The sequence below is a fragment of the Sesamum indicum genome, unplaced genomic scaffold, assembly GCF_000512975.1.
Source record: "Sesamum indicum cultivar Zhongzhi No. 13 unplaced genomic scaffold, S_indicum_v1.0 scaffold00132, whole genome shotgun sequence".
Taxonomy (NCBI): domain Eukaryota; kingdom Viridiplantae; phylum Streptophyta; class Magnoliopsida; order Lamiales; family Pedaliaceae; genus Sesamum; species Sesamum indicum.
In genome coordinates, this window is record NW_011628056.1 from 84450 (window position 1) to 156538 (window position 72089).

General features: G+C 36.5%; 1 pseudogene; it reads left to right on the forward strand.

Annotated features, from left to right (window-relative positions):
* The first annotated feature begins 39196 nt into the window (after nucleotides 1-39196).
* On the forward strand, nucleotides 39197-50958 carry LOC105179283 (annotated as a pseudogene).
* The last annotated feature ends 21131 nt before the right edge of the window (nucleotides 50959-72089 follow it).

The following is a 72089-nucleotide window of genomic DNA, read 5'->3' on the forward strand; positions in this document are numbered from 1 at the left end:
AATGCCATAGTTGGGTGAAGGGGAGTTCACGACACTCCCTTGTCTAATGACTTTTGGCAATTTTATGCAAACATCATAAGTAAATTTTTACTGCCAAACCATTATTCCATTTTCCTTCTACCCTCGCCCATCAAGGCGACAGGAGCGCTGAAAATGCTTGCAATGGCTGACATAGCTTCATCCTTCTTTGTCATTTGGCGTCTGTCTCCCTTGCCTTTCGATTTTGAGGTTGAAGCCTCCAAATTCAATACTGACGGTGCAGATTCTTCAATCATTATCTCGTATCGGTTCAACTATTTTATCAACTCATGAAATGGTCTTCTTAAGCCCATTTAGAGTTTGTCATAAACAGGTCGAAGGACGGATGAGGGGACCGAAGGATTACGTCAATGTACATCTGCTTTAAAGATCAACATTGGGGTCTCAGAGCTTCTCCACAGGGGTTTGCATCTTAGGCCAATGTTTGGGTACAGACGACCTCCATTCATCTAGGTTTCAAACAATACTTTGGCTCCCACTGGTATGGACCAAATTTGTAATAAAAGTAGAAAGCCATAGGACCTATTTTGCAAGTCCAGTAAGATAAAGATAATGCCAAAATTCAAAAAATATAGGACAAAAAAATTATTCCAGCGAAAATTGACCATTGGGATTATTTTCTTATTCAAATTGCAACATCTCTAAATTTTCTTATTCTTCACACTTGCAAAACTTTAGTTACATTTCATTCTGACTATTTTCATTCTTTGCAATGTTTTGGTCCGTAGTGGTGGGTGCACGCCGGACACTATTATGCTTTCATAAGGCCAACTCTATCCAACCAGTGGTATTGAGTTAGTTATGGAATTTAATCCATAAAAAAATTCATTTCTATATTTGTAAATGTTCTTTAGCTTTGTATAGTCTGAGAGGCTTAAACTTAACTAGCTTCATTTGACACACTATTTTATTATTAGGCCATTAACTAATGCTTTTTAGGAAAAAATTGATTTCACGTCCTATAAGTTAGCCTGTTTGAGATTTTGGTACACTATTAATTTTTTTATGAAATAAATTTAATAGAATTAAGGCTTGGCATGCAAATTGAAAACTTTTTGGAGTTATGGAATGCAATATGGTGATTTCGAAAACAATGGGACAAGATATTGCCAAAGAGTAAATTGTGAGACGTAAGAAAAAATTGCATTTTTGGTCCCATATGTTAGGGCCTTTTTCACTTTAGTCCCATTTATTACGATTTTCTTATATTGTATCCCATAAGTTGAAAATTTTCTCAATTTTAGTCCTTATGTACATTTTTCATCCAATAATTAATGGAACCGTCATAATCCCCCTTAAAAACCTTCTAACAGCTCTATTAATTATTGAACGAAAAAGTATGATGAGGACTAAAAATGAGAAAAGTTTGAAAGGGGACTATTTGTAAAAGGCCCAAACATATAGGACCAAAAATGCTATTTTCTCGAGATGTTAAAATGCAAATTTTCTACTTTTAGCAATAGATTACATGTAGATCTCTCGTTGCAAACTACATAAAGAAAATCATTCTGAATGGTTTCAGGTATAAATTCGACGATGAACGAGTGACAAAAGAAGACATAATAAAGGCTTCAGACGAGCTTTATGGAGGTAAAGAAGAAGTAAGTTTTCCTTTTATTTTTTCTACTTTTCTTAAAACTTGTTGATACTTTCTTACCTTTTCATTTATGTCTTGACAGCATGTAATGACGACAAATCCAGATAATGCCCCCCTCAAGTTTACAGGGCAGTCTAATGCCTATATGCTGGTGTACACACGTGAAAGTGACAAGGATAAAACACTGTGCAACATTGATGACAAAGATATTTCCAGCATCTTAAGGTTTGACAAAAAAATCAGCTCAAGTCATTTTTACTTTTATAAAAGAAACTTAGAGGATGTTTGGCTAAGTTTAATTGAAACATCTTATGCTTCTAGATCTTATAGGATATTTTAAGATTTTATAGATATTTATTCTTATTTTAAAAATAAGTTCTTAAATTATTTGGATAAATATGATGCTTGAGGTTGTATGACATTACAGTGTTAGACATAATAAGCTTTTGGATTACTTATATTTTGTCATCCGCACTATGACCGTTTTATACATTGGCATCTAAAATTTTTTTGTGTCAATTTACCATCTTAACTTTACAAAATTTTACACTTTTCCATTTATAACTATTTCTCAACCAAGTTTTATCGAAAAAACATCACATCCAGTGTGCATGTGATGTTTAAGGGTTATGTGATGTGATATTTTTCATATATGCACAACATGTAATGTTCTTTCGGCATAAAATCAATAAAAGGACGATCATATATGGCAAAGTACCAATTTTGCAAAGTTGATATGGTAAGTTGACACAAAAAATAATTTCTATAGCAAAGTGTAAAAAAGGGTGTAGTTCCAATAGCAAAATATAATTCACCCTAAGCTTTTTATATTGTAATAATAACCTAAAAATTCATCAAACTCTTAGAATTTAAAATTATACAAATAGATAATTTTGTTTTGCCATTATACTTTCATAATTTATAATTTCCATTATACTTTCATAATTTATTAACTACTTTTGATTAAAAAAATGTATATATATAAAAATATTTTTATGATTAAACATAAGGTAAATCTTTCTTTTGTTTGTGTAATATGTTTAATAAATATTCTTAAATACATTAATGTTTTAAAGTTATCTTCCCAATCAAAATTTTAAATCTTCTTAATAAATAACATTGAATACGAACTTAGTTTTTCGTTTTCAAGTTATGTCGAGCCCGAACTTGAGTTTGAGTCTTAAAATTTTGTCGAACTCATACCCTTACAATTACCCAAAAGAAAATAGAAAACAAGATGCCAATGCTATATATTACCCAACACGACTCGAACTACATTTTCTATTATAATTCTTGTTGCATCTTCTATTTTATTTCATATATATATATACATCACGTATATAAAGATTATGTTATTAATTTTATCTTGAAAAAAGATTTTATACACGTCAAAATATATATATGAAACTAAATAGAAGATGCAACAGGAGTAGAAAATCCAATGTGAACACAATCAGGAAAAACCGCATAATGATCTGGCAAAAGTGATAAAAAATATAATTAAGAAGCATAAGATGTTTGCGGTGTAGGACTCCTCTATGAGTGTCAATGGCCGATTAGGACGATGAGTTTATTTTGGCGCTTTCCCCATTGCCAGAAACGCTGGAAGTACACTGGTAGAAGAAATTTTCTGGCAATCTCTTCCTGTCAATCATCTTCTATTTTAGCTTATATGAACATAGTACAAGTATGGGAAAATAACATTTTTCTTCCCATAAAATAAAGCCGTCCACTTTTGGTCCCATTGGCTATGGGACTATCACTTTTGGTTACTAACTTTCAAAACTTAGCACTTTTAGTCTCATGACACATTTTTATTAGATAATTAACAAAAAAAAACTACATGATAGTTAAGTGTTGTGGGAACAAAAGTGCTGTATTTTTAAGTTCAAACTAAAGCGAGAGTCATGTAACCAAAGGACCAAAAGTGTAAAGGCCCAACAACGACGTGATTTTGTTAAAATATCTAACAGAAAGGCGTAATGAGACCAAATGTGTTACTTTTTATAAGCTACAGGGACAAAAGTGAGAATTCCATAACCAATGGGACAAAAAGTAGAAAGACCCTAAATTACGATACAAAAAATATTATTTTCCCAACGTAGTACAAGTGTCATAGTACAACTTTAATTACATTATAGATATTTAAGGAATAGTAGAACGCTAAATGGTTAAAAATACTAACTTACTGGGCGAAACATGCTATTTTCCCGACATAATACAAGTAACAACAACAACAACTATGTAGAAGAAATGTCAATATAATTTACATTTACAAGCATGTACATATTAGCTTCCGCTTTTTTTTTTCTTCTTTAGTTCTTTCTCTTTTTGCTCCCTCTTCAACCTCTCTTACACGAAGAAAAAATTTTACTGCAAAATATATATAAAAAGAATAACAGGGTGTTTGGCTAAGCTTATAAGAACATGATCGAAACATTTTATAAGATGTTTAGAACCCCATAAGCTGTTGAGAACCATTTAATAATATTCTTTTTTCTTTTTGAAGAGCTCATGAGATCCTAGGTAAGATGTTTTGAATCTTATAAGCTCTTTAAGAAAAGGTTAACTTCACCTATCTTGTTTTTAAAATATCTTACATGTTCTTCAAATAATGTCTAAAAAACAAAAACACACTCATAATTTTGTTAGTATTTTAATTTTAACCAAAGATGTGTAAAGATACAAATTAAATTATGTAAATATTTATACATAACTTGTTAATTTACATATTTCATTAATAATGTATAAAACACATAAAAAATATTCAGTATTTCTTGGAATTTTTCATTACTATAAAGAATATTATCTTACATTATGTTTTTTGTTCTGAATTAATTATATAACAAAATTGTTTAATAATATAAATATATATGTAATTGAAAACATAATTTTCTAAAAATAAAATCAAACTGATTATGAAATAATTATGATACTGCTATAGCAATTTAATTTATTATTTTGTTAATTATGTAAAATAAGTAGTATTATATCATAATGTATAGAACAACATAAAAAATACTAAATCATTTATTAATCATAACTTTTGCAAATATATAAGTTAAATTATCAGATTATTTAATAGAATTCAAAAAATAAGACATTCATTGAACGCAATTCTAATATATTTTACATTATAGTATTAAATATGTATTTATTTAGGGATAATTAGACCGCCTTTTCTTTAAGTTCAGTATAATTATACTTAGACTTTATGTGATTTGAAAAATTACATCCAGTACATCTGATTTTATTTTCATCTAATAAATAGTTCTTCCTGTTAGTCAAAATTCACCAAATATGCTGATATTAGCAAAACAAAATTGAATGAAAATCCAAATTTACCTTTGATTGACTTATTACTGAGGTATTGTAGGTCAAATAATTTTTTTCTATTTAAATTGCTCTTATACGTCTTCACGCACGCTAATGCATGTGAGGAGGTATATCTTCACCCTTATAAAGGTTGTTTTGCTAGAAAAAATTTATTTGACCTCCAATAAGGAGTAAGTCATTCGCGGATAAATATAGTTTTCCATTCCAATATCTTTTACTAATATATAAGAATATTCTATAAATTTTGACTAATAGAGGGATTAAATTATTGAATGAAAAAAAAAAGATATTGTTACTAAATATAATTTTTCAAACTACAAACAGTTTATGTATAATTACATCAAATTTTAATGAAGGATTTTATAATCATCCCATTTATATAAAATGTCTATAAAACTAAAATATATAAGTATTAAAAAAAAAGAGAAAACATGCAAGTAGAATCATATGTGGAAGGCGTGATTAGAGTTTGTTGATTGGCTCTGCTTTTGTTCTTGATCGACACCGTTTACACTTCGGACTTACTAATATGGGTACTAAATTGAAGACACTTAACTTTTTGAATCAAAGCCATATGATTGTATGAAACATTTCAGATTGTTATATGATTGTAGGTCAACCATTTAAAAAGGTTATCAAGTAACAATCCCAATGATGACAAATAGAGCGTGCACAGGTAATTCATGATAATTCCAAATGTATTCAGTAAATGAGCTTTGAAGGCCTTTCTTTTCATCATTCGTCTTATTAAATTTTTGTACTATGATTAAGAATTTGCGCGCCATCCCACTCCCTGATAAAGAAAGCGATGACATTTTACTGTTCTTTAAGCTTTATGAGCCTGAGAAAGGGGAGTTAAGGTATTTTTCTTGTTCCCTTGTTTCCCATGAGGTTCTATATGTAGAAAATATCTATAGAAAAGATAGACACGAGTAATTCCCTGAAAAGTAAAGATAAAAGAATGGTATTGGCCTTTAATCTATTCTCATTGCATACCAGATATGTTGGAAGACTTTTTGTCAAGAGCTATGACAAGCCATCAAATATTCTAGAGAAGTTAAATCAACTTGCAGGCTATGCTCCTGATGAAGAGATAGAATTTTTCGAGGTTTGTTCCAATATATAAATGGAAGCGATAGTATTTGCTTATTTCTAAATCTTGGTAACAAACCTAATAGATTGTTGTTAGCTGCAACTTAAAATGAAACCCACATGCAACTGTTTTCATTAAATGGAGCTATTATTGCATCTGTCAAATGTCATGGAGATGAACATAACTCATGTTACATGTAATTTCTTTACAAGGACTTTAAAATTGCTATGCATATGGAATACAATGCACATATCCATTTTAAATGGTGAAGATATCTTTCATAAAATGCATATATACCGTTTAAATGTTGAAGATATCTTTCACAAAATGTCCAAATATATTTTAAACGGTGAAGATATCTTGTGTTTTTTGCTTCTCAGGAGATAAAGTTTCTGCCCACAGTCATGTGTGTGTACATTGACACGGGACTTACATTTACATATAACCAGGTATATGAAATCACATGCACAAGTATTTCTCAGGACAAAGATTGTATTTTGATAACTTTCCGGTTTCTTTTATTGCAGCTAGAGAATGGGGACATTGTTTGGTATTAAAAGTTACTGCCTGCTCAAACTAGGAAGCTATTTCGTTGCCCGGATATTCCATCATTCCTTGAATACCAGCATAGCCTTCAAGTACATTTTCATAAATATTGTGTTCATATTAATTAGTAATATCTATCTATATGCATTTGCACCTTAGGTAGAATCACTATATTGTAGTTACAAGATATATGTTTCACATGTCATATTTCATTCTTATGTTGATCGTGTTGCTAGATTGTAGGAATATCTTTTCCTAAAGTATCAAACATAATACATATTGGTCTAACTTGGACCTTTTCCGCATATAGTTCATTTCGATAGCTCATTAATATTTTTCGAAATTGCCTCTTTCTCAACTAGCAGTTCTTCATATTTGAGCTTTTCTTTAATGTAAACACATCAGTCAGAAGATGTCCAATCCTCTTCTTCTGTTCCACTGGTTGCTTGTTGTTGAATTGCCTATCGAGGAAGACAAACATGGCAAAAACAATTTTAGAGGAAGAGGAGTTCTTCATTTCTGCAGTCTATCTCTGTAAAATTTCTATTATAATAAAAACGATGACTCCCCTGACTTATATATATACCATCCACGTAAGCTAACTACCAATGTAACAAACTAACCATATGGCAATGAGTTGGCCCAATGACAATTCGAATAAATGACAAGGCAGGCCGCATAAGTAACAGAACGAATAAAATAAAGAAGACATGTTTCCCAAATGCGATTTAATTAAAACGTCTCATCCAGTATCCAAAATGCCAATGTCTGCGTCTACTTCCTCAAGCTACTGCTGTTCTTGGTTTAGCTGCTGTTGCTGCTCAGATTGCTGCTGCAAATGGAGATGATCAACTTCAACAGCCCCCCCCCCCACAAGTGGGATGGGGATTGAGAGACACCAGGCCCAACTTGGAGGTAAGAGAAATGAACATCTTCAAGGGCCAAGCCTTCGTAAATACATCAGCCAATCGCATAAAACCAGGAACAAAGGAAGGAGAAATAAAACCATCCTCGAAGGCATTTCGAACGAGATGACAGTCTAATTCGATGTGCTTCGTACGCTCGTGAAAGACTAGGTTAGCTAGAATATGTAACGCGGCCTTATTATCACAAAACAAATCAATAGGCAATGAGATAGGAATGTTGAAATCAGAGAGAATGTATGATATCTAACAAAGTTCACAAACACTGGAAGCCAAACTCCTATATTGAGACTCTGCAGTGGAACGAGAAGCGGTGGACTACTTCTTGGTTTTCCACGACACCAATGCATCACCGAGGAAGATACAATAAGAGAACGCCTAGAGTTCGGGCAAGACGCCCAATCGGCATTACATAATGCATGAAGAGCCAAGGAATTACTAGCTGGAAAATACAGTCCTTTGGAGGGAGAGCCCTTGAGATAACGTACCACATGCAACGATACCTTCCAATGCGAGTCACAAGGTTGATTTATGTACTGATTAAGTTGTTGTACTGAGTAGGAAATATTCGGTCGCGTGTAGCCAAGATAAAGTAATCGGCCAACCAATCTTCGATAAGAATCAGGACGCGAGAAAATGGAACCAGAGCTAGCAGCCAGCTTCAAACCAGAGGGAAATGGACTAGACGCAGTTTTTGCTTGAGCCAACCTAGTGTCCTTGATAGTGTCCATCACATATTTCGCTGTGCCACATAAAGACCTGAAGCACTACAAGCGATTTCATGTCCGAGAAAGTAGCTCGCATCTCCCATGTCTTTAATACTGAACAATTTGCGAAGATACCGCTTAACCTGATCAATATCATCAACAAAGGGACCTGTGATGAGAATATCGTCTACATAGACGAGTAAAGCCCTAAGACTCGAGCATGAAGGCTTCACAAATAAGCAGTGATCATGGACAGATTGAGCGAATCCATAAGCAACAAGCTTCAAAGTGAACACTGCATTCGACTAGCGCGAAGCCTGCTTTAGGCTGTATAAAGATCGCTGTAATTTGCACACCAAGTTGGGTGGAACATCATATCCTTTAAGGGGCAACATGAATAAGTCTTCCTCAAGATAACCGTGTAGAAATGCGTTGTTAATGTCTAACTTCTGAATAGGCCAAGCATGAGCAGCGGCAATGGCAAGAAAACTACGCACAATCACAGACTTCGCCACTGGCGAAAAACTATCTATATAGTCGATGCCCTCAATCTAGTTGACGCTCTTAGCTACCAGGCGTGCTTTGTACCTCTCGAATGATCCATCTGCACGTAGCTTAGTTTTGAAAACCCACTTACAGCCGATGGTGCATTTACCTGGCGGCAAAGGGGCGACTTTCCAGGTATGGTTGGCTTCTAAGGCCTTTAGCTCCGCATCCATGGCCTCTCTCCACTCCTTGTGCTGAACGGCTTCAGAAAAAGAGTTGGGCTCCTGCAAAATAAACAAAGAAGCTACAAATGATTTGTATGCAGAGGTGTGTGTAAGAAACGAGGATGAGTGTTGAGTAGAGCAAATAAAATCGTTCAACCAAGTAGGATGTTAAGAAATTCTAGTAGAACTTCTGGGTAATGGCACTGGAGTAGCGGAAGAAGCTGGAGTAGGCAAAGTTGGCTCAAAAGTAGGAATTGAGGCAGACTCAGTATCAGGAATAGAAACAAAATCATCAGCGGAAGGAGATAACATAGGAAGGGGACATGAATGTGTGCTCTGTGTAACAAGAACAGAGTATGGAAACTCCTTTTCATAGAACTAAACGTCTCTCGACACAATGACACGATTGTTATCTATGTCAAACAATATATATCCTTTTTGGGTCATGGGATATCCCAAGAGAATGCACTTGAAGGCTCTCGGGTGAAATTTACTCCTATGGGGCTCAATATTTGTGGCATAACATAGGCTGCCGAAAATACGAAGATGGTGATATGTGGGAGGATTACCAGTTAGTTTTTCAAAAGGAGTTTTGCATTGAAGAATCTTTGAAGGTGTTCTATTTATCAACTAGGTGGCAGTAAGAATTGAATCGCCCCAGAATTTAAGGGGCAATGGGGCTTGAAGTAACAAAGCTCTAGCTACATCTAGGAGTTATTTGTATTTCCGTTCTGTTCTACCGTTTTGTTGAGGAGTGTAGGCACAAGTGGTATGATGTATAATGCCCATCTCTTGACAAAACAATAGACAATCTTTGTTCAAGAATTCAGAATCATTATCTATTCTAATCACTTTAATATTCCTAGATTGTTGAGTTTTAACCATAGAGAAGGACGAACTTAGGACAGAAATGACTTGGGATTTTTTTTTCCAAGAGGTAAGTCCAAAGAGAATGGGAATTGTCATCTAGGATAGTTAAAATGTAGCTGCAGTTTGAGATTGTATAAGTAGTGTATGATCCCCAAATATCTAAGTGAACCAGATCAAAAGGAGCCTTGGATTGTGATTTACTCAGATTCAAAGAAGTTCTACACTGCTTGGCTTTATGGCAAATATCACATGGATCAATAGGAATAATGGTAGAACAATTAGGTAGTTGAATATGCTTCATTACAAGCAAGGGAATGTGCCCCAATCTATGATGCCAAATTTGAGTGTTAAAGTGAAAATCAGTAGAATTGGAAGAGGTGTTACTGAGTACAGAGGTCGGAGGAATACTGCATGAAATCTGTCTAACAGTGTATAAGTTCCTGGATCTATTTGCCTGAAATAGAGTGGCTTTATTTGCTTGGTCCTTCAAGAGACACTTAGAATCAGTAAATTAAAAAATATAATAAATATCATGACAAAGATGACAGACGGATAATAGGTTCACAGAGAAAGAGGGAAGACATAGGACATGAGTAAAAGTGAGAAGCTCATTTAAACAAGCTATGCCAATATACGTAGCAGCTTTGTAAGTGCCATCTGGTATGTGTATGTGTATAGGTTGTGCAGGAGTTGTGAATGAGTGAAATAGTTGAAGGTTAGCACAAATATGGTTCGTAGCTCCAGTGTTTATAATCCAATAGTCCAAGTCAATCCCTGAAGGTCTAGAAACATTTAATGAGATCTGCCATCATCTCAGTCAATTGATTAGTATCAGAGGTATCTGTAGACGTTGGTTTCTCAGCAATTGCAGCAGCTGCGAAGGACTTGCCACTCACCACCTTTTTCCTCTTATCACCCATGGTTTTGTACCAGTCTGGTACACCGTAAATTTGAAAGCAAGTATCTATTGCATGTCCAGTCTGTGACAATGCGTGTAAGTTATGTTCGATTTGTCTACATAAGGTCTTCTTTTATTCTGGAATCTATCACCTCCATCCCTCTTATTGTCCTTAGATTTGAAATGATAGGACATGTGGTGAGGAGTTGCAGCCGTCTCTATGTGTATTTGCCTCTGTTTTTCCACTGTGAAAAGCATGAAAAACATCCGTTCCATAGTAGGCAAAGGATCCTGCATTAATACTTGACTTCTCTCGTTGTCAAAAGTCTCGTGTAACCCCAAAAGAAATTGCATTAGTTGCATATGTTCATTTCGATCGCTTTGTTCACTCCATAAGTACAACAACCACAAGTGCACCTTGGATTAGGTGCTAAAACCAGCTGCTCCTCCCAATATTTCTTCAGCTTGGTTATGTAGGCTGTTTAGGACAAATCAAGTTGTGCGATGGACGAAATCTCGTGCTGAATTTGATATATCATCGGTCTATTGCTCCTGCCATATCGACCTTGTATTTCTAACCAGAGTTCTTGAGAAGAAGTAACATACATAAAGGATTCAACAATCTCCTTTGAGATAGAATTCCACTGCAAGGAGGTAACCATCAGGTCTACTAGATGCCATTGCTCAAAATTTGTTGATCCTACCGCCAGCCTAGGGAACGTGCCGTCAATGAATCCAAGCTTCATTTTCGTTCCTAGAGCTACATAAACGGCACGATTCCATGTCAGAAAGTTTGAACTATCCAACAGAGAAGAGGATAACGCCAAACTTCAATTTTCTGACAGATGGATGTATAGTGCCTCGCATTCCAGCTGTTCTGCCACTTTTATTCAAATCTGCCATAGCTCACCTAATAAGTGTGGGTAAGTGATGCGTATCCCATAGACCTTCATACAGAAGGCTCTGATACCATGTTTAATTGCATATCGAGGAAGATAAACAGGGCAAAAGTAATTTTGGAGGAAGAGGAGTTCTTCATTTCTGCAGACTGTCTCTGTAAATTTTCTGTTACAATAAAAACGATGACTCTCTTGACTTATATATATATCGTCCACGTAAGCTAACTGCCAATGTAACAAACTAACCCTACGAGCAATGAGCTGGCCCAATGACAATTCGAATAAATGACAAGGCAGGCCACATAAGTAACAGAACAAACCAAATAAAGAAGGCGTGTTTCCCAAATGCGATTTAATTAAAACGTCTCATCCAAAATCCAAAATGCCAATGTCTGCATCTACGTCCTCAAGTTGCTGCTGTTGCCAGTTTAGCTGCTATTGCTACTTAGATTACTGTTGCAAATGGAGATGATCAACTTCAACACTTGTGTTGGAGGAATATTTTAAATGTGTTGGGTGTTTCCTAGTTATTCTCTGACCTTGAACCAAAATATCTTTTGAAGGAGGTTTCTTTTGATGAGACTGAAAGCCATGTACAAATTTCAACTTTTATTGCAATTTTTTGGTTAGTCAAATGTAGAGAAATATGAAACCTCTTGTACTTTCCTCCCTCCGTATCGAGACATGGATGAGCATGCAAGTCAAGCTGACTGCTTTCTCAACCTTCCTCCCTCCAAACCTAAACATGGGAGAGCATGCACATCATGCTCACTACTTTTTCAATTTCCTCCCTCCGGAGTTCGACGCGAATGAGCATGTACGTACCCTTACACCATTTAGACCTAGACGCGGATTACCATGCAAACAAGCTCACTTTTTTCTAACCTTCCTCCCCCTGAACTTAGATGCGGATGAGCATGCACGTCACACTTACTCCATGTCTTCCTCCCTCCAAATCTAGATGTGGATGAGCATTTACAACAAGCTCAGGTTCCTCCCTCCAGACCTAGCTGCGGATAAGCATTTACGTCAAGCTCACTTCGTGTCTTCCTCTCTCCCAATGTAGATGCCGATGCGCATTTATGTCAAAACTCACTTTCTACGTTCCTCCATCTGGACCAATGTGCAGATGAGCATGCACGTGCGTGCTTCCTTCTAACCTTGAGAGTATATCTCTACTAGATGTTGTCCTTGTTATTCTTTCAAATAGTTACTTCCCACTCAAATTCTCTTCTATAGGTTCCCTTTGTAGTGTAATATCAATAGTTATTTATAATTTTTTAGACTTCATATAGTAGCTTTGCATTTGACTGAAAACCATATCTCTAGCTCTCTCGAGTTCATGCTTATCCAATATCTCGCGCCTAGAAAATGAATCATTATATTTTTACTTGAATTTTATACTTAAAAATAGCAATAAGACGGCTAACATAGATGAGACTCGTATTGCAAGCACCCTATGCTGCAAATTTGTTAAGATGAACAACCCATTTATTGCACTGCCATATTAGACATTTGTGTTCTTGCATGCTCTCGAACTTATATTTTATTTTTCTCTACGTGTTTCTCCTCCTTGAGATAGTCCCTTTTATCACATGCTCAGTGATGTGTTGCATATTGATTATTGTATAAGCTACCTAAAGATAGCGTAGTTAAATTACTTTCCTAGCCCATATTATTTGTTTCATAAAAAAGTTTTACCTATTGATGTATTTGGATATCTGATGCAATTATTCATTTAAAATTATAGAAAATATAAAACATGTGCATTGTCTCTCAAAGAAAGCATGATTCATTCTGGAGTATAATGTTATATTATCCAATGATGTTGTTGGATTTTTTGGCCCATGCCCCCCCCCTCAAACTTGGATGGCAGCCCACTTGCTGCCCGGCCCATTACCGGACCCAACCCTTCTTCTACTTAATCGTAAATCTCTACTTAACCCTATTCTTCAACTATTCTGCCGATGCCTCTTCCTCTCCCTCCTTTCTATCATTGTTTTTGTTCCTCTCAAGTTTCCAATGCTCTTGAAAATATCTCATCATCTCACATCTTTCTATCTCTGTTCTATCGGTGTATATATATAATGGTCTTCTATGGTTTTAAAGAGATAGAACAACAACAAAACTAAAACCCCTTTTTGTGAAATACTTTGTCAAAATATTTTATGAGGGTGAAAGAAATTTCTTAGTGGAATTTTTATTGATTTTAAATGAAGCCTAAGTGGTCTCTTTGTGGATCTTTGTGTCTTGGTGGCTTTGTGGGTTTTTTGCAACCATGAGGGTTGCCGGCTGGTGGTGGCGCTTGGGCATTCGGTTGTCAGATCTGGCTCCTGGGCCGGTTACTTTACTGCTTTTCCTATTGCTATTTTTCTGTTATTCTTTCTTTATTCATTGATCTGAAATTATTGTATGAGGGTTTTCAAACCCACCATTATCTTTGTAGTTATTGTTTTATTTGGGTTCATCACTTTATGGATAAATTCCCAACAGATCTCATCATATTATCTTCCATGATTCATTGAAATTCCTCGCTCTTTCTATTTCTCCCTCTCTTGCTCCTTGTTTCTTGTTATCTTAGTGTGATGCCTATGTTTGTGTGCTTTATTGCTCTTCGACTTCTCTTTAATTTTCTATCTTTGCATTTCTCGTCCTTGAAATGGTCCCTTTTATCACATAGTCGATGTTGTGCCTCATATTGACTATTGTATATGTTAATTGCTTGAACAAACCATAATTAATTGCTTTCCTAACCGTATTATTTGTTTCACTGTAAAAGGTTTTGCCTATTGAAGTATTTTGGTATTTGATGCTAATATTTTCTTAAAAATATACAAAATATAAAATTTGTATATTGTCACCTCCGAGAAACAATGAATCATATCGAAGTATAATATTATCGAGTGATCTCATCATATTATCTTCCACGACTATTTAAAATTTTTGCTCTTTCTCTTGCACCTGGTCTTGATTCCCATTATCTTAATGTGCATGTGCGTGTGCATACTTGGACACCATTAGTTACTCAATGTACCCCATTTATAACATCTATTTCCTTTCAATGACCCCAAAATAATGGTTCTAAGTCTAAAAGTATTCTTTTTCCCTGTAACTACCTTCTTGTTAGAGTAATGATGTGATGCATCTAACTTTCATCTAATATATCCTGACTTTTTTGGTTTGTAATTCTACAGGTTATCCACTTTCATCCTATAAGATATCGAGGAGTAGAAAACTTGTTAGAGATGTTGCTGCATTACGACCAAGTACACATTCATACAACTCTAAGTCGGTGTTCATTTGATGAGGGTGTGAAACTAACAAAGCATTACTTTCTTGTTCAGCTTTCTGATATACTTTGAAGTAGTGGATATACCTCTGCCAGAATTGCAAGAGTTGAGAATCCTCAAACTAGCTTTCAGCTATGCGGCAAACTCTGAAGTGAGTATTCATTCATAATTGGACTTTATGCTCCTATACAAGTGCATACATATGCAAAACTTGCAAATTTATTATATATTTAGCAATCATTAAATATCTTATTTGTTTTCCATATATAGCTGGAAACTCACAGTATTAGGCTGCCGAAGGAAAGCACTGTGGGTGATGTCCTTGAGCATCTCAAGGACAAGGTAATATAGCTGACAATTTATTACTGGGAGTGTGCGTGTTTGTGTTCCTAGAATTCTAAGATTTTTCGTATAACGTAGCGTTATATGATTTTTAACTGTTGCAATGTTTATGTTAAACAGGTGAAACTTTCTCGTCCAAATGCAGAGCTAAAGCTGCTGGAAGTATTATCACAAAAGATCTATAAGGTCCTGAATTATTGCATCTTCTTTTTATTTCATTCATTAGTTTCGTAATATTAATAACATAATAATATTCTTCTAAAATTTTACTTAATAATCCAACTTAAATAGTTAAATTCAATTTATTTTACAATGAAAAATCTTGTATGGGTTAGCTACACACAAATTGGACGTGTCGGAGATATGCACTCTGACTTGGAAGTTGAGTCTCAGTACTTGCTAGGTTTTTATATTTTGCCCATGTGGTCTTCACTTAGTAAATTGTATATTGTGTTTCCAAATGGATGTTAGAAGTTCTTTATGTCTAGCCTTCTATGCTTATTTTTTTTAAGTTGCTAAAACTCTAAGTTCCTACAGATATATCCTAACAGTGATAAGATCGCAGCAATAAATGGCAATCGTTGGACTTTACGAGCAGAGGAGGTCTGTTAGAGATAGATATGTGTGTCTATGTATATAAATGCTTTCATTTTTCAGGTGATGCACATAACAAAAAATATCTTGCTAATTTCTTTCCATGTTAGTACTATGTCTTTGACATGCTACGACACTTTTTCCTTTAAAATTGGCTTCCCCATATATTCAACTCTAATATCAACAATTTCTCCACTTTTATAATTTCTCATTGCAGGTTCCAGAGGAAGAGAAATTTCTTGGCCCAAGTAAATGTTTGATTCATGTGTGTCACTTCATGCATGAGGATGCTCAAAACCAGACGGTAGTATTTTCAGTTCATTACTTCATAGTTTTCCTCATATATTTGTACTCGTTTCACCTCTCTATTTCAACTGCAAGTGCATCTCTTTCATTTTCTTCCTTTTAAATCTTATATATTCATTTTGCTTCTGGCAGTGAATTAAAACTCTTGTAGAGCCATTTTTATTGATGATTAATGATGGTGAAACTTTGTCTCGTATCAAGGTTCGTGTGCAGAACAAGTTGCAAGTACGAGATGAGGAATTTTCGAAGGTATTCCAGCCCGAGCCTAATTGTTACAATCCGTTTAAATGAAGATGATGGTATGATGCTTATGTTATTAGGCATGCTACAATTTCTACTTTATGCTTGAATCTTCTCGATTTTATGCAGTGGAGATTTGCTTTTGTGTCGCATAGTCAAGAAGAATACTTGGAGGACTCAGATACTTTGTTCGGCCATTTCCAGGTCTCACTCACTCTCTCACACTGACACACTCTGTGACAATATTTATATGCAGATGCGCTTAAATTTCATAATATGTTTTGACTCTACAAAGAAGCAGTATTTGTGTTTCTTGGGAGCAATATCTTGGACTGGAACACGTTAACAATATCCCTAGAAGGCTTCTGCAGCAAATCAGGTAATCTATACCTGGTTTTATTTTCATTTTTTTTTTAATAAATTCGATTTTGTTGCTAGATGTTGATAATCTTGCCGAAAGTTTTGCAGAAAACCTAACACTATATTTGGTTTCATTTTTAACTTGTTTTGATGTGTTTTGTGGAGATAGAGAGAGAAAAACAAAGATAAATAAGTATGTGTTAGACATAGTGTGTATGTTTGGATTTGTTTTTGGAGATAATATAAAATAAGTATGGTATGTTTGGTGTTGTTTAGTAGGAGACAAAAACTACTGCTCATTGTCAAATCATGTCTTTTTTATATATATTTAGTTGTAGAGCCTATAAGTGTAGACTTATTTTGACAAAAATCAAATCAGACACTATTTGAAAACATCTCAAAACACCACCAAAACTTTTAAAACAAATAAAGGCAAACATTGTCCATGTTTTGGCCTATCTCGGAGATGAAACAAAATTGAAACCAAATATTATGTAAAAATTCCACTTCATGCTACATGTCCTTTTATTTATCTACTGAACAAATAAGTTGATTGCTATATTATGAGCCCTGACCCTTACGTGCAAAAAGAAAACTTAGTTGCTCTAAAAACAAAAAAAAGGCATGCAACGTACTGAGTTTACAGATTCATGACATATATTTGTTTAATATCTGTAGTTGCAGTCATATGTTTGTGTTTTCTATAAGAATAGTTCTAACTAAGATCTGCAATGACCTCTTCTTTTCAGTATCGCACCTCCCATAACAAGCCTTTGAGGATATACAATTAGGAGTGTGGCCGCCAGTGGGGTTCTTACATAGCCAGATCTTGAAAACTCATATGTAAAATATAGGAAAAAATACAAGCAACCCCTTGTGATATCGCAAAACACCCCCTTATGAAAAAACAAATAGCGATTCTCGCCATAGTTTTTCTAGTAAACTTGTTTGTGTCTTTTGTTGTAATGGAGTAGTACTCCTTGCTTAATTTTGCTCTATTTGTAAGGGAGTAGTACTCCTTATTTATGGCTTTGTTAGGAATTCTAGGGAGGTAGCTCTCCCCGCTGTAACAATTTTGTACATTTTAATATAGAAGGACAGAGGACTCCGAAAAGCTCCCCCCAGCTCTAGGTGGTTTTTGTTAAAAAAACAAATAAATAGCGATTTACCTCCCTGTAATTTTTAAAATACAATAATTTACCTCCCTATATTTTTCAAAATGAAGCAATTTACCTCCCTATATAAGGTGGTAAATTGCTTCATTTTAAAAAGTATAGGAGGGTAAATTGCTATATTTTTTTCATAGAGGGTAATGTCTCATTTTCTATATCACAGAGGGTGAATTGCATTCCCCCGTAAAACATTTGTCAAAGTTGAGAATGTAACATACATATTTGTACATATATTGGAGAGCTTCTCTTGATGTAGGGTTTCATGTCGATTCACATGTAATCCAATAGGTTATTGTGGGTGTTCTAGATTTGTGCCATGGATGACCAATCCATTGCTTCAGAATGGACAGTGAGGATCGTATTCTAGATTCTTTATCTGAGTTATATATAGTACTTGTATTTGTTAATTATACATGGCTTCATGTACATTACTGTACGGAGATTGTTCATTTTTTTAATTGTATATATAGAAATATATATAGATAGGGAAAAAGATCCCAATAGTCCTTTATTTATGCCTTAAAATCGTTTGTCCTTAAACTTTGATAATATTAGTTTTAGTCCTATATCTTTCCCTTTTGCTTAGATTCGGTCCTTGAGCCAATTTTATGATCCTTTTTCCCTCCTTTGATAATAAAGCCTAATAGTCCATTTTAATGCTCTAAAAATGGCCCAACATGCTTTCGAAATAAATTAAGACCCCATAAATTCATACCCTACTTTGACCGCTCTGTTTTCGGATTTTCCAAGTCCTCAGTTTTACGAACTTCCTCCAACCATACTACCACAGTAGATCGTTCACAAGCACTTGGCTCCTTAAGTAACAAAACAACACATCCCTATTTCATTTCCTAACTTAGGGCGTAAAAGGGACTTCAATAGAGGAACTTAATAGAATTTTGGACAAACCGGTTGAACAGAAGCGTTACATTTATTGAAGAAATATAGAGAATATTACATAGATATTATTCCTCCGTTAGAGGAGACAACTATTCAGCCTCACATAGTGTAGAGGACTTGACTTGTTAGGGAAACTCCATAAACTAAAAGATTAAAACTCTGCAAAAGATTAAAACGACTCAGTATTCAAATGCTTTGAATAGTAGGAGAAGTTTTCTATTGCTTTTCTTCTGCTTCATTGCATCTTTATTTATAGGCGTTCTCGGACATCAAATTCGGACTCCAAACTTGTTCTTGTGATGACATCATTGCATTCGTCATCTCCTCGTGATTCCCAATTGTTGGCGATAATGATTTGTCGGTCACATGCTTTCCAGCTAGCTTTCTTGCTTTACTGATTGTTGGCCTTTGTCGTTTTCTACCGACAGTCTTATCCTTGCCTTTTTAAATTTTTTTATTTTTACTTCTTTTTTGTAAAAATTTTCTTTTTCCTTTATCCTGGTCTGCTTCGGGTTTAATTTGTGTGACCCGAACTTTGTCCCGAACAAGGGCTTTTCTTGTTTTTCACAGCAAGGGCATAAATGATTATGCCATTGCCCAACCTGCAACATGTTGCACGTCTTCATCTGGATGCTTCATTCGTCGGCAGCTTATTTTCGCAGATTAACATCCTCTTCTTTTCAAATAAGCTTTCTGCGAACTCAATGCTCTTTCTTGTCATCGAGTTTAATAGGAACGATCCATTCATTTTGTTTGAGAAAATCTTGAATGGATACTTGACTTTGTCCATCTCTGTGAGACAGACCCATAATCTCTAAGTTGTCCTAGTAGAGATACTATCTTCATTAATGGTTGATACCAAGGGAGCTTCTCCTGAGACAGATTTGATCTTGTTGAAAACTACCATATCTAGCCTTTGCAGCTTCATAAAATGGAATGCTGGATGAGACCCCTTTCCTACAATTTCTGGAGCTACTGATACAAATTTTAACTCCAAAACATCGCCTCTCTTTAAGTGGGGGTTGTTTTGCCATGAATCAAAGACCGGTCCACTAATCCACTCTGGAAGTTTAGAAATCTCTGGAAAGCTTTGTGACATAGTATGAACTGAAGCAAGAGATCCAAAATCATAACATTCTCGGACATCTTCTGGTTACAATCCCTCTAACATCCAGACCCTGTTATATTTTTCGGATGTTTTGATAATGGTCTTGCCTGGGTTTACTCCTTTACGAGAAATTAATTATTCCCACTTTTGCTGATATTCCTGCCAAGCAGAAAAAGATATCAATTCATTAGTATTAGCCTTAGAGGTGCCTATTATTGGCCTAAGGCTAATCCCTCCCTCCTTAACCCCGGAGGTGCCGGGTTGACTTGAACTCACAGGAGTTTGCACTTCCTGTAACTTAATTGTTGTCATTGCACCAGAGTGTGGTGATGGCCTCGTGCAATCGGTACTTGAATCTGACGCTATAGGTCTAGAGCCCTGTACTCTAAAGGCATGTTTTGGGTCATGCTCCCTCAATTCGTGAGTCATCGCCGAAGGTGACGACTTCCGAATTGGTTCTCGTAAATTGTTCCATAGCAAGATGGATACTAAGAAGGAACTCCTTATTGTGACCTAGAAAGTGTCTAGATCAGCTCTTTGAATTTTTTCGGCAACTTGGGCATTAACCGCTAGTTGTCCGAATTTTTTATCAAGCTCCTCGAGGTTTTCCCGAAGGTGCCTGAGTCTCAACATGATGGAGTTTGCTTCAACTGCCTCCATCTCTCGTCAGGAAATCTGCAAGAACATTTTTATGAGATTTTATAACGACAATATTATAACAATAATATTGGCATTCAACTTTCCATCTGATAATACGAGCTTTCTCTATTTTCGATTCTAATTTATTTTTTAAGAAAGCCTTAACATTAGTATTATTAATTTTAAAGTAAATTATTTAGCAAGTAAAAATAAAGGCATTTCTTAAAAGCATTCCAAAACACAACAAATTCTTTCTCGTTAATATGCCAAACTTTTGCTTGTTATTTTGAGAACAACCCTCCTGTGTATCTACAAGGTTCTTCTCTTGTAGTTGTCTTCTTCATAAGCAGTTCTGCCTATCTGTAATCATTGGCATGTGTATAGACTACCAATTCATCCTCGTCATGTGGTATAGTAAGCTTTTGCAGGTTACTGCAATCCTATTTCAGCTCACGAATCCTTTTTTTAGAATGCAGTAAATTTCTTTGATTCACTCTCCATCCTAATCTAATAAAACCTAAATTTGCAATCGAATTTGGAAAACACTTTTGCCCTTTTAATGCAATCAATTAAGTGTTCTCTACTAGAAATGTAATAACCATCAAATTCTAATATTTTATTAATGCTTTGATAGTTAATAACCAACCTGGGTTTACCTCTCTTAATCTCACCATAGTTTCTTACCACAAATCCAGAACTACTATAGGTAGAGACTCCAGGTTCAATGATTCCAAGACTGATATACACTTTGATTATCATTTGCATATCCTTCTTATCCTCCATGTTCATCTGAATAGGTTTGTATCCAACATACTCGTATTTGCATTCATCTTTAACCTTCAGAGTAGCTTCGATATAGTTCCTATCCCACCATGCCAGAGTGTTTTCACTGAAGTTCTTCTGGATGAGCCTCTTGACATTCTCAAGAGAAAATCTGCTTTCTTTGCTGATGTCTATTGATTTCATTTCCAGTAGTGCTTCTTTTAGGTTCAGAATTTCCTCCTCGTATTCCTTATAGAAGCTATCGCTGTCTATGAGTTTCTGTTGCCTGAAAGGCAAAAGGACCTTACCAAATTTACTCTTATCCTGTATTTTTTAATGAGTTAATCTGGCATCAAAATCAGCACGTTTGCTGTTAAAATTTATTGGCATTATCCTGTTAAATACTTTTCTCTTTGCAACACCTGTATCTCACTATCACAGTTAGTAGTAAAGATTAACAGATTCCTTTGATTATCCTGCATATATCTTGCAAATGTTTGAATGAAATTGTTACATAGCAAGATATCGGCACCTGTATCATGAAAGTAAATAGGAGGTGTGTTTACCCTAAACGAGGGTGATCCAAATGCTCCTCCAATCATTATCTTGGCTTCTCATATTCCTTTATTGAGTATCAGCATTTTTCTTGAAAAATCTCTTCTTGCAATAACGGGTAAGGTTTCCCTTGCTTCCTTAGGGAAAACTCCGGGTTTTGCCGTGCAAATTATTGATCCTGAATCAGTATAAGCTGCAAAATATTCTGTCTTATATTGTTCATACAACATACCAACAGATATGTATATAGAAAAGGGACTTGTCATTCAATCTTTATGGTGAAACCATCAAAACTGAATTTCATTCTGTTACCTTTCCTTCTCCATAGTTTATGGTCTTTGAAGAAACTTAACCCCAAAGTCATGCATCCACTTTCTCGTCCTACAATTCCTGCAACTAGAATTTAATGGCCTACTATTTTTAACATGCCTTCATATTTTCCAATAACATGTTGTTGCGAATGATATAAGTCATCACAAGGAAAAAGTTTTCTTTCTTAGTGATGTCAAATTCTAGGAATCTCGATATACTCTTTCCTAAGAAACATATATGAATGATGTGTATTAGAAAGGGCATAAGCTATTCTATTAGTTATAGAATATGGTCTATTACCTTCTATCTTTAGATCTTTTCTTTTGAAATCTTGATGAAGGGTTAAGACTCTACTAAAATCTTGGTCTGCTAGGTTGTTTGCAATCCTAGAATGAATGTCAAATATTAATTTTCCTGCATACAAATTACCTATCATTGTTCCAGGACAACCGTTTCTTAGGTTATTGATTCTTCTATCCATTATTGATAAATGTATTTCTGAATCAATTCCTTCCTTAAAAGTCGCTTTTATTACTACTTCAATAGTTCCTATGTGGATCCATTTCATAGTAGTAGCTACTTCTTCTCTAAGCTTACTTAATTCTTCAAGAACTTCTTCTTTATGAATTAGTTGCATTTCCATCACATTACCAGTAAATTCCATAGGTATAGCAAACTCACCTGAACTTACTTTGTAGATTATGTGATGCTTCCTTTGGTTCAGTCCTATCTGATTTAGGACTTTCCCAATTCCTAAAATCCTAAATCCATCCTATGGGCTGAGGTTCGAATCTTGTCGCATGGTTCTTTCCATGGTTTTATTTGACACAGTCATTCTGGAAAAGAACCCTGATAGGCTTTCGAAAGTTTGTATCTCATCTCCGTCGTTGTAATTATTCTGACTCTGTTGAAAGATCCATCCGAATCAGTCTCTATTTCCTCCTCATAGACGCTTTCGTTTGAAGGAAGATCTTCGAATTGGTAGAATGGTACCAAATCTCCATAGTAAACTGCATCTAGAATATCATCCGTGACTTCAAATTTTCTCAATTCACCACGTTTCTGCGGGCAGTAGGGAGATATATGTCCTTTTGCTCCGCAAGTCTAGCAATTGCAGTCTGTGAAACTTTCATTAGCTCCGGTATGGGCTGGTTTGAAAATTCTTCTTGTAGGGGTTCTTCCAGTGGATCTTACATCTGTACGTCTAGATCTTTGGGATGAAACCCTTGTAGGTCCTGTTCTTTGTCCAAATTTATATGTTCTAGCTTTGGACTTGCACCAACATGATCTCCGTCAGAAAAAAGTTCTTCTGGAACTCATGGGGGAGGAATCACTATTTTGCTTCCTCCTTTCCCTCTGCTCGCTTGATTCTCCTGTAATAGTTGGAAAATTATTGTTATCACAACAGAGAGGAGTTCGTTTGATTTTACCTCTCAGTCTTTTCATGTTTTTCTAGATGGATGCTTGATAACACCAATCCTTCAGTTTGTCTTTGAGGAAGACATTCTTCACGCCACTAAATCTAGTTGTCCTTCATGTACTTTGTATGACTGATCAACATTTTTCTCCATGGACTGCATGTTTTTGCGAAAAACATTGGAGCTGCTACTGCTGTTGCTACTCCTCTCTGGAAGAAATACTTGCGGAACCAATAGATTTATTCATCTACTGCGCAAATACTTCTTAATTCAAGGGTGAAGAGAGCCTGTTCATATTTTCTAGCCTTTTATGCTCTACTTCCTTCGAAGTATCCATCTCCGATGAAGTGTATCTTAATAGGCCTTCCTAGCCGGTCTGCTATCGCGCCTTTCGAATCTTCGACAAGGATGCTGGCTTTGCTATATTCTGGGGTATTATCCCATCTCATCTTCACAGATCCCTCCAAGCTCAACTCCACAAGCTTTATGAAGTTTTCTTTGTCGAGCTCTAGGGATGTTGCTGCTATCTTGATGGTTGTAACCCATTCGTCTATCAATTTCTCGGTATTTCGGAAATCGATAATATCCAGGTTCAGTATGACGCCATATGGATGTAAGGGCTGGAGCATGGTCCTCGCCCAAGGTGTATTTTCAAGCACACTTTTTGGATTTCCCCTTGATTTTCCTTTAGTCTGGTTCCCACAAACGTTGGAATGGCATTAGCATGGAAATCCATGCTTTCCCTCATCGGTTGATCCTATGGAGGATCATTAGAACATGTACTTCCCTCCGGCAGTGGTAGTGATGGAGTAATTTCATTTGTTTGGATATTGACCAAATCCACAATCCCGAGTTAGGAAAGGATTCTTCCAATTCTTGTAGATCGGATAGATCCGCTCTTGTTACCTCCATTATTTTATAGATCTGATAGATGTGATAATCAGATCCTCTCTGGACATCGGCTTTGGAATGTCTCCCTTTCTGATGTAGAAGAGGTACTATTCCAAGTGCATGATTCGCTCCTCTCTGGATCTTGATGTCTCAGGATTTTCCCTTTGGTTTCTTTTCAGATTTGTAATTTCGGCCCTTAGATCTGTAAGGCCCTTGTGTAGATCGGGAAGGATCTTAAGGACCTGTTCCACCTTTTGGCTCAAAGATTCTATTTTCTAAGGTATATGGATTAACTTATGTCCATAGTCTTGAATTGTCTTTTGTATCTCCCTTAGATATTGGGAGATCTTTGATGTATTTGGCTCGAATTCTTTCCAATAAGTCATAATTTTTACAACTGAAATTATGAAGGAATTTATCCGTTCTGCTTCTCGTGACTGGGGTTCTACCATGCACTTCAGTGGAGTGTAGACGCCTCACTGCATTCCCTAGTAGTACTTGTCGAACCTCAAAATTCCTTAGCCACTCTTATTCCTCTTTCGGCGTGACAAGTTTTGGATCAATCCTCATGGGACCATTGTACCATTTGTCAAGAATTTCCATTAGAAGTTCTCTTCTTTGTATTTCCAGGATCTGGAAATATTCCCTGTTTTAAGAGTAACTCGAACTTTTGTTCGGTTTCATTTTCTCTCGGAGAGTCTCCTCCATTAGTGGATAAATAATATCAAAATACAATATAATCATATATTTCTTCAATAAACCTAGGCTCTGATACCATTCTAGGCGAGCATTACCGAAAAATGTGAAATGAGTGCATATGGACTAAAACTGCCTTTTAAAAGTTGCATAGGGGTAAAATTGTCCGAAATTCTACCAAAGGACTAAAAGTAGCAATTTCATAAGTTACTGGACCTAAACAAATATGGGCATACTTTTCGGACCAAAATTAAAATTAGACATATTTAGCGGACAAAAATGATACTTTTCCCTATATAGATGGATAGATATATAAAGAGATAGATTGAAGAGCTATTGAAATTGTTTCTGCTATTCTGCAGTAATGTTTGTGTATTATATTGTTTTACTCTTGGCCATTGTGCAGTTCTATCACTATGATTTGAAGCCTTCAATAACGTTAGAAAATTGTGGTGGTTTAATCAATATAACATTACATGAAAATATTTTATGCTAGGATATTAGGATATTGTGATGTCATATTCTAAGGTTAGTAGGACTAAAATTCTCTTATGTATACGAACATGTGAAAGGACAAAGTAACAGATATGATAGACACATGCAGCGAGTAGTGCACAGTAGGATAAATTGATGATATGATTCCCTCTCCACTTCCTAGTAGCCCACTCCACGTCTAAGGCCCAGTCTCAGTTTGACCATGTGAGAGTCAAACATCCTGTCACAGCTATGAGGTATCGTCTGTAATAAAAACATCGAAAAAATAAGTGTGCATGTGTTTCTATTGAGCCTTCATCTCAAAGAACATAGGTGCCAGGATAAGACAACCACAGTTTATCTGTCGTGGAAAGTTTCCCTAATATAGCGAGCCACAGTATGAATGTATATCTAGGAATCTTCAAGGAGCCCGAGAGTAGTGAAGTCCAGCCTACCTTGGGTCCCGGCGGGTGTAATATACGATATAGCGGTGCAACAGTGAGACCTCCATTCGTATCTCGCCAATGAACATGATCATCGTCTCCATGGATTATGGGCAAATTCTGTACAATCTCCAAACATGTCCGTGATGAGGTCCAGTGCCAATGCCCATCCACAATGACCCTATTAAGTTTCTCCGATTGTCCAACACCAGTGAGTTGCAGACCACGTGGGAGCCTTTGAATAAGTGGTCCGAGGGGGTGCCACGGGTCCTACCACGAATAGCGGGTAGCTCCATCACCCACTTGGTAATCCACCAATGGTCGAATAATGGTACGTAGGCGAAGGAGTTTTCTCCAACCCCACAAACCTCCATGCTCAGAAATTATCTAAATGGACCTGTCACGCAAGCGCCCATGGTACAACCACTCCACCCATATGGATGTTCTATCACAATGAAGCACATCGCATGATTGCTTACTAATTGAGGCACGGTTAAGAATAGTGATGTCTCTTAAGCCCTGTCCTCCCTCTACAGCTGGCTTACATACATCTCTCCATGCTACCTTTACATAGCCCCCACTAGTAGCACCTTTCCATAACAAGTAGCGCAATCTCTTCTCGATCTCCCTTGTAAGACCTTTAGGTAGAATGAATGCGAAAGTCCAATATATACTCAAATCCATGAGAACGGATTTAATAATCTAAATCCATCCCGCAAATGATAATGTCGTACCCTCCCAACCCTGGATGAAACTATCAATTTTTACAAATAGAGATTGGCAATCCACCATTGATAGTCTGACAGAGATTAGAGGAAGCCCCAAGTATCGCATTGGTAAATGCCCCTCCTGAAACCTAAGCGCTGCTAATAACAAGTCTCTCATCCATTGTGCCGCTCGTGATAAAATGAGATGGCTCTTTTTCACATTAAGCCGAAGTCTAGATAACTCAGCAAATCGATCCAAACCCCATTTAAAAACCCTAATGGAGGCCATATCAGCTTTACAGAAAAGTAATAAATCATCGGCAAATCCAAGCTGAAATAATTTAGATGGTCCACACTTCCAATAAAAGGAGAATAACATGACCTGATCAATCAATTGAAGTAAGAGCAAATGAAGTACCTCGATTACTAAGACAAATAGTTACGGTGACAATGGATCTCCCTGTCGTAACCCTCGTGACCCTACGAAGAAACCGTGTGGTTTCCTATCAAGACCAACCGAGAACGAGGGTGATGTGATACACTCCTCCACCCATCGAATGAACTGTGCAAGGAACCTAAATAGATGCAGAACTACGAGGAAATCTCATTCTACCATGTCATTGGCTTTTCGAATGTCCACTTTAAGCGCACATCGTGGGGGAAGTCGTGCATGATAGTACCCTGAAAACAGTTCTTGTGCTAAATAATATTGTCGCCTATACTACGACCTGGAACAAAAGCCGCCTGCCAGGGGCTTATCAATTTAACCAAAGTCAAACTCAATCTTTGAACAAGAATTTTAGCAATGATCATATAGAGGACATTACAGCAAGAAATAGAGCGAAAATCTGTGACCATCATAGGGGAGTGTACCTTAGCGATTAATGCTAAAAGCATGGTGTTGATTTGCTTTAGCATCCTACCTAATCAAAGAAGACCAGAATAGCTGACGTAACTTCTGTTCCACAATCGGCCAGGTTGCTTTGTAAAATCCAGAAAAATATCCATCAGGTCCCGGTGCCTTGTCGTATGCGATGTCAAAAACGGTCTGCTTGACTTCGTCGGCCGTAACTGGTTTTAGGAGAAGTTGGGTGTCTTCCTCAGTCAGCGCATATCTCGTCCATGGTCTCAAGTACCCAATATTGATTGCCTGTTGTCTTTGTACCCCTCCGAATAGAGCCTGGTAAAAGGAGATAAACTCATGAATAAGCGCTCTTGGTTCTGTATTAGGTGTTTTCTTGCTCGTCATTGATCTGCAAGATCCTCCGAGCAATTCTTCCTTGGACTATTTTGCGAAAGAAGGCTTCCGAGCATTTGTCCCTCCCTTCATCCACTACATCCTTGCCCGATTTGTAGCATGATTTGCTCGAGCTTCACCGCCTTGGTGTATACTATCCGACAGCGGTGTTCCAGTAAGAGTAATAGTTCATCTTGTCGATCCATACTCAGTAATGTTTGGGGTGTCTCAAGAAAACCTTTTGCTAGCTGAACATTGCACGAAATGTCACCCTTATTTCTCCTCTACTGCCTGAAGACAGGCTTTAAATCCTTCAGCTTTCGTGTAATAGCATACATAGGCACGCCTACAATAGCATGTTGCCAGACATTCTGCACACTAGGGATAAAATTTGGTGAGAGAGTAAGGTAGTTATCAAATCTAAACATACCTCCAAGCTGCATCTGTCTATCCCCATTCAATACAAGCGGCGAGTGGTCTGAAGTCTGGGGTAAGAGACTAGTGTAGCACGATGTGGGGAATCGTGTGAGCCATGTATCATTAATAAGCATCCGGTGTAGTTGCTTCCATAGACTACGCGAAGTCGTGCTGCTATTATGCCATGTATACCATTCACCCTGCATGGGAAGTGAATGCAAAGCAGTTGACTGAATACATGCATTAAATTCCTCCATGGCCATCCTTATGTCTCCAGATGTGCCACAGACCTCACTGAGATCACGTACCGCATTAAAGTCACCCCCCACTAACCACAGCTCATCCATCGACTGATTACCCAACATATTTAAAGATTCTCATAACTGACGTTGATCGATAACTTCATTAGCACCATAAATAATATAATAAACACGGTTCATTGCATGCACGAACGTTCCAGAATGCAACTTTCAACATGGGTCACCACTAATGGGGCTACTGATATTAGGACGCCTCGTAGATGCTTTTGCATCATCAATGAAGTTTAATGCGTCAATGGAATTGAATATGACTACTTCCTTACCCTTATTTCTTCCCTCCCCGCTGATTTGCTCGTTGGGATGCTCATGAGCAACTGGCAGCTGCAAGGAAGCATCAACCGGTTGCTAGAAGGACCCGTTATTTGACCTCACAAGAGGCATTCGTGTAATATACCCTCCTTATCAACCTGGGGGATAGAGGTAGTGACTTTAGGAACATAGACCGCTATAGGGGGTTTTAATCACTTTGCACATTTGTTCAACAAGCATTCCTTAGACGAATGCCCCAAGCTCATATAACTATTACAATTTGGGAGGAGCCATTCATACTCCACGTCCACTTTGCATGGCGATTCCCATCCATCCTCGTCCGAGGTGATAATGATGATGTGTTTAGGCAATTTCGATTTGATATCGAGTATAACGCATACACGAGCCACATTCAGTCTCGTGCATGCTCTCATAATAGCATCTGGATACAATGGCTTCCCTACTCCACTAGCTATTGTCCTTAATCCCTCCATTGTCCAAAGCTCAACCGGTTGATGTCTCAATCTGATCCACACTGGGACACGTATGTGTTTGAGCTTATGCATTACCATTCCTGGTTGTCATATCTAGAGCACGATCGGTTGCCCCTAGTATTGCTAGGACGTACCTTCTATTACATCTTCCATATCCATAACCGTGTTAAACATGAAGAAAAAGAACTCATTCATCATGGCAGTTACCTCCCCAATTGAAGGCCAAATAGAAGTCACATACTCTTTCAGGTGATGGAAGTACGGGCGCTTGCCCAAAAAATACCCCACTGCTGTTGCCTTCCACCAACGAGACCCATCATGAATTGATTCCGACGTGGGTCATACTATGACTTCACCATTTTGCATTACCGGAACAACATGCAACAATGTTTTTCAGGAGGAATTATTGAACGTAAAAGTAATTTTATCATCATAAATTGGGATTTCAGAACTAGTACGTAGGGGAATATTTCCAACAAACAAATCCGTATCACCGGACGAGATATTAGCCACTGTCGGATTTGCATGTGTACACCCAAAGTCCGGTCAGTTTCAGTCGCTGAAGTTGAAACTGTCACTGGAGCAGAAATATACGGCCGGGCAGGTTGCAGAAACAGAGATTCTGCAATAGAAATTTCAGCGCCGTTCATCTCCGGCCAGCAAGGCACTGTCGCCGTGTGCACATGACCCATCCCCTTCTCCATAGCCGGTCGTTTTCTAGACGTTTGAGGCAGCCCAAACCAGTCAATCAGCTGAGATTGCAACGCTGCAGCAGAAATCGCAGCACTGTTCGTCGCCGGCAAGATCACCGGCGTCGTGTGTTCCATGTCCTTCTCCAATCGTCGGCGCTGATACAGCAACAAACACTCCCAAAAATGGTTGTGCATCTAGGGTTTGCGCTGGTGGCACCGCCTTCCTCATCAGGTCCATATCCGCTGCAGTAACCATATTCGCCGGCGACGGGCCAACAGCAGCAGCGAAAGTCGCGCAGGTCATCTGCTTCAGTGCAACAATCGCGAGCACAGGTTCAAGTGAAATTTCAGAATCCAAATCCGCCTGATTCTCGAAGACAGCGGAATTCCATCGCACCCGTCGAAAAAGTCGCACTAGCAGAATCCCTTCGGTTGGGAAAACACATAGTGGACGGAGAGGGCCAAACCGCGCTTCCCACTTCTATTTTAGAGTTTCCAGCGCCGCAAGGGAAACAACATCGCCATCATCAACAATCTTCTGTGCCAAATTAAAAAATTCTGCAATACTGAATGAGGCACGAAACTCATCCGCTAGCCGCACTGGTGAAGCAGTAGAGACGCCATTGTTGCTGCTTCCTTGCTCGGTACTATTTTCGCCAAGTGCAGTTCAGACACATCCAAGAAATCGAGACCATCCTCTCCCCAATATCCGCACACTCAACAACAGGTTCACCGGCTTCCTCCCCATCGTCGTCAAGTTCACCATGGAGGAGAGTTGTAGTGTGTGTTTGTCAAGGTGTGGTAGTGTGTGCGAAAGAACAGAGAGTGTTTGGAGAGTCTATTCCATCAAAAAATTTATTTTCTTCTTTTTATTCAGTGTGTGTTTATGTAAATATGATTACATTAATATCACACCACTTTTATTCATTTTCAGCCCATCTCCGAGATAAACCAAAACAGGCCACATGTTTGTGTCGATTTAATTCAACTGGACTGTGTTTATTTTGTTTTGATTTGGGTTTTACCTTGTTTCTCAACATCATATAAAAAATTCATTCAAGTACATTCTCACGTTTTTCTCCCATCATCACTCCTCCCACCGTCCGTCGTCTTTCGCCGCCAGGTTTCAAACCGCCATCGCCCACATTCTGTGCACCAATCCGTTCTCTCGGAGATGGTGGAGCAGCGCGCTCAACCGAAAATATGTTACCTTGAGCATCCCTTCTTTGTGCAGAAGCTGATTCTGGAGCTTCAAATCACGGTTGTAAGCACCGCAGCTGTGGCAAAAATCAAGTAGTGGTGGTTGATTTGCTGGGTTTTCTTGTGGTGGTGGTGGACGTTTCACCCGTCTTCAACGTATTTTCAATGGAAGTTATGACCGCTACTGAGCATTTTCTTAGCTCTCCTACAATCCAATTTGGGTTAGAAATCGGAGTTCTTCTCACTCTCTGCATTCTTTGGTGGAACTCTCTAGTCTAGCAAACAAACACAGAGAAATGTATTTGTTAATTCTATAGTATGGTACAATTTATTACCTCTATTATATTTAAATCTATACATAATTATAGATATGGTGTAATTAATTTAGATCCATTCTATTTACAAACATGCTACAATTAATTTAAATATATACTATTTATTAATAAATGTGGTCTTAAATAACTAACTTTGGTTGTGTGTTTTTACTAATTCGTAAAAAACTTTATAATATTAAATTATTTAAATTAATTCATCAAATATAATATTGAAGTAGTCTATTTAAATTTAGTAATTCGAATAGAACGTCAAATGTGCATAAAATTATTTATTAAATATATACTTGTTATTTATGAAACAAAACATAAATTGAGTATCATTTTTCATACAAAAATATATATATAATAATATATACAGTTCAATCCACCTACAAGTAAACCAATATATATAATTATAAGGGTAAATTATATTTTACCATATGAACTATGTCCATTTTTACATTTGCCATCGAAACTTATTTTTTGTGTTAATTACCATCTCAACTTTGCTATATTTCAACTTTGCCAAATATGATCGTCATTGTATTGATCTTTCTGCGGAAAAAATATTACAGACTGTTCATATCTAAATAATATCATATTATATAACCTTTAAGTATCACATGTGCATTTCATGTGATTTTATTTTTTACAAAAGCAATGGTTGAGAAATAGTTATAAATTACAAAATGTAAAATTTCATAAAGTTAAAATGGTAAGTTGACCCAAAAAAAAGTTTAGATGTCAAAGTGTAAAACAACCATAGTTCTGATATTATAATGTAACTAACCCTAATTATAAATTCATATAAAAGAGACATGATTTGACAATAAACAGTGAATTTTTTCTTCCAAGATAACAAACCGAACTTACGACACCTTTTTTACATAAGTTATATTAAAGTATAAAACCAAACTTACATACTATTTCTAACACATATTTATTTATCTTTATTTTTGTCTCTTTATCTCCCAAAATAAAACAAAACACTCTAAATATAAAACCAAACATAATGCACATATTTTATAGCTCTACACGTTTTTCCCACTGCTTCGCTGCCTCCTCTGGGCCATATCCTCTACTTACACCGTAAATTCTGCAGCTACGCCACTGCAATTATTAGAATTTCCCATTTCTCCAGGCCAGTCTTGAAGAAGCCACAATAAGAAAATTCCAAGAGAAATATGGTTCAAGAATCTCATCCACTTCCAGAAAGTTCCAACACAAAGATTGGTCAGAAATTTATCAAGCATGCATGAAAGTTCCAACAGAAACATTATTCTAAAATCACATCCACCTCCAGATGCAGTGCCAGCTATCCACAGCACAGTTTCTTATCACAATTGTTAGGTGACGGCCGGCGGCAGTGTTCCGCCATTTTTTAGGGTGTCCCATGTGAAGGAGTAGAAGAAGATTGCGAACCTGAAAATTACAGCACCGACACGGTCTAAGTTGTTTTTCCAAATTTTCGCTTAATGTTCAGTTTTCATGTTTGATTCTTCGTTCCCTAATTTTTTAATATATTTATGACGCATCTCTCTATTAACGTGTATATGTTAGATTATTTTATTTGAAACTTATTATGTTCCACAATAGTATTTATTTGCATTGTCAATTGTTTACTTTTAAATAAATTCTAAATTTTGTTTTACGTGTATTTCAGAATATTTGAATATTTTAAGGTTAGCTTCAGCTTATACATTTAAATCAGTAACATTCTTGTTGTTGATTGCATGTATCTATACCTTTATATAATTAGAAATCACCCTATTGGTGTCTTCATATATTGACATGTCAATTTTTAGTTTTAAATATTTTACTAGTTTTTTCCTCTTTTCTTAACTTTCTATTTTCTATCTGTTCTTAACTTCCCATTTTCTCTTCTGAACTTCTACATCTCTTTTTCTTCTCTCATTCTTCTCAGTATTATATCTCATTTTTTTATTTTTTTATATTTAATTAATCTAATTGATATATTTTTACTATAATCATTATTTGTTTAACAAAAATTAAATTAATTGCTCATATATAGTGAGTGTTCCTTATCTGCTCGTTTTACTGAATCTAGGAACCTGCTTTTTCATATACAATTTACGTCAATTTGGTGTTATGGTGTATGAAGAATTGAAATTCATATTGAAAATCTTCCACAAGAAGCTGATTGGGGCGAGAAGAACTGCGGGTGTCTATTTCTCTATTTGAAGTGTTATTGTAGCAACGGACATCAAATTTTTCTTGTTGGTGGAAATTGCTTCTACAAATTGACCTAAACCCAGCAAAAGTAGATAAGTTTTGATATAAGGGCATTCACTGTCCAGTGTTTCATGCAAATGTTCTTTGAAGGTTACGTTTGCTCTAATTCTAGTGTTTGAAACTGAGTGTTGAGTAATTAAAGAGTTGGGCTAATTTCGTTTTCATCTTGATCATAGTTAAAATTTGTGAAGAATGTGCAAGTCCTCGAGGTCGCATCGCTGATCTCCAATAAATAGAATGTAGCCCTATCTCCAATAACATACTCAACAAACAGTCGAATGAGGGGCCGAAGATGGAGAAGTTTTCGCCAGCCCCATGAACCCCTTCGTTCTGACACCGTCCAGATAGAAGTATCTCACAGTCTTGTGTGATAGATCCAATCCACCCAAATACATGCCCTATTGCCCCGAATAACTTGCCACAGTTTAACTCCCATAAGAGCACGGTTGAGGACAGTGATATCTTGGTTGCCTTGACCACCTTCCTTAATATGTCAACATACACAATCCCAAGCGACCTTCGCATATCCACGAGAAGTCGAATCCTTCCATAGGAAAGCCCTCAGTCGCTTTTCTACCTCCCGAGTGACACCCTTAGGCATAATAAAAGCAAAGGCCCAATATACACCAAGAGCAGTAAGAACAGATTTAATAAGTTGTACTTGTCCCGCATATGATAAAAATGTAGCTTCCCAACCCTTGATACGCTGATCGAGTTTGTCAAGCAGGGGTTTACAATCCAAAAGAGTAAGTCGCAAAATACTTCATCGACAAGTGTCCCTCCTAATCAGAAGCTGATTGTGAGAGAATCATGTGACTCTTTTGTACATTAATGAGAATGCCCTTAATTCATAATTTTACAGTCGCTTCCTCTGTCCTACGACCCGTTTATTATTAACTATAACATGAACGGACTTCAGAAGTCTATTCATCCGTTAATTAATATGTTGGTCCAATATGAGGCGATGACCCACAAGTCTATGTTGGTAGTATTGGCAAGAGAGGCTTCAACCTCCAAAGCGAAAGGCAAGAGGGTCGAACGGTGGAAGAGGAAGAAGGCCAAGGGAAAAGCTGTCGCAACCACTATTTGAAAGCACCGTGAAAAATGCGACTGGATCGGTCCGGGAACGCGCAAGCGGAAGTGGTAATATAAAATTACATACATTGAAACGAAACATAATAAAATCAGAATTTCAAGGTGTGTGCCCTTGGAGTTCCCGAGCGTTCGATGTAGTTATGCAAATATAACAATAAAATAAATGGGGCTATGATTGAATGAAAAATGAGGGATACATAAATCGTAAATCAAGAATTACCTTTTGATTTGATTTATTTTGAATATCCTTTGTTTGACCCGTTCACGCAAGGTTTCAATATAGAAGCCTTTAAAAGTTGCGTCCACACCCACCGAAATTTGGGATCCCCCAATCCTCTTTGCTAGAAAAACATTAGGGAGAAAAATACACACCAAGTGTGTATACAAAAGGGTCAGCCGAGAGATGGAGTTAGGGTGTAGGAAATTATTTTGTGTATTATGTATTTTTTCATTATTTATTCCAAATAACTAATACACATATATATACCTTGTATAGATGCATTAAAATATGTCTAGGTTCATTTAACCAGCTATAAGATAATAAAATCCTTTATTCAAAATAAATAATGACTAACATGGCTCTTTTCAAAAGATAATTTATTAGTCAATAATTTTCTTTTCTAATCATTTCTACCAACTTAATTAAGGGGCTTGGACCGATTTTAATTAATTCCTCGTACCTTCTCGGTGATTTGTGTGTGACTTTTTTGGTTCACCTTTAAGCTAGACTTGGGTAGTATCAAATACTATTATTAATTAAATTCAATTTAATTAATAATTCTTGATCAACCCTTGATCAAGAAAGCCCATCACTATGGGTGGCCGTCTAGCAACAGTCTATGGCACTAGAGACTATACAAATATCCATGTGAATTTTTAGGCTCTCAAGTCCATATTGTTATGGTCCTTCTGTTTACCATCTCCTGGCCTTAGTTTAGGGCATGAAATTGGGTGTCGGTTCCCATCCTATACTAGGCGTATATGATTAATACTTGAGATTGCGTTATGCCAAATTGCTCGACATAGTAACCTTTTTTTCCGATTCGATCAACGACTGTGCCCACATCTTTGGACAGTGTAGACGTATCTCCAAGTGCATATGAGATACCTCTGTCACATTTTGATAGGGAACGGATCCTCTTGTAGGGAACTCACCATCCTCACTACATACTTTGACTGCACTAGACAAGGCTTACGATGACCATGTCTGAGACACGATCACCACTCAAATAAATCTAAGATACAGTCATCGCATGCACGTGACTGTCATGATTCTCAAGCCTTAGACTACTCTCGTACTATCGAAGTCGAGGATTCGAGTATTACCAACTAAGCCTTCAAGGCTTCCTTTTAATAATCCCCACGAGTCAGTTCAATCGATTCCACACCTAGCCAATCGACCAACTATGATCACATAAACATTCCACATTTGTCGCTGATGAAACACGGCACTCATCAAATGAATGCGACTAATGCAAGTCTCAGTAGGACTCTCGATGCTAGTCTCGAGGCCCCTCGACTTGGAACTTTTCAAACCCAACCCTTGGCTGTTGGTTTCATGACCGCCATCCAATCCGCAGTCCAAGTGTTGCGTGGTTGTTGAAGTGGTCAGTGGGCATCTATTGTGATGTCAAAGCAGTGCTTGACGTAATTTGGTAAGCACAAGAGATACATGTGCCGAAGACATTGCTTAAATAAAAATTGCTTCAATGAATCTCAAAACCACCAATCCAATTGGCTTTTGGTCACCCATACCAACTATGTCCCACTTGACCTTAAAGCCAATTACTCATGTTTCCATATTAAATTGATTATGAGCAATCTACGATATTGGCTAGGTCTTATGGGTCTACTTTTTGTTTCTGCCGATTTTCTGCGGTCCAACCACACATTACATCTTCCTATCATCACTCAAAGCAGGTGATGGTATCTAAGATTTTTTCCTTGGGCTTGTGATTAGATCTCAGGCCTTTTTTCTTGTGCGTAGCACAGTTGTCATCCTCTAAGGTGACTACTGGTGCGGCTATGCTAGGTAGCATACCCAACAATCGGATGTTGTTTTTCGATCCTAACCATTTTCCAATTATAACTTTAAAATTGCCATACATTTTACCACTTGGAACTTTTCCAATACAACCACATTATCATAAATCTAGAATGTACGTTCGTTTTGAGATTAAATATTATTCATATGATCTTGGAAGCTACTATCACTACAGCCATCCAGAATATATTCTCCAGTAATGTGCGTCAAAAGACCTTCTTCAATCCTTATTCAGGTATCAAAGACAGCCCTTCAACAGTTGTATGTTGTCTCGTCAGTGCACACTCGATATCTATTGTTATGCTCAATAAACATAAGCAATATTGGGTTTAATGCACCGAACAACATTACATGCTGCTTACAGCAAAGACGTAGGGGATGTCAAACATCTAAGCCCTTTATCAATCCACTATGACTGAATCTTGGATAGCTTATCCCTAAATAGGAATCCAATTCCCATTATGGAGAATTTTTTGAACAATGTTCATAATTTAGACTTCCATAGACGTCTTTCTATCATTCAAAATGATTGAGACATTCTAACATCTAAATCACTTGGAATACAATTGAGCTCGCAGTGACCTTCCACCTTATTTTTGATCAAGTCATGTACCTCATGATCTTGTCAAAACAAGTATGTAGGACGCTCAAACCTAGTTTCAACTCCATAGCAAATTTTATGCCTCCACGCCTTTATCCAGATCAATGTCCTACATCGCTTCTCCTTGTTCGATTTCAGAAATTCGTATGTATCGGGTAACTAGAGTTTTCTAATCGTCGTTTGGAGAACTTTAGATATGGTCAATAAAAGTTTCGATTACAAGTGATGTTTATATTATTCCATAATGAACATATATAAATCAGACTCCGGCTCCAATTTTCCTCCCACTAGGCCTTTGACTTGTGCAGGACCATTCCTCATACTTAAGACTTCTGTAGGACATAGGTTTTTCATTCTATATGAAGTATGCTGTCTTGATTGCGACTTAAGAAAACACCATGTTTTACAACTGGACGATTTTTCAAAAGTTCATATCCAGCGGCCCAACTAGTTCAGTGAAGCACCGATAGAACCATGTCCAATCAAGGTTCAATTTCCCCCTTACCAGAGATAGTTCAACATCGTCTCTTCCGAAGAAATTTCACTGAATGAGAATTTCATTCTCATTTTAAGATGTTTCAAGAACTACCACTAAATAAGCATCATCTTGATCACATCGAGGGGTTTGTCCCGATAACCAGTTTGGTTCTCCACCTCAAGACTAATTTCTCCAAACTTTCTAGAAGTTCTTGAGCTTGTGAACCCTCTACTTGCATTTGTGTATTTAGTAACTTACAGATGTCCATTTTGGATCCAATCCAATAGATCGTTTTTTATATGCATTCTTTGGCCCACAAAGTGCTTTCACGGCTTTCTTCCTTCTCCAAAGGATCCACAAGTTAGTAAACTCATATCATCTATTACTAGACTCTTTGAATCTACCAACCTAATCATTCTATCTAGAGGGATATGGCCTTAGCTTATGCATGCCATTCTCTGTAAGTTATGTTCTTGACCATCCATTTTAGTTATTTGTTTTGTGCATGCATACTCCAATTATGCAGTACGATAATAACTCATTGATCAATTTTTGTAGTCTAATTTGTCCAATTGAGTAACGACTTCATCACGTTGGGTTACATAATCGTATACTATTTTGAGATGAATACTATTAGCTAAGTGTATTTAGTCTTATTGTTTTTCTAGTAATGGCCTAGCTATTCCTTAGCTTTAAGACTACTTGACTTAGTGTTCTATTCCCTTTCATTTCTGCAAATCATTTGCGGAAATGCGTTTCAAGAGCAAGTGTGTAACACTTGGGAATAAGAATAGTAATCATGTTTTCTCAACAAATGACATAGTTGGGTGAAGGGGAGTTCACAACACTCCCTCTTCTAATGCCTTTTGGCAATTTTATGCAAACATCATAAGTTAATTTTTACTGCCAAACCATTATTCCATTTTTCTTCTACCCTCGCCCATCAAGGCGACAGGAGCACTGAAAATGCTTTCAATGGCTGACTTAACTTCATCCTTCTTTCTCATTTGGCGTCTGTCTCCTTTGCCTTTCGCTTTTGAGGTTGAAGCCTCCAAATTCAATACCGACGGTGCAGATTCTTCAATCGCTGCCTCGTATTGGTTCGACCATTTTATCAACTCATGAAATGGTCTTCTTAAGCCCATTTAGTGTTTTTGATAAACACGTCGAAGGAGGGATGAAGGGACCGAAGGATTACATCAATGTACATCTACTTTAAACATCAACATTGGGGTCTCAGAGCTTCTCCATAGGGAATTGCATCTTAGCCCAATGTTTGTGTACAGACGACCTCTAGTCATCTAGGTTGCAAAAAATACTTTGGCTCCCATTGGTATGGACCAAAATTGGAAAAAAATAGAAAGTGATAGGACCTGTTTTGCAAGTCTAGTAAGATAAAGAACTAATATGCCAAAATTCAAAAAATATAGGACAAAAAATTTGTTCCAGCGAAAATTGACCATTGGGATTATTTTCTTATTCAAATTGCAACATCTCTAAATTTTCTTATTCTTCACACTTGCAAAAGTTTTGGTTACATTTTCATTCTAACTATTTTCATTCTTTGTAGTATTTTGGTCCATAGTGGTGGTGTGCACGGCGGACACTATTATGCTTTCATAAGGCCAACTCTATCGAACCAGTGGTATTGAGTTAGCAATGGAATTTAATCCATAAAAAATTTCATTTCTATATTTGTAAATGTTCTTTAGCTTTGTATAGTCTGAGAAGCTTAAACTTAACGAGCTTCATTTGACACACAATGTTTTTATTAGGCCATTAACTAATATTTTTTAGGAAAAAACTTATTTCACTTCCTACAAGTTAGCCTCTTTGCGATTTTGGTACACTATTAATTTTTTTATGAAATAAATTTAATAGAATTAAGGCTTGGCATGCAAGTTGCAAACTTTTTGGAGTTATGGAATGGAAGATGGTGATTTCAAAAATAATGGGACCAGATATTGCCAAAGAGGAAGTTGTGAGACGTAAGGAAAAATAGCATTTTTGGTCCCATATGTTCGGGCCTTTTTCACTTTGTCCCATTTATTACGATTTTCTTACATTGTATCCCATGATTTGAAAATTTTCTCAATTTTAGTCCTTGAGTACATTTTTCGTACAATAATTAATGGAACCCTCATAATCCCCCTTAAAAACCTTCTAACAACTTCATTAATTATTTGACGAAAAAGTATGATGAGGACTAAAAATAAGAAAATTTTGAACTTATGGGTTGCAATGTGAGAGAATCACAACAAATGGGACTATTTGTAAAAGGCCCAAACATATGGGACCAAAAATTCTATTTTCTCGAGATGTAAAAATGCAAGTTTTCTGCTTTTAGCAATAGATTACATGTAGATCTCTCGTTGCAAAGTACATAAAGAAAATCATTCTGAATGGTTTCAGGTATAAATTCGATGATGAACGAGTGACAAAAGAAGACATAATAAAGGCTTTAGACGAGCTTTATGGAGGTAAAGAAGAAGTAAGATTTCCTTTTTTTTTTCCTACTTTTGTTAAAACTTGTTGATACTTTCTTACCATTTCATTTATGTCTTAACAGCATGTAATGACGACAAATCTAGATAATGCCCCCCTCAAGTTTACGAGGCAGTCTAATGTCCATATGCTGGTGTACATACGTGAAAGTGACAAGGATAAAACACTGTGCAACATTGATGACAGAGATATTTCTCAGCATCTTAAGGTTTGATAAAAAATCAACTCAAGTCATTTTTACTTTTATAAAAGAAACTTAGAGGGTGTTTGGCTATGTTTAATTGAAACATCTTATGCTTCTAGATCTTATAAGATATTTTAAGATTTTATAGATATTTATTCTTATTTTAAAAATAAATTCTTAAATTAATTGGATAAATATGATGCTTGAGCTTGGATGACATTACAGTGTTAGACATAATAAGCTTTTGGATTAATTATATTTTGTCATCCGCACTATAGCCATTTTTATACATTGGCATCTAAACTCTTTTTGTGTTAACTTACCATCTTAACTTTACAAAATTTTACACTTTGCTATTTATAACTATTTCTCAACCAAGTTTTTTATTGAATAAAACATCACATGCAGTGCGCATGTAATGTTTAAGGGGTTATGTGATGTGATATTTTTCACATATGCACAACATGCAATGTTCTTCCTGCATAAAATCAATAAAAGGATGATCATATATGGCAAAGTACTAATTTCTTCTACGTAGTTGTTGTTGTTGTTATTCTTGTTGTTACTTGTACTATGTCATGAAAATAGCATGTTTCATCCAGTAAGTTAGTAATTTTAACCATTTAGCATTCTACTATTCATTAAATATCCATAATGTAATTAAAGTTGTACTAGATGTTGGGAAAATAATATTTTTCGTATCGTAATTTAGGGTCTTTCTACTTTTTGTCTCATTGGTTATGGAATTCTCACTTTTGTCCCTGTAACTTATGAGAAGTAATACTTTTGGTCTCATTACACCTTTCTGTTAGATATTTTAATGAAAACACGTGGTCGTTGGGCCTTTACACTTTTGGTCCCTTGGTTACATGACTCTCAGTTTAGTCTGAACATAAAAATACAGCACTTTTGTTCCCATGCACTTGACTATTCATGTAGTTTTTTTCGTTAATTATCTAATAAAAATGTATCATGAGACTAAAAGTGCTAAGTTTTGAAAGTTAGTAACCAAAAGTGATAGTCGCATAAACAATGGGAACAAAAGTGGATGGCTTTATTTTATGGGAAGAAAAATGTTATTTTCCCATACTTGTACTATGTTCGTATTAGCTAAAATAGAAGATGATTGACAGGAAGAGATTGCCAGAGAATTTCTTGCACCAGTGTACTTCCAGCGTTTCTGGCTATGGGGAAAGGGCCAAAATAAAACTCATCGTCCTAATCGGTCATTGACACTCCTAGAGCAGTCCTATACCATAAACATCTTATGCTTCTTAATTATATTTTTTATCACTTTTGCCACATCATTATGCAGTTTTTCGTAATTGTGTTCACATTGGATTTTCTACTCCTATTGCATCTTCTATTTAGTTTCACATATATATTTTAACGTGTATAAAAACTTTTCCCTAGATAAGATTAATAACATAATCTTTATACACGTGATATGTATATGTGAAACAAAATTGAACATGCAACAAGAATTATAATAGAAAATGTAGTTCGAGTCGTGTTGGGTAATATATAGCATTAGCTTCGTGTTTTCTATTTTCTTTTGGGTAATTGTAAGGGTATGAGTTCGACAAAATTTTAAGATTCAAACTCAAGTTCGGGCTCGACATAACTTGAAAAGGAAAAACTAAATTCGAACTCAATGTTATTTATTAAGAAAATTTAAAATTTTCATTTGGAAGATAACTTTAAAACATTAATGTATTTAACAATATTTATTCGACATATTACACAAACAAAAGAAAGATTTACCTTATGTTTAATCATAAAAATATTTTTATATATATGCATTTTTTTAATCAAAAGTAGTTAATAAATTATGGAAGTATAATGGCAATCATTAGTTATGAAAGTATAATAGCAATTAATATGAAATTGAATTTATAATAATATTTAAATAGTTTTACTAATCGATTATTAAAAAATATAAAATTTTAAAAACTTCTTACTTATGCTAATTATAGAAAATAGATTAGTTTAGTTAGCAAAGATGTGTAAAGATATGTAAATATTTATACATAACTTGCAAATTTACATATTTTAATAAAGTATAAAACATATAAAGATCTTCAGTATTTCTTGGAATTTTTCATTACTATAAAGAAGATTATCTTACAAATGTTTTTTGTTCTGAATTAGTTACATAACAAAAATGTTTAATAATATAAATATATATGTAATTGAAAAGGTAATTTTCTAAAAATAAAACCAAACTGATTATGAAATAATTAAGATACTGCTAAAGCAATTTAAATTATTATTTTGTTAATTATGTAAAATAAAATAGAACAAGTAGTATTATATCTCAATGTGTACAACAACATAAAAAATACTAAATCATTTGTTAATCATAACTTTAGTAAATATATAAGTTAAATTATCAGATTACTTTATAGAATTCAAAAAATAAGATATTCATTAAACGCAATTCTAATATATTTTACATTATAGTATTAAATATGTATTTATTTAGGGATAATTAGACTGCCTTTTCTTTCAGTTTAGTATAATTATACATAGACTTTATGTGATTTGAAAAATTACATCTAGTATTTCTGATTTTATTTTCATCTAACAAATAGTTCTTCCCGTTAGTCAAAATTCACCAAATGTGTTGATATTAGCAAAACAAAATTGAATAAAAATCCAGATATACCTTTGATTGACTTAGTAATGATGTATTGTAGGTCAAATAATTTTTTTCTACTTAAACTGCTCTTATACATCTTCACGCACGCTAATGCATGTGAGAAGGTATATCTTCACCCTTATAAAGATTGTTTTGCTAGGAAACATTTGTTTGACCTGCAATAAGTAGTAAGTCAGTCGCGGATAAATATAATTTTCCATTCCAATATCTTTTACTAATATATAAGAAAATTCTATGAATTTTGACTAATAGAGGGATTAAATTATTGAATGAAAATAAAAGATATTATTACTGAATGTAATTTTTTAAACTACAGACAGTTTATGCACAATTACATCAATTTTGAATGAAGGATTGTATAATCATTCCATTTATATAAAATGTCTGTAAAACGAAAAATATATAAGTATTAAAAAAAAAGAGTAAACTTGCAGATAGAAACATATGTGGAAGGTGTGATTAGAGTTTGTTGATTGGCTCTGCTTTTGATCTTGATCGACAGCGTTTCCACTTCGGAGTTACTTACATGGGTACTAAATTGAAGACACTTAACATTTTGAATGTCAGCCATATGATTGTATGAACATTTCAGATTGTTATATGATTGTAGGTCAGCCATTTAAAGAGGATATCAAGTAACAATCCTAATGATGACAAATAGAGTGTGCACAGGTAATTCATGATAATTCCAAATGTATGCAGTAAATGAGCTTTGAAGGCCTTTCCTTACATCATTGGTCTTATTAAATTTTTGTACTATGATTAAGAATTTGCACGCCGGCCCTCTCCCTGATAAAGAAAGTGATGACATTTTATTGTTCTTTAAGCTTTATGAGACTGAGAAAGGGGAGTTAAGGTATTTTTCTTGTTCCCTTGATTCCCATGAGGTTCTATGTGGAGAAAATATGTATAGAAAAGATAGACACGAGTACTTCCCTGAAAAGTAAAGATAAAAGAAAGGTATTTGTCTTTAATCTATTCCCATTTCTTACCAGATATGCTGCAGACTTTTTGTCAAGAGCTATGACAAGCCATCAGATATTCTGGAGAAGTTAAATCAACTTGCAGACTATGCTACTGATGAAGACATAGAACTCTTCGAGATTTTTTCCAACATAAAAATGAAAGAGATAGTATTTGCTTATTTCTACATCCTGGTAACAACCCTAATATATTGTTGTTAGCTGCAACTTAAAATGAAACCCACATGCAACTGTTTTCATTAAATGGCGCTATTATTTCATCTGTCAAATATCATGGAGATGAACATAACTCATGTTACATGTAATTTCTTTACAAGGACTTAAAAATTGCTATGCATATGGAATACAATGCACATATCCATTTTAAATGGTGAAGATATCTTTCATAAAATGCGCATATACTGTTTAAATGTTGAAGATATCTTTCACAAAATGCCCAAATATATTTTAAATGGTGAAGATATCTTGTGTTTTTTGCTTCTCAGGAGATAAAGTTTGAGCCCACAGTCATGTGTGTATACATTGACACGAGGTATATGAAATCACAAGCACAAGTATCTTGTCAGGACATAAATTGTATTTTGATAACTTTCCGATTTCTTTTATTGCAGCTAGACAATGGGGACATTGTCTGGTATCAAAAGTCACTGCCTGCTCAAACAAGGAAGCTATTTCATTGCCCGGATATTCCATCTTTCCTTGAATACTAGCATAGCCTTCAAGTACATTTTCATAAATATTGTGTTCATATTAATTAGTAATATTTATCTATGTGCATTTGCATCTTAGGTAGAATCACTATATTGTAGTTACAAGATATATGTTTCACGTTTCATATTTCATTCTTATGTTGATCGTGTTGCTGGACTGTGGGAATATCTTTTCCTAAAGTATCAAACATAATCTATATTGGTCTAACTTGGACCTTTTCAGCATATAGATCATTTTGATAGCTCATTAATGTTTTTCGAAATTGCCTCTTGCACAACTAGCAGTTCTTCATATTTGAGCTTTTCTTTAATGTAAACACATCAGTCAGAAGATGTCCAATCCTATTCTTCTGTTCCCCCTGGTTGCTTGTTGTTGAATTGCATATCGAGGAAGACACAGAAGGCAAAAAAAATTTTGTAGGAAGAGGAGTTCTTCATTTCTGCAGACTGTCTCTGTAAATTTTCTGTTACAATAAAAATGATGACTCTCCTGACTTATATATATACCTTCCACGTAAGCTAACTGCCAATGTAACAAACTAACGATATGGGCAATGAGCTGGCCCAATGACAATTCGAACAAATCACAAGGCAGGCCACATAAGTAATAGAACAAACAAAATAAAGAAGACGTTTTTCCTAAATGCTACTTAATTAAAACGTCTCATCTATCATCCAAAATGCCAATGTCTGCGTCTACTTCCTCAAGCTACTGTTGTTGCTGTTTTAGCTGTTGTTGCTGCTCAGATTGCTGCTGCAAATGGAGATGATCAACTTCAACACTTGTTTTGTAGTAATATTTAAGTATGTGGGGTGTTTCCTATTTATTCTTTGACCTTGAACCAAAATATCTTTTGAAGGAGGTTTCATTTGATGAGACTGAAAACCATGTACAAGTTTCAACTTTATTGCAATTTTTTGGTTATTCAAATTTAGTGAAATATGAAACCTCTCGTACTTTCCTCCCTCCATACCTAGACATGGATGAGCATGCAAGTCAAGCTGACTTCTTTCTCAACCTTCCTCCCTCCAAAGCTAAATATGGGAGAGCATGCACATCATGCTTACTACTTTTTCAGTTTCCTCCCTCTGGAGTTAGATGCGAATGAGCATGTACGTCACACTTACACCATCTAGACCTAGATGCGGATTACCATGCAAGACAAGCTCACTTTTTTCTAACCTTACTCCCCCTGAACTTAGATGCGGATGAGCATGCACGTCACACTTACTCCATGTCTTCCTCCCTCCAAACCTAGATGTGGATGAGCATTTACGACAAGCTCAGGTTCCTCCCTCCAGACCTAGATGCGGATAAGCATTTACGTCAAGCTCACTTCATGTCTTCCTCTCTCCCGACGTAGATGCGAATGTGCATTTATGTCAAAACTCACTTTATACGTTCCTCCATTTGGACCTAGGTGCAGATGAGCATGCACGTGCATACTTCCTTCTAACCTTGAAAGTATATCTCTAATAGATGTTGTTCTTGTTATTCTTTCAAATAGTTACTTCTCGCTCAAATTCTCTTCTATAGGTTCCCTTTGTAGTGTAATATCAATAGTTATTTATAATTTTTTATACTTCATATAGTAGCTTTGCATTGAAAACCATATCTCTAGCTGTCTCGAGTTTAGGCTTATCCAATATCCCGCGCCTAGAAAATGAATTGTTATGTTTTTACTTGAATTGTATACTTAAAAATAGCAATAAGACGGCTAACACAGATGAGACTCATATTTGCCACATTGGATCATGCTATTGCAAGCACCCTATGCTACAAATCTCTTAAGATGAACAACCCATTTATTTTGCACTGCCATATTAGACATTTGCGTTATTGCTTGCTTTCGAACTTATCTTTTATTTTTCTCTACGTGTTTCTCCTCCTTGAGATAGTTCCTTTTATCACAGGCTCAGTGATGTGCTGCATATTGACTATTGTATAAGCTACCTAAAGATAGCGTAGTTAAATTACTTTCCTAGCCCATATTATTTGTTTCATAAAAACGTTTTACCTATTCAAGTATTTGGAAATCTGATGCAATTATTCGCTTATGATTATAGAAAATAGAAAACATGTACAATGACTCTCCAAGAAAGCATGATTCATTGTGGAGTATAATGTTATATTATCCAATGATGTTGTTGGATTTTTTAGTCCATGCCCCCCCCCCCCCAACTTGGATGGCAACCCGCTTGCTGCCTGGCCCATTACCTGACCTAACACTTCTTCTACTTAACCATAAATTACTACTTAACACTATTCTTCCACTATTCAGCCAATGCCTCATCCTCTCCCTCCTTTCTATCTCTGGTTTTGTTCCTCTCAAGTTTTCAATGCTCTTGAAAATCTCTCATCATTTCACCTCTTTCTATCTCTTTTCTCTGTGTTCTATCTATGTATATATATATTGGGCTTTTATAGTTTTAAAGAGATAGAACAACAACAAAGCTAAAACTCTTTTTCGTGAAATACTATGTCAGAATATTTGCTGAGTGTCAAACAAACTTCTTAGTGGAATTTTGAGTGATTCTAAATGAAGCCTAACTGGTCTCTTTGTGGATCTTTGTGTCTTGGTGGCTTTGTGGGTTTTTTGCAACCATGAGGGTTGCCGGCCGCTAGTGGCGCTTGGGCATTCGGTTGCCAGATCTGGCTCCTGAGCCGGTTACTTTACTGCTTTCCATATTGCTATTTTTCTATTATTCTTTCTTTATTCATTGATCTGAAATTATTGTATAAGGGTTTTCAAATCCACCATTATCTCAGTAGCTATTGTTTTATTTGGGTTCATCACTTTGTGGATAAATACCCAACAGATCTCATAATATTATCTTCCTTGATTCTTTTAAATTCCTCGCTCTTTCTATTTCTCCCTCTCTTGCTCATTGTTTCTCGTTATCTTATTGTGACGCCTATGTTTGTGTGTTTTGTTGCTCTTCGACTTCTCTTTTATTTTCTCTCTTTGCATTTCTCCTCCTTGAAATGGTCTCTTTTATCATATAGTCGATGTTGTGCCTCATATTGACTATTGTATACGTTAATTGCCTGAACAAAGCATAATTAATTACTTTCCTAACCCGTATTATTTGTTTCATGACAAAAGGTTTTACCTATTGAAATATTTTGGTATTTGATGATATTATTTGCTTAAAAATATACAAAATATAAAATTTGTACATTGTCACCTCCGAGAAACAATCAATCATATCGGAGTATAATATTATCGAGTGATCTCATCATATTATCTTCCATGACTCTTTAAAATTTTTTCTCTTTCTCTTGCACCTGGTCTTGATTCCCATTATCTTAGTGTGCATGTGCGTGTGCACACCTGGACACTTTTAGTTACTCAATGTACCCCATTTATAACATCTATTTCCTTTTAGGTGACCGCAAAATAATGGTTCTAAATCTAAAAGTATTCTTTTTCCCCGTAACTACCTTCTTGTTAAGGCAATAATGTGATGCTTCTAACTTTCATCTAATATATCCTGACCTTTTTTGGTTTGTAATTCTGCAGGTTATCCACTTTCGCTCGTTGGAAAGGCCGAAAAAGGATGAATTTTGTTTACAACTGTGAGTTCAATAAAAAACAGACTTTTAATTCTAGAGTGTAATTTCCTATGTTGTGATTGGTAATATTGATCCACTTAACGCTGCTATTCAAATTTCACTAATTGTGAAGGTCAAAGCTTGATTCATATGATGAAGTTGTTAAGAGAGTAGCGAACCAACTCGGAGTTGATGATCTGTCCAAACTACGGCTTACATCACACAATATCTACTCTCAGCGACCAAAAGCTCATCCTATAAGATATCGAGAAGTAGAAAACTTGTTAGAGATGCTGCTGCATCACGATCAAGTACGCATTCATACAACTCTAAGACGGGGTTCATTTGATGAGGGTGTGAAACTAACAAAGCATTAATTTCTTGTTCAGCATTCTGATATTCTGTACTTTGAAGTAGTGGATATACCGCTGCCAGAATTGCAAGAGTTGAGAATCCTCAAACTAGCTTTCAGCTATGCGGCAAATTCTGAAGTGTGTATTCATTCATAATTGGACTTTATGCTCCTATACAAGTGCATACATATATATTTAGCAAACATTAAATATCTTATTTGTTTTACATAGATAGCTGGAAACTCACAGTATTAGGTTGCCAAAAGAAAGCACTGTGGGTGATGTGCTTGAGCATCTCAAGGAGAAGGTAATATAGCAGACAAGTTATTACCGGGAGTATGTGTGTGTGTGTTCTTAGAATTCTAAGATTTTTCGCATAACATAGCGTTATATGATTTTTAACTATTGCAATGTTTACATTAAACAGGTGAAACTTTCTCATCCAAATGCAGAGCTTAGGTTGTTGGAAGTATTATCGCACAAGATCTATAAGGTCCTAAATTATTGCATCTTCTTTTTGTTTCATTCATTACTTTTGTAGTATTAATACCAAAATAATATTCTTCTAAACTTTTACTTAATAATCCAACTTAAATAGTTAAATTCAATTTATTTTACACTAAAAAATCTGGTATGGGTTGACTAGACACAAATTAGACATGTCGGAGATATGCACTTTGACTTGGAAGTTGAGTCTTAGTACTTGCTAGGTTTTTGTATTTTGCCCATGTGGTCTTCACTTAGTAAATTGTATATTGTGTTTCTAAATGGATGCTAGAAATTCCTTATGTCTAGCCTTCTATGCTAATTTTTTTAAGTTGTTGAACTTTACGAGCAATAAATGACAATCGTTGGACTTTACGAGCAGAGGAGGTCTATTTCTATCTCTATACATATGTGTGTCTATGTATATGAATGCTTTCATTTTTCAGGTGATACACATAACAAAAAATATCTTGCTAATTGCTTCCATGTTAGTACTGTGTCTTTGATAAGCTACGACATTTTTTCCTTTAAATTGGCTTCCCCATATGTTCATCTTTAATATCAACAATTTCTCCACTTTTATAATTTCTCATTACAGATTCCAGAGGAAGAGAAATTTCTTGGCCCAAGTAAATGGTTGATTCGTGTTTGTCACTTCATGCATGAGGATGCTCCAAACCAAACGGTAGTATTTTCAGTTCGTTACTTCATAGTTTTCCTCAGACATTTGTACTCGTTCTACCTCTCTATTTCAACTGCAAGTGCATCTCTTTCATTTTCTTCCTTTTAAATCTTATATATTCATTTTGCTTCTGGCAGCCAATTAAAACTATTGGCGAGCTATTTTTATTGATGATCAATGATGGTGAAACTTTGTCTCGTATCAAGGTTCGTGTGCAGAACAAGTTGCAAGTATGAGATGAGGAATTTTCGAAGGTATTCCAGCCCGAGCCTAATTGTTACAATCACTTTAAATGAAGATGATGGTATGATACTTATGTGGTTAGGCATGCTACAACTTCTACTTTCTGCTTGAATCTTCTCGATTTTATGCAGTGGAGATTTGCTTTTGTGTAGCATAGTCAAGCTGAATACCTGGAGGACTTAGATACTTTGTTCGACCATTTCCATATCTCACTCACTCTCTCACACAGACACACTCTGTGACAATATTTATATGCAGATGCACTTAAATTTCATAATATGTTTTGACTCTACAGAGAAGCAGTATTTGTGTTTCTTGGGAGCAATATCTTGGATTGGAACACGTTAACAATACGCCTAGAAGGCTCCAGTAGCAAATCATGTAATCTATACCTTGTTTTATTTTCATTTTTTTTTAATAAATTTGATGTTGTTGCTCGATGTTGATAATCTTGCCGAAAGTTTTGCAGAAAACCTAACACTATGTTTGGTTTTATTTTTAACTTGTTTTGATGTGTTTTGTGGAGATATAGAGGGAAAAACAAAGATAAATAAGTATGTGTTAGAGATAGTGTATATGTTTGGATTTGTTTTTGGAGATAATATAAAATAGGTATGGTATATTGGCATATTTTGAAAAAAAAAACAAATGAGGGACTATTTCAAAACATCTAAAAAAACCACCAAAACTTTCAAAACAAATCAAGGCAAACATTGTCCATGTTTCGGCCCATGTCGGAGATGAAGCAAAATTGAAACCAAATATTATGTAAATAAGTTGATTGCTATATTATGAGCCCTGACCCTTACGTGCAAAGAGAAAACTTAATATGGCATGCTATAGAACAGAAGACATACCTTAGTTGCTCTAAAAACAAAAATAAGGCATGCAACATACTAAGTTTACGAATTCATGACATATATTTGTTTTATATCTGCAGTTGCAGTGATATGTTTGTGTTTTCTATAAGAATAGTTCTAACTAAGATCTGCAATGACCTCATCTCTTCAGTATCGCACCTCACATAACAAGCCTTTGAGGATATATAATTAGGAGTGTGGCCGTCAGTGGGGTCCTTACATAGCCAGATCATGAAAAATCATAAGTAAAATATAGGGGAAAATGCAAGCAACCCCTTATGATATCACAAATGAGCAAATTACCCCCTTATGAAAAAACAAATAGCGAGTTGACTCGCCATAATTTTTCTAGTACACCTGTTTGTGTCTTTTGTTGTAAGGGAGTAGTACTCCTTGTTTAATGTTACTCATTTGTAAGGGAGTAGTGCTCCTTGTTTATGACTTTGTAAGAAATTCTAGGGAGGTATCTCTCCCAACTGTAACTATTTTGTGCATTTTAATATAGAAGGACTGGGGACTCCGAAAAGCTCCCCCAAGCTCTAGGTTGTTTTTGCTAAAAAAAAAAAATACCGATTTACCTCTCTGTAATTTTTAAAATACAACAATTTACCTCCCTATGTTTTTCAAAATGAAACAATTTACCTCCCTATATAAGGACGTAAATTGCTTCATTTTAAAAAGTATAGGGGGATAAATTGCTATAGTTTTTTCATAGAGAGTAATGTGCTCATCTTCAATATCACATTTGTCAATGTTGAGAGTGTAATATACATAGAATGGACAGTGAGGATCGTATTCTAGATTCGTTGTATGAGTTGTATATAATACTTGTAATTATTAATTATACTTGGCTTCATGTGCATTACTGTTGGGAGATTGTCTATTTTTTTTATTGTATATATTGAAATATATATACATAGAGAAAAAGATCCGAATAGTCCTTTATTTATGCCTTAAAATCATTTTGGTCCTTTAACTTTGATAATATTAGTTTTAGTCCTATATCTTTCCCTTTTGCTTAAATTCGGTCCTTCAGCCAATTTTATTACCCTTTTGCCCTTCTTTTGGTAATAAAGCGTAATAGTACATTTTAATGCTCTAAAAATGGCTCAACATGCTTCCGAATTAAATTAAGACCCCATAAATTCGTACCTTGCTTTGACCGCTCTATTTTCGGGTTTTCCAAGTCCTCGGTTTTACGGACTTCCTCCAACCATACTGCCGCAGCAGATCGTTCGCACGCACTTAGCTCCTTCAGTAACAAAACAGACAACCCTATTTCGTTTCCTACCTTAGGGCGTAAAAGGGAGTCCAATACTGGGACTTAATAGAATTTTGGACAAACCGGTTGAACAGAAGCCTTACTTTTATTGAAGAAATATATAGAATATTACATAGATATTATTCCTCCGTTGGAGGAGACAACTATTTGGCCTCTCATAGTGTAGAGGACTTGACTTTTTGGGAATCCCACATAAACTAAAAGATTAAAACTCTACAAAAGATTAAAAGGACTTAGTATTCTAATGCTTTGAAGAGTAGGAGAAGCTTTCTGATGCTTTCTTCTACTTTATTGCATCTTTATTTATAGGCGTCTGTGGACTTCAAATTCGGATTCCCAACTTGTTTTTGTGATGAGGTCATTGCATTTGTCATCTCCTCGTGATTCCCAGTTGTTGGCCTAATGGTTTGTCGGTCACATGCTTTCCAGTTGGCTTCCTGCTTTGCTAACTGTTGGCCTTTGTCGTTTTCTGCCGACAGTGTTATCCTTGCCTTTTTATATTTTTTGATTTTTACTTCTTTTTTGTAGAAATTTTCTTTTTCCCTTATCCTGGTCTGGTTCGGGTTTATTTCGTGTGACCCGAAATTTTTTCCCGAACAAGGACTTTTCTTGTGTTTCACAGCAAGGGCATAAATGATTATGTCATTGCCCAACATGCAACATGTTGCACGTCTTCATATAGGTTGCTTCAGTCGCAGGCAGCTTATTTTCCCAGATTAACATCCTCTTCTTTTAAAATAAGCTTTCTGCGAACTATGTGCTCTTTCATGTCATGTAGTTTAACAGGAACAATCTATTCATTTTGTTTGAGAAAATCTTGAATGGATACTTGACTTTGTCCATCTCTGTGAGACAGACCCGTAATCCCCAAGCTCTCCTAGTAGAGATACTATCTTCATTAATTGCTGATACATGGGGAGATTCTCCTAATGCAGATTTGATCTTATTGAAAGCTACTATATCTGGCCTCTGCAGCTTCATAAAATGGAATGCTGGATGAGACCCCTTTCCTGCAATTTCTGGAGCTACTGATACAAATTTTAACTCCAGAACATCGCCTCTCTTTAAGTGGGGGTTTTTTGCCATGAATAAAAAACTGCCCCACTAATCCACTCCGGAAGTTTAGATATCTCCGAAAAGCTTGGGGACATAGTATGAACTGAACCAAGAGCTCCAAAATCATACCAAACCCGGACATCTTCTGGTTTCGGTCCCTCTAACATCCAGACCCTGTTATATTTTCTGGATATTTCGATAATGGTCTTTCTTGGGTTCACTCCTTTGCGAGAAATTAATTTTTTCCATATTCGCTGATATTCCTTCCAAGCAGAAGAAGATGTCAATTCGTTAGTATTAGCCTTAGAGGTGCCTGTCATTGGTCTAAGGCTAATCTCTTCCTCCTTAACCCCGGAGGTGCTGGGTTAACTTGAACCCACAGGAGTTTGCACTTCTTGTGACTTAGCCAGAGTCCGGTGATGGCCTTGTGCAATCGGTACTTGAATTCGATGCTACAGGTGTAGAGCCCTATACTCTAAAGGAATGTTTTGAGTCATGCTCCCTCAATTCGTGAGTCATCCCCGAACGTGCACAGTGTCTAGATCAGCTCTTTGATTATGTCCGGCAACTTAGGCATTAACCTCGAGGTTTTCCCGGAGGTGCTTGAGTCTCAACATGATGGAGTTTGCTTCAGCTGCCTCCATCTCTCATCAGGAAATCTGCAAGAATATTTTAATGAGATTTTATAACAACAATATTATAATAATAATATTGGCATTCATCTTGCCATCTTAATACAAGCTTTCTCTATTTTCGATTCTAATTTATTTTTTAAGAAAGCCTTAACATTAGTATTATCAACTTTTAAAGTAATTCTTTAGCAAGTAAAATAAAAGGCCATTCTTAAGAGCTTTTCAAACCGCAAAGAATTCTTTCTTGTTAATATGCAAAACTATTCTGAGAACAACCCTCCTATGTATCTACAAGGTTCTTCCCCTATAGTTGTCTCTTCATGAGCACTTCTGTCCATCTGTAATTCTGTGTAGACTACCAATTCATCCTCGTCCTCTGGTATAGCAAGCTTTGGCAAGTTACTGCAATCCTGTTTCAACTCACGAACCCTTTTTGTGTGGATTTCTTCCCGTTTCCACTTTGAACTCTCTGTTTCTTTCAAGGGTGGTCGGAAATCCTTTCTGTATCTTGCAAGATCCTTAATGAAGATACCTGCAAAATTAATAACTCCCAAGAAGCTCTGCAAATGCTTCTTGTCTTTGAGTACGTTTGGAAAATTGCGGATTTTCTCCACTATATGGTCCTATAACTCAATCCCTATTTCGTCAATAAGAATTCCTATAAATTTAATTTTATTGATAGCTATAGTAGCCTTCTTTTCAGAAAGTACTAGACCTTTTTTATGGCATGCGTCAGAAAATATTTCAAGATATTTGATATGTTCTTTCATATTTTTAGATGCAATCAATATGTCATCAATATAGACAAACATGAATTCAAGATAATCTTTAAAAATATTATCCATCTTTCTTTAGATCTTTTCTTTTGAAATCTTGATGAAGGACTAAGACTCTACTAAAATCTTGGTCTGCTTGGTTGTATGCAATCCTAGGATGAATGTCAAACATTAATTTCCCTGCATACAAATTACCTATCATTGTTCCAAGACAATCGTCTCTTAGGTTATTGATTTTTCTATCACTTATTGATAAATATATTTCTGAATCAATTCCTTCCTTAAAGGTTGCTTTAATTACGATTTCAATAGTTCCTATGTGGATCCATTTCATAGAAATAGCTACGTCTTCTCTAAGCTTACTTAATTCTTTAAGGATTTTTCTTCAGGGATTAGTTGCATTTTCATCACATTACCAGTAAGGTCCATAGGTATAGAAAAAACTCCTGAACTTACTTTGTAGATTATGTGATGCTTCTTTTAGTTCTGTCCTATTTGGTTCAGGGCTTTCCCAATTCTTCCAATCCTAAATCCATTAGTTGAAGTTGGAATCTTGTCGCATGATTCTTTCCATGGTTTTATTTGACACCATCATTCTAGAAAAGAACCCTGATAGGCTTTTTTGGAAGTTTGTAGCCTATCTCCCTCGTTGTAATTATTCTGACTCGATTGAAGATCCATCCAAATCAGTCTCTATTTTCTCCTCATAGACGCTTTCGTCTGAAGGAAGATCTTCGAATTGGTAGATGGGTACCAAATCGCCATAGTAAACTGCATCTAGAATATCATGCCTGGCTTCAAATTTTCTCAATTCACCACGTTTCTGCGGGCAATCGGGCAATTGATTCAAACTGCATCTAGAATATTTGTTCTTTTGCTTTGCAAATCCAGCAATTGCAGTCTTTGAAACTTTCATTGGCTCGGGTATGGCCTCGTTTGGAAGTTCTTCATGTAGAGGTTCTTCCAGTGGATCTTGCATCTGTTCGTCTAGATCCTTGGGATGAAACTTTTGTAGGTCCTGTTCTTTGTCCAGATTTATATGTTCTAGCTTTGGACTTGGACCACCATGATCTCCGTAGGGAAAAGGTTCTTCTAGAACTCCTAAGGTTGGAGTCACTATTTTTTTCTTCCTCCTTTTCCTCGGCTCGCTTGATTCTTTTATAATAGTCGAAAAATCATTGTTATCACAACAGAGAGGAGTTCGTTTGATTTTACCTCTCAATCTTTTCATGTTTTTCTGGATGGATGCTTGATAACACCTATCCTTCAGTTTGTCTTTAAGAAAAGACATTCTTTGCGCCACCGAATCTAGCTGTCCTTCAAGTACTTTGTATGACTTGATCAATATTTCCCTCCATGGACTGCATATTTTTGCGAAGAACATTGGAGCTGCTACATCTGTTGCTACTCCATTCTGGAAGAAATATTTGCGGAACCAATAGATATATTCATCTACTGCGCAAATACATCTTAATTAAAGGCTGAAGAGAGCCTGTACATATTCTCTAGCCTTTTCTGATCTACTTCCTTCGAAGTATCCATCTCCGATGAAGTGTATCTTGATAGGCCTTCTTAGCCGGTCTACTACCTCGCCTTTTGAATCTCCGACAAGGATCCTGGCTTTGATATCTTCTGGGTTATTATCCCATCCGATCTTCACAGATCGCTCCAAGCTCAACTCCACAAGCTTTATGAAGTTTTCTTTGTCGAGCTCTAGGGTAGTTACTGCTATCTTGATGCTGCAACCCATTCGTCTATCAATTTCTCGGTATTTCAAAAATCGATAATATCCAAGTTCAGTATAGCGCCATATAGATGTAAGGGTTGTAGCATGGTCCTGGCCGAAGGTTTTTTTCTGGCACTCTTTTTGGATTTCTCCCTAGATTTTCCTTTAGTCTGGTTCCCACAAATGTTGGAGTGGCATTAGTATGGAAATCCATGCTTTCTCTCATCGGTTGATCCTGTGGAGGATCATTAGAACATGTATTTTCCTCCGGCGGTGGTAGTGCTGGAGTAATTTCATTTGTTTGGATATAGACAAAATCCAAAATCCCGAGTTGGAAAAAGGATTCTGCCAATTCTTGTAGATCGGATAGATCCGCTCTTGATACCTCCATTATTTTATAATCTGATAGATGCGATAATCAGATCCTCTTTGGACTTCAGCTTTGGAATCTCCGTGTCCTTCCCTTTCTGATGTAGAAGAGGTACTGTTCCAAGGGCGTCCCTGATTCGCTCCTGTCTGGATCTTGATGTCTCAGGGTTTTCCCTTTGATTTCTTTTCAGATATGTAATTTCTGCCCTTAGATCTATAAGGCCCTTGTGTAGATTGGGAAGGACTTAAGGACCTCGTCCGCCTTTTGGCTCAAAGATTCTATTTTCATCGGTATATGGATTAACCTATGTCCATAGTCTTGAATTGTCCTTTGTATCTCCCTCAGATCTTGGGAGATCTTTAATGTATCTGGCTCGAGTTCTTTCCAATCAGTCATAATTTTTAGAACTGAAATTATGAAGGAATTTACCCATTCCGCTTCTCCTGGCTGGGATTCTACCATGGACTTCAATGGAGTGTGGACGCCTCACTGCATTCCTTGATAGTACTTGTCGAACCTCAAAATTTCTCAGCCACTCTTGTTCTTCTTCCGGTGTAAGAAGTTTTGGATCAATCCTCATGGGACCATTGTAACATTTGTCAAGAATTTCCATGAGAAATTCTCTTCTTTATATTTCCAAAATCTGGAAATATTCCCTAGTTTCAGAGTAACTCAAACTTTAGTTCGGTTCAATATAATTTGATATTTCTTCGATAAACTTAGACTCTGACACCATTCTAGGCGAGCATTATCAAAAAAATGTGAAATGAGTGCATATAGACTAAAACTACCTTTTAAAAGTTGCATAGGGGTAAAATTGTCCGAAAATCTGCTAGAGGACTAAAAGTAAGTAATTTCGTAAGTTATTGGACCTAAACAAATATGGGCATAGATATCGGACCAAAATTAAAATTAGGCATACTTAGCAGACTAAAATGACACTTTTTCCTATATAGATAGATAGATATATAAAGGGATAGATTGAAGAGCTATTGAAATTATTTTTGTTATTCTGCAGTAATTGTTGTTTATTATATTGTTTTAGTGTTGGCCATTGTGCAGTTCTATCACTATGTTTTGAAGCCTTCAATAACGTTAGAAAATTGTGGTGGTTTAATCAATATAACATTACATGAAAATATTTTATGCTAGGCTATTAGGACATTGTGATGTCATATTTTAAGTTTAGTAGGACTAAAATTTTCTTATGTATAAGAACATGTGAAATGACAATGTAACAAATGAAAGTGGATTATTACGTTATCCCCTAAGATTTAATGTCAATATAAATGTTCATTTAGATATTACGATATATGTGTGTTTTTATAAAATGTTAAGTCTGAGGAATTAGATTTATTGAAAGAGATATGTACAATAGGGGGTTTTGTGTAAGTTTATTTATTTATTTATTTTTTGGGTAAATGTAAGTTTCATTCATAAAAAGTTACATGCGTACAGTACAACAGTCAAATATCGATTTCTCCCATGACAGGCCATGGGATTCGCCATAGTCTATAAAATGCAGAAGTACTAACTGGGTGTGATAAATTAGCACTAATGATTCTCTATCTAACGTCGTCCATGATGGCAGCGGTGGTGCTCGGTGGTTGATCAACATACTCAAAGCGGTGCAAGTTCCGCTCTCTCCAGATATGATAAACACATGCAGTGACTAGTGCACGGTAGGATAAATTGATGATATGTTTCCCTCTCCACTTCCTCGTAGCCCACTCCTCGTCTAAGGCCCAGTCTTAGTTCGGCTATGTGAATCGAACATCCTGTCTCACAGCTACGATGTATCGTCTTGCAAAGAAACATCGAAAAAAATAAGTGTGTATGTGTTTCTATTGCGCCTTCATCACAAAGAACACAGGTGCCAAGATAAGACAATCACAATTTACCTGCCGAGGATAGTTTTCCTAATATAGCGAGCCACAGTATAAATGTATGTCTGGGGATCTTCAGGAAGCCCGAGAGTAGTGAAGTCCAGCCTACCTTAGGTCTCGACAGGTCTAATACACAATATAGCGATGCAACAGTGAGACATCCATTCGTATCTCGCCAATGAACATGTTCATCGTCTCCATGGATAATCGAAAAATTCTGTACAATCCCCAAACATGTCCGTGATGAGGTCCAGTGCCAGTGCCCATCCATAATGACCTTATTAAGTTTCTCCGAGAGTCCAAGAACAGTGAATTGCGGGCCACGTGGGAGCTTTTAAATAAGTGGTCCGAGGGGGTGCCAAGGGTCCTGCCAGAAATAGAAGGTAGCTCCATCACCCACTTGGCAATCCACCAATGGTCGAATAACGGTACGTAGGTGAAGGAGTTTTCTCCAACCCCATGAACCTCCATGCTCAGGAATTGTCCAAATGGACCTATCACGAAAGCGCCCATGCTACAACCACTCCACCCATATAGATGTTTTATCACAAAGAATCACATTGCATAATTTCTTACTCATTAAGGCTCAGTTAAGAATAGCGATGTCTCTTAAGCCCTATCCTCCCTCTGCAGCTAGCATACATACATCTCTCCATGCTACCTTTGCATAGCCGCCACTAGTAGCACTTTTTTATAAGAAGGAGCGCAATCTCTTCATGATCTCCCTTATAACACCTTTAGGTAGAATGCACACGGAAGCCGAATACATAGTCAAAGCCATGAGAACGGATTTAATAATCTAAATCCATCCCTCAAATGTTGTACCCTCCCAACCCTGGATGCGACTATCAATTTTTTCCAATAGAGGTTGGCAGTCCGCTATTGATAGTTTGAAAGAGATTAGAGGAATCGCATCGGTAAATACCCCTCCTGAAACCCAAACAATTCTAATAACAAGTCTCTCATCCGTGTGCCGCTCGTGATAAAATGAGATGGCTCTTTTGCACATTAAGCCGAAGTCTAGATAACTCAGCAAATCGATGCAGACCCCGTTTAAAAACCCTCCACCCATCGAATGAACTGTGCAGGGAACCCAAATAGGTGCAAAACTGCTAGGAGAAAATCCCATTCTACCGTGTCATAGGCTTTCCGAATGTCCACTTTAAGCGCACATCGTGGGGGAGGCCGTGCTTGATTGTATCATGTAAACAGTTCCTGTGCTAACATAATAGTGTCGCCTATACTGCGACCCAGAACAAAAGCCGCCTGAGAGGGGCTTATCAATTTATCCCGAGTCAAACTCAATATCTGAACAAAAATTTTCGCAATGATCTTATAGAGGACATTACAGCAAGAAATCGAACGAAAATTTCTTACCATCATAGGGGAGTGTACCTTAGCGATTAATGGTAGAAGCATGGTGTTGATTTGCTTTAGCATCCTACCTGATGCAAAGATCTCCAGAATAGATTACGTGACTTCTGTTCCCACAACAGGCCAGGTTGCTTTGTAAAACCCGAAAGAATATCCGTCAGGTCCCGGTGCCTTGTCATATGCGATGTCAAAAATGGCCTGCTTGACTTCATCGGCCGTAACTGATTTGAGGAGAAGTTGGGTATACCATCCGTTGTTGTAGCATGATTTCCTCGGGCTTCACCGCCTTGGCGTATACCATCCAACAGCACTATTCCAGTAAGAGTAATAGTTCGTCTTGTCGATTCATACTCAGTAATGTTTGGGCTATCTCAAGAAAACCTTTTGCTAGCTGATCATTATGCAAAATGTCACCCTTATTTCTCCTCTGCTTCCTGAAGATAGGCTTTAAAGCCTTCAGCTTCCGTGTAATAGCATACACAGGCACGCCTACAATAGCACGTCGCCAGACATTCTGCACACTAGGGACAAAATTCGATGAGAGCGTAAGGTAGTTATTAAATCTAAACATACCTCCAAGCTGCATCTATCTATCCCCATTCAATACAAGCGGCGAGTGGTCCAAAGTTCGGGGCAAGAGACTAGTGTAGCATGATGTGGAGAATCGTGTGAGCCATGTATCATTAATAAGCATCCGGTCTAGTCGCCATGTATCATTAATAAGCATCCGGTCTAGTCGCTTCCATAGACTACGCGAAGTCGTGCTGCAATTATGCCATGTATATCATTCACCCTGCATGGGACGTGAATGCAAAGCAGTGGACTGAATACATACATTAAATTCCTCCATGGCCATCTTTATGTCTCCGGAGGTGCCACAGACCTCACTGAGATCACGTACCGCATTAAAGTCACACCCCACTAACCACGCTCATCCATCGACTGATTACCCAACATATTTAAAGATTCCAATAACTGACGTCGATCAATAACTTCATTAGCACCATAAATAATTGTAATAAACATCGGTTCATTACATGCACGTATAATCACATGAGAGTGTATAAACTAGGATACCAGATCAAGCACATTGACATCAATGGAATCATCATGCCATGCTATCCATATACGATTCCTAGTAGTCTCATTGTCAACAAACCATTTCCACTGATTTCTTACCCTTATTTCTTCCCTCTGTGCTGATTTGCTCACTGGGAGGCTCACGAGCAATTGGCGGCTGCAAGGAAGCATCAATCGGTTGCTAGAAGGACTCGTTATTGGATCTGACCTCACATGAGGCGTCTGTGTAATGCTAACCTCCTTATCAACATGGGGGATAGAGGCACTGAATTTAGGAACATAGACCACTAGACTTCAACAAGCATTCCTTAGACGAATGCCCCAAGCTCATACAACTATTACATTTGTGGGGGAGCCATTCGTACTCCACGTCCACTTTTCATGGCGATTCCCCTCCATCCTCGCCCGGGGTCACCTACTATTACATCTTCCATATCCATAACCATTTTAAACTGGAAGAAAAAGAACCCATTCATCATGGCAATTACCTCCCCGAATGAAGGCCAAATAGAAGGAAGTACGGGCGTTTGCCCAAAATATACCCCACTGCTGTTGCCTTCCACCAACGAGAACCATCATGAATCGATTCCAATGTCGGTCATACTATGACTTCACCATTTTTATTGCCAGTGCAACATACGAAAAAGTTTTTCAGGAGGAATTATTGAATGCAAAAGTAATTTTATCATCATAAATTGGGATTTCATAACTAGTACGTAGGGGAATATTTCCAAAAAACAAACCCGTATTACCGGACGAGATATTACCCACTGTCGGATTGTGCACGTGTACACCCAAAGTCCGATTAGTTTCAGTCGCCGGAATTGAAACTATAACTGGAGCATAAATAGACGGCCGAGCAGGTTGCAGAAACAGAGATTCTGCAACAGAAATTCCAGCGCGTTCATCACTGGCCAGCAAGGCACTGTCGTCGTGTGTACATGACCCATCCCCTCATCCACAGTCGGTCGTTTTTCAGACGTTTAAGGCACCCCAAAACCGTCAATCTACTGCGACTACGATGCTGCAGCAAAAATTGCAGCACTGTTCATCGCCGGCATGACCGGCGTCGCGTGTTCCATGTTCTTCTCCAGAGCCGACGACTTTCCAGACGATTGAGACATCCTCAACACCCCAGCCTCCATCATCGTCGGCGCTGATACAGCAACAGACGCATCCAAAAACTATTGCGCATCTAGGGTTTGCCCTGGTGGCGCCGCCTTCCTCGTCTGGTCCATATCTGCTGCTGTAACCATATTCGTCGACAACGGGCCAACAACAGCAGCAGAAGTCGCGCAGGTCATCTCCTTTGGTGCAGCAATTGCGAGAACAGGTTCAGGTGAAATTTCAGAACCCACTTTTGTTTTAGAATTTCCAACGCCGCAAGAGAAACATCATCACCATCATCAACAATCTTGTGCACCTAATTTAAAAATTCTCCAATACTAAAGGAGACCGCTAGTCGCGCTAGTGAAGAAGTAGAGACGCCATTGTCGCTGCTTCCCTGGTCGGTACTGTTTTCGCCAAGTGCAGTTTCAGACACATCCAAGAAATCAAGACCATCCTCTCCCCAATGATCTGCACACTCGGCAATAGGTTCACTTTCGTCCTCCCAATCGCCCTCAAGTTCACCGTGGAGGAGAGTTGTAGTATGTGTTTGTGAAGGTGTGGTAGTGTGTGTGAGAGAATAGAGAGTATTTTGGAGAGTCCATCCCATCAAATATTTTATTTTCTTTTTTTTTGTTGAGTGGGTGTTTATATAAATACGATTATATTAATATCACACCACTTTTATTCATTTTCAGCCCATCTCTAAGATAAACCAAAACAGGCCACATGTTTGGGTCGATTTAATTCACCTGGACTGTGTTTATTTTGTTTTGTTTCAGGCTTTGCCTCGTTTCTCAACATCATATACAAAATTTATTTAAGTACATTCTCACGTTTTTCTCCAATCATCACTCCTTCCACCGTTAGTCGTCTTTCGCCGCCATGTTTCAGACCGCCATCGCCCACATTCTGTGCACCAACCCATTCTGCTGGAGATGGTGGGGGAACGCGCTCAACCGAAAATATGTTACCTTGAGCATCCCTTCTTTGTGCAGAAGCTGATTCTGGAGCTTCAAATCACGGTTTTAAGCACCGCAGCTGTGGCAAAAATCAAGTAGTGGTGGTCGATTTGCTGGGTTTTCTTGTGGTGGTGGTGGTAGTTTCACTCGTGTTCAACGTATTTTTAGTGGAAGTTATGACCGCTACTGAGCGGTTTCTTAGCTCTCCTGCAGCCCAATTTGGGTTAGAAATTGGAGTTCTTCTCATTCTCTGCATTCTTTGGTGGAATTCTCTAATCTAGCAAACAAGCACAGAGAGAGAAATGTATTTGTTAAATTCTATAGTATGGTACAATTTATTAACTCTATTCTATTTAAATCATCACATATTTATAGATATGGTGTAATTAACTTAGATCCATTCTAACATGCTACAATTAATTTAAATATATACTATTTATTAAAAAATGTGGCCTTAAAATAACTAACTTTGGTTGTGTGTTTTTACTAATTCATAAAAACTTTATAATATTAAATTATTTAAATAAATTCATCAAATATATGGGTGAAGTAGTCTATTTATATTTAGTAATTGGAATAGAACGTCAAAATAAATTCTTAGCCCGTTACCAATGTGCATAAAATTATTTATTAAATACATATTTATTATATATGAAATAAAACATAAATTGAGTATGATTTTTCATAGAAAAATATATATACAATAATATATACAGTTCAAGTCAGTTACAAGTAAAACAATATATATAATTATAAGGGTAAATTATATTTTTACCATATGAACTATGTCCATTTTTACACTTTGCCACCGAAACTAATTTTTTGTGTCAATTTACATCTCAACTTTGCGAAATTTGCACTTTTCCAAAAGTGATCGTCATTGTATTGATCTTTCTGTGGATAAAATCTTACAGACTGTTCATATGTATATAATATCACATCATATAACCTTTAAGTATCGCATGTGCATTTCATGTGATTTTGTCTTTTATACAACAAATGGCTGAGAAATAGTTATAAGTTAAAAAGTGAGAAATTTCATAAAGTTAAAATAGTAAGTTGACCCAAAAAAAAGTTTACATGTCAAAGTGTTAAACAACCATAGTTCTGATATTAAAATTTAACTAACCCTAATTATAAATTCATATAAAAGAGATACGATTTGACAATAAATAGTGAATTTTTTCTTCCAAGATACAAAACTAAACTTATAAAACCTATTTTACATAAGTTATATTAAAATATAAATCCAAACTTACATACTATTTCTAACATGTATTTACTTATCTTTATTTTTTTCTCTTTATCTCCCAAAAGAAAACGAAACACTCTAAATATAAAACCAAATATAATGCACATATTTTGTAGCTCTACACACCTTTTTCCTATTGCTTCGCCGCCTCCTCTCGGCCATATCCTCTACTTACACCATAAATTCTACCAAATTCAGTTGTACCAAGTTCCGAGAGAAATCTGCTCTATGACACAGGGTAATCTCCCCCTGTCATCCTATTTTACGAATATCAAGAGATTGTGGGACGAAATGGCAGAACTGAAGCCAACGCCTCAGTGCACGTGCAATTGGTGTGTACCTGTGGGGCCTGGAAGGCAGTGGAGGACTTACCTGCTTTCACGCAAATGATGCAATTTCTGATGGGGCTCAACGATGTTTTTGAGACTGTACGACATCAATTGCTGGACATGGAGCTGGTTCCTTCCATTAACAAGGCCTACTCCATCACACAAAGTGTGGAGAAGCAGAAAAGGGTCCAGATGGAGATTGCTAAGGTTTAAAGCACAACCTTACATATAAGGCAGGAAGCGCGACCAGAGAGGAAGAAAATTGGTACTGACAAGCGATCACTGTACTGCACGCATTGTCAGCGAACAGGCCACAATCAAAGCACCTGTTTTAAGTTGCATGGGACACCTGACTTGTACAAAGAGCTCACAGATAAAAGGAAGAAGGAGGGAAGCGGCAATAGAGGTTTTGCCGTGCAGTCGCAAATGAGAAGGGCTACCTGGCACAAACGAGCACGAAAGAGGAGCTACTTCAGGAGTTGCTTGCATTGATGCGAAATACCATGCAGCCTCCTACACAAGGCAACCTGGCACACATTGATGACTTTGCAGGTATAAATCAAGTTTTTACTGTTTGGGCGCATACCTCTTTGTCCTCTTGGATCGTAGATACGGGGGCAACTAATCATATATGTGGCAGTACTTGCACTCTTGATAATCTCTCTCCTCTCATTTATCCAACTTTGTCCACTTACCTGATGGAACTTGTCGATCTGTCACTCACACAAGGAGTGTTGTGCTTAACAAAAATCTACCTCTTACATATGTTTTCTTGGTGCCATCTTTTCAGTTCAATCTCCTGTCCGTTCACAAAATTTTTTTGTCTTTACTGATCGAAGTTGTTTTTCACCCATCTTATTGCCTCTTTCAGGACCAGAAGACTAAGCACGTCATAGCAGTGGGCAAGCAAGTTAGAAATCTATATCGCTTAGATGCGACCTCCTTCGACCCTAATGTTATTCGCCGTTTTGTTCACACTACTTGCTCTGTATTTCACAATAGTGATTGCGTTTTGTGGAACAAAAGGTTGGATCATCCGTCACCCATTGTAATTAAACATATCCATGTTCCTGAAATAAAACATTGTTTGGTTTCTTTTAATCATGATTGCGACCTTTGTCCTTTGGCAAAGCAGCAAAGACTGCCTTTTCTGATTATCACTACCAGATCATCTTCCCCTTCCAAACTATTACATTGACTTGTGGGGGCCTTATCACATTAGCTCGCTCACTGGTTGCTATCACCCTGGTAGATGACTATAGTAGAGCAACGTGGACCTTTCTCGTTAAATATAAATCACAAACACCTCAAGTTTTATATAACTTCCTCGTAATGGTGTGAACTCAGATCCATTCAGGTCGTCCATTCGGACAATGGGACTGAGTTGGTCGATTCTCATTGTCAATCTCTCTTCCGTTCGCATGGTATAATGCATCAAAGCTCTTATCCATACACACCACAACAGAATGGGGTGGTAGAACGTAAACACAAACATGTCATCACAGTAGCTCGCGCCTTACTCTTCCAGTCACACTTGCCCAAACACTTCTGTGGAGAATCTGTCCTCACAGCGACCTATCTCATAAACAGACTACCTACACCGATACTCCATTGGAAGTCACCATTGAGGTCCTCTAAATCAAATCACTTGACCTTTCTCAGCTAAAGGTGTTCGGGTGTTTGTGCTATGCAACTAGCATTCGACCTCACAAATACAAATTCGATGAGCGAGCCACTAGATGCATTTTCCTTGGATATTGTTACTAAAAAAACGCATTCAAGGTCTATGACATCGCTAGAAAAACAATGTCCACTTCTAGAGATGTGATTTTCTATGAACACTCATTCCCTTTCCAAACAAACCTCCTGTCTCTATTCCCGACTAGGATTCCTCCTCCATTCTTGACTGGGTCGCAGTCCAGGTCGTTCTTCCTCCATCTCCCCTGCTCCTCAACTTCCTACATCAAAAGTTATTGTTTCCCCTGGTCAACCTCGCAAGTCGTGAGTCACCTCTAAACCATCTTGGCCTGAGGATTATGTGTGTCATTGTTCTTCAATTCACTCTACCTGCCATCCTACATCCTTTAGTGTTGCACATATACGTTTTGTTGCCAACTTATCTGTTTTCCAGTAGCCAAAGACTTATCTTCAGGCGTACAAGGATGCAAACTGGGTGGATGCCATGAACCAGGAGCTTGCGGCCTTAGCTGCTAAGAACACTTGGACTCTTGCACCATTGCCTCCGGGGAAGCGACCTATCGGGTCGTGCTGGGTGTACAAATTAAAGATGAACCCAGATGGATCGCTAGATCGCTACAAGGCCCGCCTTGTGGCCAAAGGTTACAAGCAGATTGACGGAGTTGACTATCTTGATTCTTTTTCTCCTATTGCCAAATCCGTTACTATCCGAATTTTTTTATCTTTGATAGCCTCCCGCTTATGGCTCCTATTCCAACTGGATATAAACAATGCCTTCCTTCACTGATTTCTGGATGAGGATGTGTACATGGATCCACCTGAGGGCTTACCTGATGTGCCCCCTGGCTATGTCTGCATATTGCAGAGGTCTTTATAGGGACTCAAGCAAGCTTCAATGCAGTGGAACCTTGAGCTCACCAAGAAATTGCTAATATCTCTTTCGTTGTTCAACAGCTGAGTCAGTTCCTACAATCATCTAGCACCTCTCACTGTTCTGCTGTGCTTCACATCCTTCGATATCTTAAAGGTACATCCCACACTGGTCTCTTCTTCCCTTCCTCTAGCTCGGAACAACTTGTGGTTACTTTGATGCATCCTGGGCATCATGCTTGGCTTCTGGCCGTTCCATCACTGGTTTTTGTATCTTCCTTGGGTCATCTCTCATCTCCTGGAACACTAAGAAGCAGGCTACAGTCTCTAGGTCCTCTGCCGAAGCGGAGTATCGTAGGATGGCTTCCACAGTCAGCGAGCTCCGTCCGATCTCTTTCCTACTCCGCAACCTCGACATTCCTAGTTTGCTCCCGATCCCATTCTGGTGTGACAACAAGGCTGCCCTGCATATTATGGCCAACCCTATTTTTCACGAGCGCACCAAACATCTGGAGATTGACTGCCACCTTGTTTGCGATCAGTTCAAAGTTGGCTTGCTCCCTCTCACATTCCCGGTTCTGCTCAGGTTGCCGATCTCTTCAATAAATCCCTCACTGCAGCAGATTTTGCTCGCTTCCTTCCCAAGCTGGGCCTCTCTTCCTCGTCTCCAACTTGAGGGGGGCTGTGAAGAATGTGCAAGTCCTCGAGGTTGCATCACTGCTCTTCAGGTCACTTACGACCTCGGCCTGTAGGTCGCTAGCTACCTCCTTTTTTTTGTCTTTTCTGTACAGTTTTGCTCTTTTGTCCTTTTTTGTATTATTAATCTATTTGTTAGAAATTTTCTGTTATTCCTATATTTGGTTGGTTAGTAGTTTGTTAGCTAGATTCCTTTATCTTGTATTTATTCACTAGCTTCCATTGTATTTTGCTTGATGATGAATGATGATTAATCTTTCTCCATACTGATTTGAGAAAGGAGATATTGTCTTCTCTCTCGAACTTGAAATTTCTACAAAATTCAACTAAGTTATGATGGAATGTTTTAGTCTCTCCTTTCTTGAATTACAAAATAGTGCATTCCCAAATTAAAGTTTTAGTTCCATAGGGTAGGAGTTCAACACTTTAAATTCTCTATTTTATGGAATTTTTAAAATGCTTATAAAATTTGGAAAACCCGACAAATTTAATGATATACTTTACAAAATTTTCAAAATGGTCCAAAATTGGGAAAACATGACACGTTTATTCCCACAAATCTCATAAAGTAGAGGACTAAATGTATCGAGTTTTTCCCATTTTGATACTATTTTTGAAATTTCATAAAGCAGTGGACTAAATATGCCCGACTTTTTGAATTTTGGGATTATTTTGATATTTATTTAAAATAAAGGACTAAAAGTATTGAATTCCTCACTAAAAATACAATTTTGCCAACAATGCATATATAGGAAAAGAATGCATATGTATGTGTTCATGATTGGATTGCCTCAATATACATAACGTGTTTGCAAGAGCTTAAAATAAATTTTTATTAGTATATTGCTGAAAATTCGTTGTAAAAATACTTTAGAAATTTTGATTTTGAACTATTTAAAAATTAAGTTGATTTACGTCCGAATGTATAACTAGCAATCCCTTCCAACTTGTGCAATTTATTTGAAAAAAATATAAGTGTAAAGTTGTTTATCCAAATAGTCCAATTTCAACTGTTTTTTCATTTTTTGAACTTTTAAATTTTGCTTCAAATACTTTCAATTTTGAAAAACTAAACTTACAACGTTTTTACAACTATTATTCCCACCAAAATGGTAGAAGCTATATACTTGCTTTTGAACTATAAATAATGTTTCTTTACTTTGAGTGCCATATTTCTTTAAATGCTTGTCCAACCAGCCTAATTTAACGTTAAAAGATCTCGAAAGATTTAGATTGAACACTGAAAGAAATATTTTGTATTTCCTTCAAGTATTTTTGTTGAATCGTCAAATGTTTGCTCTGTGAATTAGTTTCTTACATCAAGAAGAAAGATGAAAATTTCTAGTTTATCATAAAAACATAAATGTTCTTTTATTCTATTTTATTTTACTAAAGTGTATATTAATATTACTTATTATGTACATAAATTAATTAATTATGTCATTAAATTTAAATTTTGATGTTTGATATATTACTTTGAGTTAATAAAATTACTCTGAGAGCACATTACTTAAATTTTATTATCCAGTAATATGTTATAAGTTTGTTGAACTATATAAATTTTCTTCTAAGAATGATCACTCTTAATTATTTTTTTAAATATAGTTTTTGATATATATAATTTTTGTAAAAATATTAATACGAAATTACATTTATATCTATTATACATACACATGTATAATATATAAAATACATACCATACACATATAAGCAAATTTTATATATATATATATAGACATCTGCATTTTCTACCTCGATCTCTAATATGTCTTATATTGGTTATATATATATATATTAGTGAGGATGATCGATAATTTTTTTTTCAATTTTAGGTTCAAGTATATTATCTGTCTAACGTTCTTATCCCTAAGAACGACATTATATATGACAAGGATAATCTATTCAAGTCAAAATTGGATACACATTGCTCTATTTATATATGATATAAATATAAAATATGTTAGAGAAAGAACTGCAGAAAATAGCAATATATGTGTGACAGTGTGTATGTATATATACATTTATATAAAATTATATACATATATATATAATATTGTTGTACGTAGAACATTTAGTAAGGTATCTGCTATAAGTATATCACTATATTGAATGTTTAAGGTCTATACTACTCCTAATACTCCAAATATGCTCTCAGAGGTGTGCCAAATTCTGCAAACCAAGAGAGTGTTAAGGCCAATCAACATGGGTTCCAGTGATGGCTTTCCAATGTTCAAGTTAATATGGGGCTCAAGGTCGCATAGAGAACGAGTGTTAAGATTTTGGGTAGCAAAAATTGTACCTGATGCGGGAGAGCCAATACTTATACGTGTTGGTAGGTTCTAGAATTTTACGTACACCCTTCATCTAAAATATGATCTACAGCACGCAGTAGCCGCACATACAAAAATGGAAATAGTAACTGACTATGTCCCAACAGACAAAGTAGTGGTTCTATTAGTGAAGAACGCTTGTTGTTCTCAGTAAATACAAAAGTATCTTGGATACCTCGGGTATTTAGCCAAATAAATAATGGTACAATCTCTTCAATAAGCTTCTAATAATACTAGTTCAGAAAGTCTCCTAGCAAGCCCTATATAATAATTTCATTAGAATGCAGGCCTTTGTCAATTTAGAAGGTCCCTAATGTTGAAGGAGTGCATCAGCCCGGGGAGCACCGCGGAAGCGCAAAAAATAAAATAATTATGATTAAAGCAAACAATTAAATCCCAATAATGAGGTGTACCTTTGATCTTTTACCGAATGTAAAATAAAAAACAAGGACCATAGAAAAATATAACAAAAACGAGAAGCATAAAAGTAAATGGAATTTACCCTCGTTGTCCTTCTTGTTCGGCGACATGCGCTGATTCCTTTGGTTCGATTTTCAGATGCATCCATGGCAAGATCTCGATCTGGGGATCCTCAAAAGAATAACACACAACCAGTAAAAGGATGTGCTGATTTTATACTAGCAAAACCACCACAGAAGCACAAGAATCAGTAACTTTATTGATTAACGTTTGATCCTTGTTTCTGTTTCGATCTCTAAGATCATGAGAGAGATTTTGGAGAGGGAGAGAGTAAAATTTCATGGGTGAGGTCTGCGTGCAGCTTCTTAGACGGCTAAGGTTGATTTTAAGTGTTTTATATGTGACCTAATCACAATACACCAAGGAGTCTTGACTAGCAAGACTCCAACAATCATCTAACACTTTTAAGCCACCCAGTGACTGATTTTGATGCACCTTAAGGCACCAATTCGTCCACACCACACTTAAGGAGGATTAACCTAGCCATGGTCTAACCAAGGCCTAGGGTTTGCATTTTAAAGAACCAAGCTTGACTAATTAAAATTAAATCAAGACCATGTCTTATGGATTTTAAATGAAACCTAGTTTAATTTATAAGCCCAACATTAAAATATCATTTAGTCCAAGTAAAGGATCCAAGCCTTTTATTATCTCTCCTTTAATTTGTAAATCCAATTTCTAAATCGGACCAAGCCCAATAAAATTAATCTAATTAATTTTAATGGCTAACTTAAAATT